Below are 72,089 nucleotides of genomic sequence, written 5' to 3'. Positions count from 1 at the left end.
CTTTTGAAAACAAATCTAAGACAACCCTTTCAACCAATCGACCTTTTAAAGATCCCTACTCTTTGGAAGCCGTCCATAAAACGACAAATGAATCTTTTTGAAAATTTCTATTTTCGAAAATTTCAGTCCACCTTTCCGATTCAGCCTCGAGTCGATTAGAGTCTAGTCGATTTTAAGTCCAGTCGTCTAGATAACGTTGAGTCTCTGCAGAAGTTAGTACCTACCTTCTGGTCTAGGTCGTGTCGCCTAATTGTCGAGACATCTTCAATAGCGTTAGGAGAGTCAAAACCTCTCGGGTATTAAACCCGTCTTTCCCCCACATTACGGGTCAAAGGTCAAGTTTGTGTACATGTCTTCTCGAACGGCGTCACGCCAGCAACAAACCTCCAAATCCCGTCAGAAGTCGTCTATCGAGGCATCACTATGCTAAAGTCGACACTCGAGTCTAAATTTAAAGTCATGCACTAAGAGTTAAAACACAAGAGGTCATTCACAATCTTTGATGAACTCATAACCTAGTCATACTGTCACGTCTGCACAACAAAACTGCCTTTTGTACATATGTGTCGTACTTGCCTTTGTTTGTGCAATCCCGTGCCAAGACAAGTTATAACGCCCTTCGTTATGTCAAATAGGAATCCCTTGGGTGCTATCAATCACCAACCAGAAACTCAAGAAGCCGATCAATCTGCATCTGCCGAAATCAGCAACATGGTCCTTCAACTCCTAGCTACCGTGGAAAACTTGAGCACTCGTCTCTCCCAAGTTGAGGACAAAATGATTACCGAGAATTTTCCTTCTTCTGAAATTGAGCAAAGGTTTAAGCTCCTTGAAAGCCGTCTACTTGGCAACGACAAAACCAACCCTGGTTGGAAGGCTACCAAAACAAGACGACCTCATAGGTCATTCCCTGATTTGCCAATGCCTTATGCCATAGCCTTGGAAAGGCTAATCTCCAAAGGAAAGCTCAAACCAATTGGTCCCACCTCAGACCCTCTACCAAACAAGCGAAGACGTAGTTGGGACGGAAAACTATTTTGTTAATATCACCAAGGTCGCGGACATGACACTGAGATGTGTCTCCCTCTAAAAGGCGTCATTCTTGACATGATCGAAAAGGGCGAGTTACATAATACCCCCCCCCCCCCCCCTCAACAAACGACAAGAACAATCATCTTGAAAACCCTATTGAACACAGTCAGGAGTCTTCCCTAAACTGCTCTCATCTCATCTCTCCTGACGATGAGAAAATTCATGCAATTGACGAAGATGGCATACAAAGCGCTATAATGATGCTCTCCATCTCCATCAACAACATATTTTTAAAGCTGCAAGTGGCTATCGATGACTTGAATACTCGAGTAGCTAATTTGGAGGAAAGGTTTGGTAGTACCGAAAATGAACCTGACCATCAAGGAAACCAACCCTTGGTTCATCAACCAACAACTGTTGAAAATGAGGAGTCATCCGATGGTTCCCACATCCACGAACCTACCAACAAAGAACATGAAATGGCTTCACCAAAATCCCTTTCAAAATACAAAGCAACATCCCAAAAACTTCCCATTGACAACAACCAAATCCTGTTTCCGCCCAGGATTGACAAAAACAAAAACAAAACTCACAAAAACATCCCAAAAAACACCAATGTGGGAACCATGGGAAAACATCAAAGGGTATTCACAGATCTGGGAATAACATATGACACCGTTCTGGAGATACGTGCTTCAGAAGGAATGCTCCAACCCATTGGTCCGATTCCAGTCAAATGAGAACACAAAAGAGCCAGATCCTGGGATGGTAATGCTTATTGCCAATACCATCAAGGCAAGGGCCATGACACCGAAGCCTGCTTTAAACTCAAGCATGCCATTCAAGATATGATTGGAGCTGGCAAAATCATAATTGCACCTCTCAGTCAAGACAATCCTCTCGGATGTCTCAAGTCAAACAGCAAGTTTGAACGTTCTAAGGACATTCATTAGACTCAATACAACTTATGCCACAGGTCGTCAAAAGCTCATGACTGAAGGGAAAATACAACCAATCGGGCCCACTCCGGACCCGTCTGAACAGAGGAAAATCCGTTTCTGGGATGGCAATGCCTATTGCCAATATCATCAAGGAAAAGGTCATGATACTGAAACATGATTCAAACTGAAACATGTTATTCAAAATATGATTGATAACCATGAACTGGTAGCTTCATCCCTAGGCCAACCAAGTCATGAAAACAACCCTAATAAACATCTCTTTCTGCAAGGAGATGAAAGCCTCATGGACTACTGTCCTCATATCATTCCCAACAACGAGAGTGAAGTACTCAAGTGGTTCAATGCTCAAGACCAGACATTCAAGCTACTGGATGCTGCGAAGGAGACCTTCAAGGAGGAAAGTGATGATTAGGAGTCCGTATCTACGTTTGAGTCCGAGTCCGAGTCCGAGTCCGAGTCTTAGGCTTTCTCACATCTGTCCTAGTGTCTGTCTTTTTATTCCTAAGTGACAAACTGGGGGCTGTCCCCATGAGTCACAAGTATTCATCGAGTCTGTGCTAACCCCTTATTTATCTAAATAAAAGCACAACTTCCATCTATCATATATTCTCCTCTTTACCATTTTCCGTTGACAACAAGAATTGATTTAAAACATACAATGTTCCAATTCAATGTGAGTACACTCGAGTGACACTCTGTACCGAGTAAGCAGAGGACTCGAAACTCCGTGTCCATTCTCTTTACCTATTCCATGTCTGGCAATAGAAACCTTTCAATAGCAGCCAATTTAGAACGAGCTTTTATCAAAGGGATTCTATGACAAACCCAGATAACAAACAAGAATATCTCCTTGTTCACGATCAATGATGGAAGGCAAGCCCATTCCCCACGAAAACATCCCATCATCAAGTATCAACCTCTCACCAATGGGTACATCCTCGTCTGCACCTTTACCTTCCTCGAACGAAGGACGGCAAAGAACCAATAAAGCCATTCGGCCAATCTCCAAACCCAAAGCCAAAGCCAGAGCCAAATCAAAGGCCCAAGCTAATATCCATTTACCCAAAGCCAAAGCGAAAGGCCAAAATCAAAGGCCCAAGCCAAAAGCCTTTCACCCAAGGCCAAAATCAAAGGCCCAAGCTAAAACTCATTCACCCAATGAAAGCAAAACCAAGCCAAAACAAAGGTAAAAACCAAAGCCAAGGCTAAAGCCAAAACAAAAACAAAATAGTGAAATTTAAATTCGCTATTTCCACAAATTCCAAACGACGAAATGCAAAACCGTCACTTTTCAAAAATGAAATAACGGAATTCAAAATTCGTTATTTTCCCACAATTTCAAATGACGAGATTCAAAACCGTCACTTTTCAAAAAATGAAATAACGAAATTCAAAATTCGTTATTTTCCCACAATTTCAAATGACGGATTTAAAAACCGTCCTTTTCAAACAAAAACGAAAAAGCGAAATTCAAATTCTTTATTTTCTCACAATTCCAAACAACGGAATTTAAAACCATCCTTTTTCAAATAAAAACGAAATAGCGGAATTCAAATTCGTTATTTTCCCACAATTTCAAATAACGGAATTAAAACCGTCACTTTTCAAACTTTGGACCAACAAGTCCAACACCAAAATACAAAGTCCAGGACCAACAAGTACAAAGCCCGGGACCCATGAGTCCAAAACATTAAGTCCAGGACCAAAACGTCCAAAGCCCAGGACCCATGAGTCTGAAACACCAAGTCCAGGACCAACAAGTCCAAAGCCCGGGACCCATGAGTCCAAAACACCAAGTCAAGGACCAACAAGTCCAAAGCCCGGGACCCAAGAGTCCAAAACACCAAGTCCAGGACCAACAAGTCCAAAGCCCAGGACCCATGAGTCCAAAACACCAAGCCCAGGACCAATAAGTCCAAAATACAAAGTCAAGGACCAACAAGTCCAAAGCCCAGGACCAACAAGTCCAACACACCCAATCCCGGACCGACAAGTCACAAACACCAAACACTAAAACCTCAACCAACACTGCTTCACCCCTAAGTCCTTCCAGAGACTACTACAGGGAGACCTATCTAGGCTTCTAAGGATTCCCCTCAAGCTCGTAATATCACACCTTAACCTTTATGGTCAAGACATGGGATTCTTATCCCAAATTATTTACCAACCATTTTGTTCTCTGGCCACATCAAGTCGGAGACCCCATTCCGCACCATATTACAAGCCGTAACCCATCGGCCTAAACTCCAAAAAATACAAACTCCAGATTTTTATCTGTCAAACAAACTTATTATCACAAGGCTCCGGATTCCATAATGTCGAAGCCATCTTCACCCTGACCCAAATACAAAGTCTTCAAAAAACATTGCTCCCTGGAACGGGACATGCACATTTCATTCTTAGAGACCACTTTTTAGTGTGCTCACATAACAATAAACTCTTTTAAAACTATGCCTCTTCGATTCATCATCAAGAGGGATTTCTCTCCAATCAACCTTCAAGTCACCAAACGGGATTCACTGTCGTGACCCTCAACTCCAGATTTTTATCTGTAAAACAAACCTCTTATTACCAAGCTCCACATTCCATAATGTCGAAGCCCTTTTTCGCCCTGACCCAGATACGGAGTCCTCGAATGCTTTGCTACCGAGAACGGGACATACTCAATCTACCTTTAGGGTCCACTTTTTAGTGTGCTTACATTATAAGAATATTTTTACAAATTACACCTCTTCGATTCATGATCGAGGGGAATCCTCTCAAATCAATTTTTGAGTCACCAAACGGCTTTTACCGTTGTGACCCTCACACTTTAAGGTCCTAACAACTCGCTTAGGCACACATTCAGAACTATGATCTGGTTTGATTTCACATCACGTGAATACGTAGGCAGTCCTTCAAGGACACAACCATACACCTCAAAATCAATTATCAAAACACATTCAGAACTACGATCTGGTTTGATTTCGCACACACGCGAATACGTAGGCAGTCCTAGTGCTAGGACACAACCACACCCGCACACACATTCAATTTTCAAACCTTCAATTTGAAACTCATTGCACACAAACGTAGAACAACGATCTGGTTTGATTTCGCACACACGCGGATACGTAGGCAGTCCTATTACAAGGACACAACCGCACACCCCTTTCAAAACAGTTTCAATCCTCAAAAACAGCTCAGAACTACGATCTGGTTTAATTTCGCAAACACGCGAATACGTAGGCAGTCCCCCAACAAGGACACAACCGCATACCCTTTTCAATCTCAACCATCAACATCAATCCACCGAAGCAGCCTACCCAGCTACAAAAAATTAATCTTATACCTCTTTACTGGGGGCTTCTTCCTTAAGACGTCGCCCATTCCTTGTTTTGTCAAATTCTCACCTTCCCACTCTAGGGGCTTCTCTTTCAAGACGCCACCCGTCCTTTAACCTCAAACATCTTTTGAGTCTCAACTGCAGTCCAAAATAAACCGCCCAGAGTGTAGAGCTCGGTTCGGAAGATGACAAGGTCTTGGTTCCGCACTCCGAATCATCATACCTCGAGAAGGGATCTCAAGTAAGCAAACAGGAGCAAGGACTTATGGAGAAGATAATCAATTCGTGTTCCCCAGTCGCGCGGACCTTCTACTCCACGGATCTGATGCACGTTTTCGCCCTTTCTTGGCTAATCGGTTGCACAAACATGTGCAAAGTCTGTTAGAGTCACCCCCGTGTCGTGTCGATACTGAATTTGTATCACGTTCACGAATGTCTATTGATCAGTCTGTCATTATGCATCCGTGTGAGTCAATGTCGCCACGGTCACGTATCTCCAACCGATCAAATCACAGATTTGCGAGCAGCAAGACTCAATTTTAAGCTTCACAGCTTTGGAAACTTCTATCTCTCCTCACGTGAGATATTACGTGCTATTTGCTTATATGCTAATTGATCACGTGCTTATGTGCTTTCGTGCTTGTATGCTTGCATTCAACGTGCTTGTCAATGAGATTGCCGATTTGTATGGTCAGTAACCATGCATGTAATCTTGAGAAAACAAACGCACTCCAGCTAAGTATTGAGTTCTTCCCAACAAACGACGACCCATCAAGCCAGAGGGCTTTAACCGTGTCGAGTACATGGCATACGCTACCTTCCAATGAGCAACAACTCATATCCCCGGCGAGTCCTGAGAAGTTTCTAACTCCCCAGCAAGTTCTGATTTTCAAATGGAAGTCACATAGGTCTTTCAAAGATCCTCACAACACCATTCGTGATCCCGATGTAGCGCCCTCCCTAAATGGTTCTCTAGAGAGCCTTTCTTAGATGATTTATCCCCACAGAGTTCACTTAGGACCTCCAGTAAGTTGGAGTTCATTGCTCCCTAACCGAACCTATCAACATTAACCTGGTTGGAAGTCATTGCCAGATAATATCTCGAAATAAGCCTGATGTTTCAGGCTATTTCCCACAGTCGATCATTCGACCATCGATGGCTGGCGAGCCTCAAAATTCATCACCTTCAACATGGCTGGCGAGCCTCGAAACGCACCTTCAACATAGCTAGCGAGCCTTTGCACGCACACAAGAAGAAATTCAAGGACATGTCTCGAAAATGCCTCAGGTATAACTCCTTTCTATGGCTGGCGAGCCTCAAAACGCACCACCTTCAACACCGGCTGGCGAGCCTTTGCGCGCAAATCATTCAAGGACGTATCCCGAAGATGCCTCAGGTATGACTCCTTCTTATGGCTGGCGAGCCTTTACATGTAGTCTAATGGACTTTAAATGACCCTAATCTGAAGTCGACAAACTTTAAAATATTCCCGACGGCAGGTCCTTGACTCGAATCCCCGAGTCGCCTCGACATCGCCCTTCCCGACGACAGGTCTTTGGCTCAAACCCTTTTGAGTCACCTCGACGTCGCAATGGTCTTCAGGTTGTAATCTTCGATTGACCTGGAGGCCATACTTTGACTTTCGCCTCGTCCAAGTCTCAGTCAAAGTGGGGGCTCTGTAGATACCCAGTATCAACACCTCTAAAAAACCACCCGATGATGATCGGACTATAACGTGTTTTTGATATGCGTGCATGTATTGGCTATAAATGAGACGGTTTAATGCACTACTCGGATATGAAAAATGATTTCAAAAGTTTTTTAACTTCACTTGCATTAAAATAACACTATTTAGAGTTAAAACCGTCTTCGGACCCAAAACCGACTCAGAAACCCGCAACTCGAGTCAACCTGAGTCAACCCGAGTCAACCCAAATCTTGAATGTCAAAAATAATGCCATGAATGTCTTTATCATGTCATTTCCTTTAAAACAACACTATTTAGAGTTGCAACCGCCTTCAGACCTTAAAACGACTCAGAAACCCCCAACTCGAGTCAACCTGAGTCAACCCAAACCTCGAATGTCAAAAATAATGCCATGAATGTCTTTATCATGTCATTTCCATTAAAATGGCCCTAATTAGAGTCAAAACCGACACCGGGCCAAAAACCGACTCGAAATTCAAATCCCGACTCACACGGGCCAAACCCGAGTCAAACACACAAAATAACTACCCCAAATATCACCCAAGAGGAAGCTTATACGGCTAAGAAACCATCAAAGACCACAAATCACAACCAACAAAACATTGGGTAGAACAAATGGAAAATCCAAATTTGCGAAAAGGACAATACACCCATTTGTATCACAAGATAGCTCGCGCCTCAATGGGGTGTCTGCTTAGCCTCCAAGAAAACTCAACCGACCTACCATCCCACATTTATCTATAAATACCCACCATCACACACCATAATCCTCACGCGAGTGTCCGCCCCCTAACCTCTCTCTTAAACTTCTAGACCCGACTTCCTAAGTCACAAAATCGGCACGTGTTTACGACCTACCGATCGTAAACACAAGCCTTACACATATTGTTTGGTGCCGTCGCCGTGCATTCGACCAACCCATTTGACCAACTCAATTCATCAATCAACATGTTTTAATTAACATATTGTCAACTCATTTTCAAAACAAAATCCTTTTTTAAGGCACTCTTTTAAACTTCATTGATCGTGAGTAGTCGCTACGAAAAAACCGTCTCTAAAATCATCTACGTCGCAAACATCAATGCACGTAAGTTTGAGGGTGTAAATATCTCATTTATTTCATGTATTTACTATCTTTATGAGTTTATGAGCATGAACAATGCATAACACGATTCAAATATAGGTTAGACGAGCCAAAACTGAGTTTTGGCCCGAGACAGAAGCCCTTTGCTATAGAAAGTGGCTCGCGCCTCTTGTGGGTTCTCGGGTCAGACTCAAACGTGTTTGTTCTCGTCTTTCCCCTTTATTTCATTTCTTATTTGTAATCGGTTTTTACCATTTTAAATGTTTTAAATCGTTTTTATGACAAGCTTTTTAACCATAAATCATAATCACCCTTGGTTCCATATACCATGACGGTGTAATCTGTAACTCGGTGATATTATTTGGTTAATTACATTTTAAAGGAATTCCTTTTCTTTTATTTACCATTTTAATTCATTTTTATGATAAACATATTTTGACCATTAAAAAAATCACCCTTGGTTCTTTATACCATGACGATTTATTCCGTGACTCGGTGATATTGTTGGTTAATTACATTTTAATGGGTATTTTAACACCCTTTTCTTTTATTTAAGCATTTTTCTCATTTATTTACATTTGTAAACATATTAGTCATAATTCATAATCATCCTTGGTTCTTTATACCATGTCAGTTTAATCCGAGTACGATGACAAACTTGATAAATTACAAATAATTGAACTTAACATAATTAGTTCAAATAAAACATTTTACATTTTTATTTGTAAACTATGTTTTTCAAACATGCAAATCCGACAACGAATGTTACTAACATAATAGTAATTATTCCGAGTCATGTAAACGACATTTGCAAATCTCTCATCATAAATACGGTTATAAATAACCTTTTCAACAACTAGGAGACGCCCCCTTCGGTCGGCTCATGGCTCACGCCCCAAGAGGCCGTCTGTTTTCATATTTCAAAACCTGGGCAGAGCCCTTCCCTCGCCAATAAGCTCGCCCCCCAATGGGGCTGCCTGTCACTGTTCTGTTTCGTTTTAGCACTTGTCTAAGACGATCCCGATTACGGTTAACCCGATTATGTGACGGATCAGATTGACAAGTTTATGTTTTTATACTTTGTCATTAAACAAACTTTTTCAAATAAATGGATCGTGTTAAGCATCATAACCCGAATTTGGTAAATGGATGTTTAATTTCCGTTTTCACATGCAAATCAATCTAAATCGAACTTTGACACCAATTTCTTGGTACATGGATAAACAAACCGACTTAGGAAATTCTCACATGTTAGGTTAAGCTTTTGGATGTGCATTCAAGCATTTAGACCGTCTTATCAACTTTTGCGCTTAAACAACCACGATCGATCAGTAGAGGCCGCTAACGCGAACGGGATTGGGTGTCCGATTAAAGGGCTTCCCAATACGTACCCTCACCCCTTACTTAGAAACCTTTGGATAGTGGACGGCCTTATCCAGGGTGTACGAGAGTCATTTTAGGCATAGAATGCTAAAAGGGGGATGAGTCCTTATCTTTAGTACCTATGTCAAGCACCGCTTTGTGCTTCGTTTGACCGAGGTATAAAGTGGATTTCGAACGGGTTCTATTCATCCCATAATTGCTTGGTGGCGACTCGAACATCTCTACATCTTTTCGAGACCTTTGCCGAGACGAAACCGATTGGTCTAAAGCGATCCGGTCGAAAGCATTTTTACGCCGCCGAGCGTGGCTTTCAAAAGACCGCTGCATGTCCACAATTTGGCTTGGCGTGCAGGTGGCCCGTGACTACGGACCGGTAGGTGGCCCAAATCCATAGACTGGCTTGTGGCCCATGTCCACACTTCTTTTATTCTTTCCTTTCCATTTGTTAATCTTAAGTTTTGTATAATTCCTTTACTCTTTACTCTTTATTGTTTATTTCTTCACTCTCTTATCATGTTTATACTTGTTGTGATGATTGACACCATTGATAACATGTTTTCCATGATAATAAGTGAGTAGTTATTTAGCTAGGATTAATGGGGAATTAGGAGAAACAAACATGGGGATTGATCTATGCTTAATCTAATATGTTTTCATAATTAAATTGCTTGCTTGTTGTGATTTCAACTTATGCACATGTTATGTTCGATGAAATGCGAGCCTATGAATCCTTGCATTTTTTGATCCATCACCTATCTATTCAATGAGGCTTGTAAGCTTATAAACCAACTCGAGCCTCATTAGACCATGCATAGAGTTGAATAGGAAGGATTAAGTCGACTTGTAGGTGTTGCGCAGTCTAGACGACTCGGCTCCGGGTCCCAAACTTTCTTAGGGATTGTAAGATATTCACTAACTCGATCCCATCACAACAATAAGTGCTTGCATCTAATTTAGAACATGTTTGTATGATTTACTCCCTTGAATACCCTATGAACCCATGATATCCTAGCACTTTTAGTCATTTGTTTACATCCTTCCTTTTATTGCTTGTTTTACTTTATTGCTTGCATTTGTCTAGAACACAACTACAAACCCAAATCAATTGTGACACTAGCATAAATTGACATAGATAGACTTAGAACCCAAAGCACACCGTCCCATGGAATGACCTCGACGTAAACACTAACTAGTTATTTGTTGAGAAATATAAATGTGTTTGATTGAGCATGTGACGACCGCGACACCATCTGAAACATGGTTATGTCCTCGTAACCACACATACCTATCAAAAAGAGACGGATACCACTCCCTCATAGCCTCCTCCGCCTTCCAAGTAGCTTCCTCAACCTTGTGATTAGACCATAGAACCTTAAGTAACATCGTTTCCCCGGACGTAGTTTTTCGAAACTTGCGATCAATAATTTTTTTGGCACCTCAAGATAAGACAAGGATTCATCCAACTCGATGTTCTCCACCTCTAACACATGGGAAGGATCACTCACATACTTCCGTAACTAAGACACATGGAACACATTATGCACCCGATCCAAAGGTGGTGGTAAAGCTAGCCCATAAGCAACCTCTCCACACGATCCAAAATCTCATATGGACCAATGAACTTCTGGCTCAGCTTCCCTTTCTTACCAAACCTCATAACTCCACGCATAGGTGACACCTTCAAAAGAACCATATCCCCAACCTGAAACTCGATGTCACGACGATGTAAGTCTGCATAGCTCTTTTGTCGATCCTGGGCCACTTTCATCTTTTGCCGAATTACTTTCACTTGGTCTATCATCTCCTGTACCATCTGTGGTTCTAAGACCACTGCCTAAGCTCGATCATCCCAGCAAATCGGACTCCTACACCTCATCCTATACAAAGTCTCAAACGGTGCCACCCCAATACTCGTGTGGTAGCTATTGTTGTAAGAAAACTCGATCAAATCCAACCTATCTTTCCAACTACCACCAAACTCCATCACACAAGCTCTCAACATATCCTCCAAGGTTTTGATAGTTTTCTCTGTCTATCCATCTGTTGCAGGATGAAAGGCAGTACTCATCTTCATGGTAGTTTCGATCATCTCCTGCAACTCTTGCCAAAATCGAGATATAAATATCGCATCTCGATCTGACACACTGTCCTTTGGGACTCCATGTAACCTCACCACATGCTTTTTGTACCCATTAGCCAACGGAACCTTACTCCATGTATCTTTCATTGGAATAAAGTGAGATGACTTAGTCAAACGGTGAACTATCACCCATATCATGTTATTACCCTGCAAGCTCCTCGGTAAACCCACTATAAAGTCCATGGAGATAGACTCCCACTTCCACTCATGGTTCGGTTCAAAATCGTCGTCAAAAGCTACCAACCAAAACAATATTTATAACTTTACAAACTACTCTTAGTAAAGAGGCAAGTAAAGGTCGGATCCCAAGGGATGGGTATTGATGTAGGATTCTCCATTGTAAATAGCTATGTCTTAGGGTTTCACAAATTTGGGTTGAGATGAAGTAGGTCTAAACTAAATAACAAGATAAAAGTAAAGTAACGAAAACAAAGCAAGGTAGTTAAAAGAAGATGTAAACAATTGATTAAAAGCAATAGGGTGTCATGGGGTCATAGGGGATTCATGGGAGTTGATCATACAAACATGTTCTCAACTAGATTCAAGCGCTTATTGTTGTGATGGGATCGAGTTAGTGTATATCTTACAATCCCTAAGAAGGTTTGGGTCCCGGAGCCGAGTCGTCTAGACTGTACAACACCTACAAGTCGACTTAATCCTTCCTATTCAACTTTATGCATGGCCTAATGAGGCTCGAGTTGGTTTATATGCTTACAAGCCTCATTGAAGAGATAGGTGATGGATCAAAAAATGCAAGGATTCATAGGCTCGCATTTCATCAAACATAACATGTGCATAAGTTGAAATCACAACAAGCAAGCAAATTAATTATGAAAACATATTAAATTAAGCATAGATCAATCCCCATGTTTGTTTCCTCTAATTCCCCATTAACCCTAGCTAAGGAAACTACTCACTCATGATCAAGTTTAGCATGCTAATAAGGTTGTCAATCATACTAACAAAGCAAAACATGATGAATAAATGAAAGTGATTAACAATAATTAAACTGTTGGAGTTAGTGTCCTCCACAATAGTGCGTTTACATAATACATCTCATTAAAGGAATATCATCAGATATTTTATTATTTGATCCTCGTCAGTTGATTAACGCAAATCGATAACGGTTGGCTGACTAGAGTTTGACGTTATTGTCGTGAGACGGCGGTGATCAACTGACCCCTTTCGGTCACACCTAAAGGAACGAACCCCAATTGACAACTAATTAATTGTATGAGATACAATTTATTTAGTCCCTTGATTTATAGACTAAAAGGTTAGTCGATTATTTTTAGAGAGATTTTGAGTTGCGAACTCGAGGAACGGCAGTTATTATTTAATTATGCGATAATTGAATAATAAATTTTGGGAGACGGGTTTTAGTTAATTAATTGTTAATTCACTAAAATTGTACTAATTGATTAATGTGATTAATATTAGTAGGTAAATAATATGTGTAGTGGTACACGTATATTTACGGAGTGATTTGGACGAATTAATTATGGAAGTATTTAAACATGAAACGATGTTTAAAATAAAATTACACGTATTTGTGCGACAAATATGAGAACCAACATGGACCCGAAATGGGCAAGTGGACTATGTAAAATAGAGTAGTGAATGATTACACACATAATCATTTCACCTTATCTTATATACTACCATAAGTTATCTTATATAGATTTTGCATGTGATGTAAGATTAAATAAGATAAGACAATTTGTCCACTACTACACTCAAAATCCACTCGCCACTTTTCCCTTCTTTTACTCCATCATTTTGTTCATTTTTGTACACTACACTTGAACACTTTGCATGTGAAATCTTTCTCTTCTCTCTAAAATTAATGTACATCATTTTACTAAGAAGTTAGTATCAAAATTTTATTACTAAGATGTTAGTAATATTTACATATTATCAAGGGTAGTCTTACTTATATCTAGTTAATATTAGTAAGGTTGTTGGGTATGTTCTTGGGTGGATTAAGGAAGGAGACCTTCTACTTTGGAGGTTGGTTTTTGGAGGATCTTCCATATTCATATAGCTCAAGAACAAACTAGTAAGGTGAACTAGTTTTTGCCCATTTTACCATAAAATCAATGTAAGGAAATTGTTTTTCCTTAATCTTTATGTTAATATGCTTTTATATTTGCATGCATGTTACATAGATCACCTAAATGATAAATTATGAGATAATTTAATTTTTATTAGAGAGTCTAATATGGATCTATGATCTTTCAAGTGGTATCAGAGCTTAGGCTTGTAATTTGCATGTTGATTTTAAGCATTTTAATGAATTATAAGATAGTTTATAAATACTCAAAAATTGTGTTAGAAGAGGTTTTAGCATGAAATTTTTGGGACATGCATACCTAATGATCTCAAAAGGTTTGTGGTATTTTTTGGTGATTTTTGAAGTTATTTTGCTATTTTTAATGATTTTTGGTAGAAAACCGAGTCAAAATGTCGCATTTTAGTTAAAAATTGACTAAAAATAGTTAAAAGTTGATTCGGTGCATGAATTTTTTATGGTAATTCATGCATGTTTTCTACTAATTGTATGCAAAAAGTGGAAGGTTGGTTCGAATTTTTTGCATGTTTATTGATTTTATGAGATAAAAGTCGATAAAAGTCAAATTAATTAATCATAATTTTGAAACTTTTGATTCTGCCCATGATAAATTTATGTAAATTTAATAATATTATTTAAATATCAAAAGTGATTTTGTATGTGTATTTTCACTTTGTTTTGATGTTTATTGGTTTTAGTGGTTAAAAACCGATAAATATCGATCTTTTTCTTCATAAACTTTATCCGGAATTTTTGGGCAATTTTTCTGACATTTTGGTGTTCTTGGGAGTGTTCCAGAATACTAAAAATTTTTGATTCAATTTTTTGGGTAGTTTTTCAATTATTTTGGATTTTTACTTAAATTTTATGCTTTTACCGATTAAATTAGCAAAATATCACCAAATCAAACTAATTATTTATCATAAAATTAGTGAGGACTAATTTTGAGGTTCAAAACAGTTTGGACAATTAGTTTGGACTTAAATGAGATTTAAGAGTTGATTATTGATTTTTACATGTTAAAAATCGATTAAATCCACAAAAACCGAGATGGATACCAACGAATGATAGATAAGGCGATTTTGGCATCATTTTACAGCATTTTAAGCATATTTATTTAAGTTGAATGAATTATTGTCATTTATTTAAAGTATTTATCTTGTTGTACCTGGTATGGCCTAGTTAATTTTAATCGTTATTACCCGAAATGAATGGGAATATCGACTTGTTTGTAATTAAATACGATCTCGTATCGTCGGTTTGTAATTGATTAATAGTTTTATTTATTTTATTAATTAATGTATAATAGGAATAGCTATGTAATTCAATTGTAATAGTTATTTTTACCGGTGTTTCCAAAAGACGGATTACATCAAGATGGAGTCTATTTTTGGAAGGTGTTCCAAATCCCACAAGGAAGAGCCACTTTTGGAATGAAGAGGCAAGGGACCAAGGAGTTGGTTTCCGAAATGTAATAGACTAGTTTTTATTAACTAGATGGCCATACTAGGATTTATTCATATGCTTACATGTTTGTTTGCTTTATTTTTGCGCATGCCAAAATCGCCATTCACATGCATTTTATTTTTGCGATTGTCAATTCACGTCATTTACATTCACCGAATTAATTCACTTATAAGTAATTTATGACTAAATTGACAAGATCTCTCACATAACTAAAATTGAGATTAGCCTTACCAATTAGTAACACCTATGAATCTCTTGTTCATTAGAGCCACGCTCGCCCAAGCGAGTTGTTCTCTTTTTACCTTGGGTAAGTAGGGTGGTAAGCGGTTATCACACGCCAAAATTGGTTGGACTCAACGGGATATAAGACGGTCTTGTGTTCCGGGGCTAGTAGATGGATTTAAGGAAATTAAATCGACCAAGAGTTCTAGAGGTAGAATTAGTCAACGTGACTTACCGAATTTACACAATTATGGGATGTTTCGCCCAAGCGATGCTCATTTTTGTTTAATATTTGGGTCTTGGAATCATTTATATAATTTAGTGGGAGATCATTATATAAATGTTAAAACTTGTTGAACATGTTTTCACAAGTATTTTTAAAACATTGAATGTTAATTTTTCCTATTTTTCGTTCTTTAAATGTATTTACTATGACATCGCGCACTTCATCCTCCTTTCATCCTCTATTTATTATTATACTCGTTTCGTTCTTTCATAGGAAGCGGTTTCTTTGAAGGAATTCGGTAACAATGATTGGTAACATGATTTACTAATTCACCTACATAAGCTTACAACAATTATTACGATTATTATACAACTTAACATCCATACATATTTAAAAGGGGGTTTTCATGTTGCAAACTCATATTACGAGTTTAAAAGGAAGTCACATTTTATCAAGAGAGTCTTGATTTCGGAAGTGACACCTCCGTCATGATGATGACATATTAGTTTTAATTACTCAAGAGTAATTCAAAAGTTTGCGAAAAGAGTTTTCAAAAACACTTATAATACTCCAATATGATACCGTCAAATGGCTCAATTCAATAAAGGCCAAATCAATTGTTTATGCGCTAAGGAAGTTTAGGCATATGATGACAATTGAACGGTTAGGTAGTCCAATTTCGCAAGAAGTTGAGATTTTGCGACATGTTGCACTCACTTTATAGTAATTCACTCTTACTAAGTGTATAAAATATCACGAATGACATGAAGAGAGGTCTTCATGAGATTCATTTTTGCTTGATTGAAGCAAAGAGGAATGTGAAAGTGAGTGGGAGTTAAGAAGTATCAACCCTAGATGTATGCGATAGAACAAAGTTGAAAGAGACATCTACTCAATGGATAGGCTAGTTCCACTATCTTGGTATGAGATATCAAGTATGGATCATTTCTTTGTAAAGAAGTTTACATGAATTGATAAAACGTAAGACATCTAGCATAGGACATTTTTGTATCGAAATGGTGCTCGAGTAGCAATGATTTCGATAGGGACAAATGTACCTAAATTTGTTTTTAAAAGAATGTAATTATCTATGTTTATACATAGAAGGCATCACTCATGTGATTTAAAACAAAATGCTTTACCTACTCCTATGATGACTTGGTGGTTGGTTTAGACCACTCAAGTTAGAGGAATTTTACATTCTTCACGAAAACTAAATATTATACTATCTTGTAGATTTTAATGTCTCTAATTCGATGAACCCAAATTGATCAAACCTCAAGTAAATTCGTTTACACGAATAAACGATAAGCACATCGAACAACCATTTGATTGTGAGTCTTATGGTATATGTGCATGTATTATGTTTTCTTTTGCAGAAAAGAAACACAATAATGAGGTGATCGACCATAAACATAAGGATGTGTAAGGACAATAGTTGGTTATATATATACTTCGTTACTTTTACCGTAATGTTAAGTAGATATGAAAACCTCGTATCTATTTAATAAGACATAAAAGTGATTTTTGAAACGTGTTATATTTTCAAAATGAAGTAGTAAACAAAAAACACGACAAGATCAAGATGTTGATCGGAAGTTTCAAAGTAATGACTTTGAAGGTCAAATGGGTAATATCAAGTAATGACCTTGATGATCACTAAGAAGATTGTTAACCAGTTCACATAAACCTTCTCCTTAGGACACCATAGCGTATGGTGTAGTCAAGTCTATAAACCGAACTTTATGAGATATAGTTTGAGGTTTTTCGCATTTTGTAAGCTATTTTCTAACTAAAAGTTTAAAACCTGACTATAATAGCCTTAATGACTCCATATGAGATATGGGTAGGGAGGGTCCCTAACTTGTCATTATTATACATTTGGGACCATAAATTTTTATGTTCAGAACCAATTTTAGTATTTGTGAGGGTTATCCAAAATTGAACCACTTGGTTTTTACTCCTCCAAAACGAGAACAAAGAGTTTGTGGCTCGTAATGCTGTCTTTCCAGAAAGATTATCATTTTCTAGAAGACAGGGTGGGAGAAATTTTGAACTTGCGGAAGTCCAAGACCCACAAACTGAGTACAATACAAGAAGACGTTCTTTATTATGGCTCAGTGGTTATAAGGAGATAATTTTGCGATAATATTGCGTTACTTTTCAAAAGTGACAAATCATAAACCCTCATCAAAGGCTTTTCTATAGTATGAACTCTATGTGATGGCGTGTCCCCATGCAATTCGAATTGATCTCCTTGCACATGATGCGATAAGGAAGGAAACACGAAATGTTTTCGAGACTTGATTTAAGGTGAATACTTTGGTTGGTTACCTTGATCTTGTCGTAAAGGTTACATAAGATGTTTAAAATCTGGGCTTGTTATAGAGAGTTTGTGACAACCCAAATGCCTTTATCAATTCGTATGGTCTTAGCGATATAGCCTCTCATGAGGATGAGTTTAGGCAAAAGGATAATGAAACTTTCTCCTTCGAAGAAGTTTTGTTGATCTTGTCAATGCTAAGAAGTCTGGCATGCTTGAAAGATCCCTTTTGTGATCTATATACGTCAAAGAGTTGGAACTTTGGGTTCAATCATGTGGTCTATCAAAACGGTATTACTCGAGTGTCGAGATAACATTATGATACATGGAGTTTAGTGGGAGCTAAGGTGATATTTCTTAGTCTAAAATATGTGTTTGACATATTAGTGACTAGAAATATTTTCGGGTAAATACTTGAGAGTATCATGGCGCATCTTAAATATCCGGATCTAATGAGATAGATCTCCATTGGTACTAGCATCTTAGTCAAGAGACTTATGTGATAAGATTCTTGACTCGTTCAAGTTGTTGAATAAATTAATATGATCTTTTTGCTTCCGCTGCAGGATCTATTAAATATGCTAAAAGCTGCTCTCGACGGGACTTATCATATTGAGAATATGAGAAGTCATTACCAATCATTTCCTAGTGAGTGTCACTAGATTATTATCAAGAGCATCATTGAGTACTTGAGAAGCACTGAGGATTTACTCTTGTTGAATGGAGGAATTAATGAATTTCGTGTAAAAGGTTATACGGTTACATTCCTATGCTTATAAGATGTTATGAGTCTCGTTAAGGAATGGTTAGCATGTAAGAGTGTTATGTGCATAAAGAATAATATGTATAAGAAGTTATACATATATGTATAAGAAGTTATACATGTATAAAGCAAATATATATGAGAAGCCATACATAAAAGATGTCATATGAAGGATGTGTATGTATAAGTGTTATACGTACAAATCATGAACGGAATGTTAAGTACATTACAGCACCCGATGTTGTAAAAGAGATAATTGATATCCGGATTTTAATGGAACTAGAGTAGTTCTGTTAGCCGAATATCGTTCCCGGAGAGACTGTGAAAACAGTGGGAGTATTTGACTGGCTTTAGAACCAGAGTCTAAAAACTTGTTTAGACGTGTACTTAGAAATGCTCTATGCGATGAAAAAGATTACATAGAACAAAGGAAAATAGCAATGGAAATTAGAGTGATGCAACTGTTGTTTATCCTCTAACCAAAGCCGTAGGCATAAGGTAGACATAATGGTTATGTCATCTCAATGTGAATTGAGGAGTATACCTTAATTGCTAAAGATCGTTATGTAAATATTGGATAGAGTATTGATATTTACATAAGTGATGATCGCATTCATTGTTAGAGTTTCTTTAAGAACTCAATTATTCAGTGTGACTGAAAATATTGAATACCTTGTTTATCTGAATAATTTGTGGAGACAATGTTTAACACTATTCAAGTGAATAAGATGAACATTATATTTTGTCCCTAGTCACTTAATGAGGTGACGTCTTGGAGTGACTAGATTGTAATTCGATTGATGGTTGTTCAACACCATAGGTCATATGTGATGACTGCTCGATTACATAGGCAGAATGTGTGACACTTTGCCGGAAAGTGACCATTTAGAGAGCCCCTAAGTTCTATTATAAACGCCTGGTCGTGGCGGGGATCTCTAAGATGTTCTAATGAGTCGATTCTTTAGACTGGAGATTATTATCTGAGCAAGTGCAGTTTCCGGGTGACTTTGGTTTTTGTCCTTGGTCGTGCCGTGAAAAGAGACCAAAAGGGCATTTACTAGGTCATGGTGAGCTGTATTGTGCAATAGGATAGATAGGGCATACAGAAATTGTCCACCCACGTTGGGTAACTATATCTCAAGGCCACTCGAGGAGTTAATGACTACAAATGCGTGGCCACGCTCGGAAGTAATCTGTGAGAGATTTTTCCGGTCAGGTAGTGACACTCCCGATCGAGAAAACCACTCGCGATATGTTCGTGTGCAAGTGCGACCTGAAAGGCACCTTGCATTGAGTGGGAGATTAAAACGGACAAGAGAATTGGTAGCGCACACCTTGTGTCCGACAAGTGGGAGATTGTTGGAGTTAATGTCCTCCACAATAGTGCGTTTACATAATAAATCTCATTAAAGGAATATCATCAGATATTTTATTATTTGATCCTCGTCAGTTGATTAACGCAAATCGATAACTGTTGGCTGACTAGAGTTTGACGTTATTGTCGTGAGACGGCGGTGATCAACTGAACCCTTTCGGTCACACCTAAAGGAACGAACCCCAATTGACAACTAATTAATTGTATGAGATACAATTTATTTAGTCCCTTGATTTATAGACTAAAAGGTTAGTCGATTATTTTTAGAGAGATTTTGAGTTGCGAACTCGAGGAATGGCAGTTATTATTTAATTATGCGATAATTGAATAATAAATTTTGGGAGACGGTTTTAGTTAATTAATTGTTAATTCACTAAAATTGTACTAATTGATTAATGTGATTAATATTAGTAGGTAAATAATATGTGTAGTGGTACACGTATATTTACGGAGTGATTTGGACGAATTAATTATGGAAGTATTTAAACATGAAACAATGTTTAAAATAAAATTACACGTATTTGTGCGACAAATATGAGAACCAAAATGGACCCATAAATGGGCAAGTGGACCGTGTAAAATAGAGTAGTGGATGATTACACACATAATCATTTCACCTTATCCTATAGACTACCATAAGTTATCTTCTATAGATTTTGCATGTGATGTAAGATTAAATAAGATAAGACAATTTGTCCACTACTACACTCAAAATCCACCCGCCATTTTTCCCTTCTTTTACTCCATCATTTTGTTCATTTTTGTACACTACACTTGAACACTTTGCATGTGAAATCTTTCTCTTCTCTCTAAAATTAATATACATCATTTTACTAAGAAGTTAGTATCAAAATTTTATTACTAAGATGTTAGTAATATTTACATATTATCAAGGGTAGTCTTACTTATATCTAGTTAATATTAGTAAGGTTGTTGGGTAAGTTCTTAGGTGGATTATGGAAGGAGACTTTCTACTTTGGAGGTTGGTTTTTGGAGGATCTTCCATATTCATATAGCACAAGAACAAACTAGTAAGGTGAACTAGTTTTTGCCCATTTTACCATAAAATCAATGTAATGAAATTGTTTTTCCTTAATCTTTATGTTAATATGCTTTTATATTTGCATGCATGTTACATAGATCACCTAAATGATAAATTATGAGATAATTTAATTTTTATTAGAGTCTAATATGGATCTATGATCTTTTATAAACAAGGGTAAATAAAAATTATACCTATGAAGATGATTCCAAATAATAAAGCAAAGAATAATAGAAGTACTTGATGATTGATGGAAGGTTGTCAATCCCCCAAATAAACCCAAATAATCTTCTAATTACCCAAAATAAAGGAAGAACAATAGAGAAATTAAGGAAAGATTAAGATGTGATTAATATTGAGAAATGTCTTACAACTAAATTAAGACTAATTTGAGAGTATTAAGATGAGATTAAGAGATGGTTAAGAAGTGATGCTAATCTAGGTAGTACAATGGGGTATTTATACTAAAGATTAGGTACAAGGATTAGGGTTACTAAGGGCTTAAATGACTATTAAGACCCTAAGAAAAGTTGAGGAAATGCTACTCTCGAGGGAAATGAGCGGATCCTCTTGCTAGTCCTGCCTCGATCCACCCGTCTCGTGCTGTGGCACAGGCTCTAATGACTTGTGATCCGCTCGGATCCTGGAGGAGACGCTCGGGTCCTAGCAGTTCAAGCCGCTCGTCTTGGGAATGATCCGCTCGGATCCTGGTGTTCTGGGACGCTCGGATCGTGCACAATCCGCTCGGTTTCCTGGACAGAGTGCTTCTCTTCTTTAGCTCCCTAACAATTCGCAAGGATCGTGTTGGGGATGCATGGATCTTTTCATCATTGCCCATTTCACTTTATTATCTACTTAGGCCTCTAGTGTTGGTCTTCTCTTTGATTCTTGGTCATTAGATGCGATCAATTTAGCTCAATTTCGCCTCATAAATGCAAGGTTAGCAATCCTTTCCTACCAAGGAGACAAAACCTCAAAGAATATGCAAAATGGGAAACTAAAGATAGTAAATGACCCAATTATTTGTTATAAAGCATGGGAACGAGGTTAATTCGGGGACTAAATGTGCTCAAATATGAGTCACATCAACTCAGGTACCTCATGAGACTGAATCTTACCTTGTGGTCGTCGCTACTCTCCTTTAACCCTCTGACATGTCAAACATCGAGCCACGAACTCAATTGTTTCCCCATTCATCCCAGGCCACCAAAAAGTCTTCTTCAATTCTCTATACAGCTTGTCACCACCCGGATGTACTGAATACGATGTGAAATGAGCCTCTGTCATGATTTTATTTTTCAACTCCTCATCTCTAGGCACACACCACCTCCCATCAAACCGAACACTCCCATCTGAATGAATAGAGAACCAAGACATTGTCTCTTTCTCTACTCCAGCTCTCCAATCCTGAATATTAGAATCAAGAGGCTGCTTCCTGCGAATATCATCATAAAGATCCGGCTCCAATGTAAAGTCCCCTCTAGCATCCCCTTTTTGTATCCCATGTATCCCCATCTTTCCAACCTCATCTCTCAACCTCATCAAAGACATAGCTATGCATAGAGAATGCACACTCTTCCTGCTCAACGCATCAGCCACAACGTTTGCTTTCCCTTTATGGTATATGATATCCATGTCATAGTCCCCTATAAGCTCCATCCACCCCCTCTGTCTCATGTTCAGCTCCTTTTGAGTAAAGATGTACATTAGACTCTTGTGATCTGAAAACACCTTAAAGGTCGCCCAATAAAGATAGTGCCTCCAAATCTTGATAACAAACACAACTGTACCCAACTCTAGATCATGTGTCGGATATTTCTCCTCATAAGGCTTCAATTGCCTAGAAGCATAGCCAATGACTTTCCCATTCTGCATCAACACACAGCCCAACCCATTCTTTGAAGCATATGTATACACCTCAAAGTTCTCACACCCTTCAGGTAAAGCTAAGACTGGAGCTATGGTCAAACGCTCCTTTAATGTTTGGAACACCGTCTCACAACTTTCATCCCATTGAAACCTGTTCTCTTTCCTCATCAACGCTGTCATAGGTCTGGCGATATTTGAAAGGTCTTTCATGAACCGATGATAGTACCCCGCCAAACCCACGAAACTCTTGATCTCTGCCACATTCTTTGGTGATTCTCACTTAGACACTGCCTCTATCTTTGTAGGATCCACATATACACCCTCTTTAGAAATAACATGCCCCAGAAAGGCAACTTCCTCGAGCCAGAACTCACACTTTGACAACTTTGCATACAGCTGATTGTCGCGCAAAGTTTGTAACACCAACCTCAAGTGCTCCTCATGCTCCTCCTTAGTCTTGGAATAGACTAAGATATCGTCTATGAACACCACCACAAACTTATCCACAAAGTGATTGAAGACCCGGTTCATCAAATCCATAAACACTGTCGGTATATTAGACAACCAAAACGGCATCACCACATACTCATAATGACCATACCTCAATCGAAAAGTTGTCTTCAGTATGTCCTCATCCCGAATCCTCACCTGATAATAACCTGATCGCAAATCAATCTTCGAAAAGACTCCTGTCCCACTAAACTGGTCAAACAGATTATTTATCCTTGGAAAAGGATACTTGTTCTTCACTGTAACATTGTTCAGCTCCCTGTAGTCGATGCACAACCTCAAGCTCCCATCTTTCTTTTTCACAAATAGAACTGGTGCTCCCCACGGCGATACACTAGGTCTAATGTATCCTTTATCTATCAAATAATCCAACCGCTTCTTCAGCTCTGCTAACTATTTAGGACCCATGCGGTACGGGGCCTTAGAGAATGGTCTCGTCCCTGGTTTCAACTCCACACTGAAATCTGTATCTCTCTTCGGTGGCAAACCTGGTATCTCCTCCGGAAAAACATCTGGGAACTCTCTCACCACTGGTATCTGATCAGCTGTCGGCCCCATCATACTATGGTCTTTCACATGGCAAAGAATTAAAGGACACCCCTTCCTCAGATAAGACTTCAATGTCACCGCTGCAATCACCTTCACTTTGGGTTTGACAACAAACCCACGATAAGATACACTAACTCCCATAGGACCTGACTCTCTTTTGGTGACAATCTATTCTAGCCTTGTACTTACCCAGCCAATCCAAACCAACTATCATCTCAAAACCATCTATAGGAAATTCTAACAAATCCACTGGAAGATCAACCTAGCCAACTATCATATATACACCCTTATACAACCTCCCAGAATACACAGACTCACCTGACGGTATAAAAACCTCATCTTTTACAGACTCAAAACTCTCTCAAACCCAAAATCTTAGCATGACTCGACGATACAAAAGAGTGTGACGCCCCGAAACAAACAAAACAAAGGTAGAAACATCATTAATAAGAAAGGTACCAGTGATCACGTGAGCATCATACTCATCAGCCTTCTTTTCCATCATGAATAACTTGCCACTGGTCTTTTGTCCACCTCCCTGAACTATACTAGCTGAAGTAGATGGCTTGGCAGCTGACCCCTGATTGTTGTTAGCTGCCGGTTTATGATAAGAGTTACCGCCATTACGGTTAGATCCATCGTTGTTGTTACTCTGACCTCCTTGGTTATTCCATGACCCCGCCGTTCGGTTGCTAGCATAACTCTGAGACGGAACATGGGAAAAACTCCCCTACGATGGCCTCTAAAAACTTCTCCCCACGGCACTAGTACACTCATGCCTCTTGTGGCCTATACCGCCATAGTTGAAACAAGATATACTCCAGCTGATACTACTACCACCACCACGACCACGCCCATAAGAAGCTCCACCACAAAAACCCGATCCCGATGAGTAAGCCCTTGCCTGGTTATGATTACCCCTCTTGTAGCTAGACTAACCACCTCCCTCACTCTCCGCCTTTCTCTTTTCAGGATCTCTCTCCTTATTCTCTTTGGCCATCTCGACCAATCTCTCAGCCCTCCCTGCTTGCTCATAAACTTCCTTAACATCTGTAAGGACCCCAACTGGTAACTTCTCCATTATCTGATAGGTTAACCCCTTCTTAAACCTCAGTGCCAAGTTCTCCTGACTCAGCCTCATATCCTCTCCATACCTCGATTTATCATTAAACTTATGATGGTACACAGCCAATGTCATATCCTAAGTCATCTTGAAAGAATCGAACTCCTCCCCCAACTTACTACGAACATGCTCAGGTACAAACTCCCGGCGCATAGCTCTCTTATACTCAACCCACAGTATAGCTCATTTTTCCTGCTTCAGATACAGATCTAGGGCACTCTCCCTTACCTTGTCCCATAATTCCCCTGCAGCATATCTCAAGTATAACGCAGCTTGTTCCACTTTGAAGTCCTCGGGACAATGAACCACATTCAAGATGTTCTCCATTTCTCTATGCCAATTGTCGACCAAAATTGGCGCACCGGTACCCATATACTCCTTTGGGTTGAAGCGGGTTATCCTAGTGCTCATCTTGGAAAAGTCTACCCCAACATCTTTGTCTTTCCCAAATCTTTTTAGGGCCTCAGTCAGTGCCTCTTGATGCTCAAGCATCTTGGTGATATCATCCATACTCATGTAACACCCCCATATGTCGAGGCCCTTCCTCTAGGCAATTCCCGTCACAAGAAGAAGTCACAAGCCTTGGTTTCCCAAGAGTGTATGCGGACAACAAGTAAAGAATTAATTTAGATAACATAAATAGTTAAGTTGTAAAGTTAAGTGATCACAAGTGAGGGATATCAAAATTATCCCATTAATACAACCAAATCGACTGAAGTATAAATATCAAAAACAAGATAAGAACAAATGACGACAACGAGGTAGACCGCGCCCAAGCCCGCTACTCAACACATGCACCTGTCGACACTGCTCCCCATATGGGCGGAAATGACCATATGGTTCATCACAAACATTCAAACCCAAGTGTTAGCCAATGATATGAATGTTCAATAATAAACAAGAGATGCACTAACTTACTAATTTAATGAGGTATGTAACATGACAAACGTCCACCGAACTCATCTCCTCCATCCGTGACCGGGACACGCCCACGTCGTCACTAAAACCACTAGGGTACTCGGAACACGTCCGTGGTATCGGGCCTGAGTGAGACTCGAGTCCCCTGCCAGACGACATGCTTCACCGCATGAGCCCCTCCATAACCCAAGTACTAATATGCACATTTCCCTTGGAGTGGGAAGCTCCAAGGGAGACTTGAGCGGAAGAGGGCTTCCCAACCGCCTTCCATCTCCAAACCCATCACCAACATCCTCCAACGATCTCCAATGTCAACAATTCACTAACAACAAGAACAATAAACCAAACAAGCATGTCATTAAATTCATACAACAATCAATTCATGCTCATAACTTCATTAATTTATTTTCTCTTCTTTTAATTGCTTATTAACATGTTATAGTGCAAGATAATTAATGCTAGAATTATTCACCATACTTATTCTTCCCAAAATCATTATCAGACCACAATATGTACCAAACCCTAATTATCCAACACATGTTATAATACAACTACCGTGAGATAAATGTAATTAATGATAATAAATGCACAATTAAACACTCATAACATCATAGCTAAGTAGGGAAACCCTACCTTGAGCTTATCTTCACAATTCCACAAGCTAATCCCTATAAATGCTCCTCAATGAAGCTTCCTACACATATTAATTACTATAATCAATATTATAATCTATTATAATAAACACACTAACTAAACCCCTTTAATTATTCCTCTTAAATACTTAAACCCTAATTAATTATGGTGAGACAACTAAACTAATTAAAGTTATTAAAACAAGATTAAGAGATTAAAGTCTAGGTTAACTTACTACCAAAGGTGGATGAACAAATGGCAAGAATTCTCCTCTTGAAAGACAAGAGTTTTGAGAGGATTGAAGGTGGGTAATTTTAGAGAGATAATTGGGGATATAGAGAGTGGTGAATAGTTGTTTAGGATGAGGTTTTGGTGGGGGAAATCTGAAAAGATAGGGTTATGAAAGAGACATCTTACCAAACAATTTTCGTACAAAACTCACTCGACCGGCACTCGATCGAGTGGAAGCCCACTCGATCGAGTGGAGGCGCCACTCGGTCGAGTGACCGACTTTCCAGGCCTTCCAGCCTACTGTATTTGAGTACTCAGTCCTCCATTCGGTCGAGTGGATCAGCACTCGGCTGAGTGGGTTCTTTATTCGGTCTAGCTACACATAAATAAATACGAGGTATTACAATCTACCCCCCTTAAAAGAAATTCGTCCCCGAAGTTCACTCCCAACACAAGGGATGGAACATACTCCCCCTCCCCCCAAAGGTGCACTATGGTGAGTCGGGGTGAGTATAAGGCTAGTGTTGATTCAAAGGTGACGTTAGGTGGTGGTCAACTACATATACGAAAAGAGGAAAAGGGAGAGAACTCTACTCTATTTAAGGTACTTTGCATAGTACGCCCTACCCCTCTAGAAACGTGGTTACGACCTCGTAACCAACTCATACCTGCTCGAAAAGTTGAGGGTATCGCTCTTTCATGTTCTCCCTCGGCCTCCCAAGTGGCCTCCTCCACAAGGTGATTTGACCACAATACTTTCACCAAGGTTGTCTCACCATGTCTTGTCTTCCTAACCTTTCGGTCTAGGATTTCTTTGGGTGTTTCCATATATGATTGGGCATCATCAAGTTCAATCATCTCCGCTTCGTGCACGTGAGAGGGATCACTTATGTACTTGCGCAATTTAGACACATGGAATACATTGTGAACTCGGTCCAAGGCCGGTGAAAGTGCATAGCGGTAAGCCATCTCCCCGACTCTATCAAAGATTTCATAGCGGCCAATGAACTTTTGGCCCCGCTTGCCCCTTTTTCCAAATCTCATGAATCCTCTCATGGGTGAAACCTTGAGTAGTACCTTGTCTCCTACCGCAAATTCTATGTCACTCCTCAAGTCGGCGTAGCTCTTTTGCCTATCTTGTGCGGCTTTCATCTTCTCACGGATTACACGGACTTGATCAACCATATCTTGGATCATTTCGGGCCCTAAATTCACGGCTTCGGTACTATCCGAAAGGATTCTAAAACCCTCTAATTAAACTCCTTTAATTTTAGATCGAAATTACTCTTTAAAATAGATGTTGATCTTATGCATGCAAAACAAATCAAAATAGAAAAATAAGAACAAGGTTCCTTACAATGATGAAAATGGTTTTAAGGGCACAAGTAAGAACACCTTTCTTAACTTTTTCTTGAGCTCGGAGTAAATGGATGATCCCCTGAGTCTCAATAGTGTGAGAACCTCCTTTCAATTGCATCAAGACTACCTCTTAAAACTACTAATTAATTAACTAGATTATCTTAGTAGTTAACCTTAAAATATAATCTAATATTCTTATTACTACTATAGTAATCTACATAAATTAGATTTTGAACAATTTATGTCTAAAACTTATTTTAGAGAGATTAGAGAAAGTAGTTGCAAAACCACAAAAACATAAGAATGAAATATAAAGAACAAGAACAATTCTTATTATGGTAGTGTGGTTGGGGGGGGGGGGGGGGGGGTTGCGGTGGCATGGAGAGGATGTGAGAGCCAATGCATGCCTCTTTGTTTTTTAGAGTTGTTCTTATCAAAGAGTATTAGGGTGTAGTATAGGTTCTAATAGCAATCATTATGTTTACCACTATTAAAACAATGTAACCATTCACCCTAATCTTCCTCTACAAACCGGTGCCCCTTATAAAATGGAATCCATTTTATTTTTGTCAATTTGTCATTTTGTCTTATAATGTGTGACATGTGACATGTAACATGTTATTAATAATATTAATGCATATTTAAGAATTAAATATCATTACATATATTAATTTAATTATATACAACAATTGACTAGTAATTCACAATCACAAGTAAATAAAATGGTTCATGTTAATATAATCTACAATATATTGTAATTATAATTAACCAATCATTCTTAATTTAATTGTTTCATAAACAAAATTTTTTAGTAATATAACATTTTAATAACTAAAACGAATCTTATTTAATCGAATTACAATAAGATATATAATCTCACTTACATATTTAAATTGTTCAATTTTAAGGAATTAATTAATCTGTATCAATATACAATTAATTAATTTATCTATTAAGAGAATCGTCCTTTAGGTGTGACCTTAAGGGATCAACTGATCACCACCATATAAATGACAGTAATGTCAAACTCTAGTCAGCCAATAATTACCGATTAATGTTGACCAGTTGACTTTTATAAATGAATCATCCCTTTACGTATTCTTACTATGAGTTTCATTAATGTGATCTCACTATTATTGAGGACACATACTCCAACACTATCGTCCTAACATATTGGACTCCGGCATTTCCTCCCATATAGGGCCTCAAATAGGTCCATACCAATACTAGTGTAACACCCGCGAATTTCCCATTTTTAGCATTTATAATTTATTTAACCGTTCTATTGTTTAATTTATATTTTAAATTATTTAATTTAATTAATTTCGTTTTAAACATAATTTTTGTAAAAGTTACATTTTTAAAAGCTTGTTTATATAAATATATATATATATATATATATATATATATATATATATATATATATATATATTCAATCGGACAGTAATTATAGTGATAATAATAATAATAATAATAATAATAATAATAATAATAATAATAATAATAATAATAATAATAATAATAATAATAATAATAATAACAAGTTGAATGTGTCATAGTGGTAATAGTGAGGGTACACAAGCCAAGAGGTCATGGGTTCGATCCTCACTAGATGAAAATTTAACACACTTTATGTATTAGCTTTACTATTGCTAAGGGTGTGGGAGCCCAGATTGTCTCTCGGCTCCCCACCAATTTCATATAAACCTTTTATTTTTATTTTAATGAAAGCTGCGCGCATTTTATAAAAAAAAAATAAAAAAAATAATAATAATAATAATAATATTTCCGTCTTAAGTTATAGACATATTTCCGTCTAGCAAGATCGTTGCATTTCTATTATAAAGTTGTTTCAATTCGGACCAACCCGATTCCGAAAACACATCACTCTCACCTACTCTCTTACACACTACTTTTAAATAATTATTTTATTATTATTATTATTATTATTATTATTATTATTATTATTATTATTATTATTATTATTATTATTATTATTATTATTATTATTATTATTATTATTATTATTATTATTATTATTATTATTATTATTATTATTATTATTATTATTATTATTATTATTATTATTATTATTATCATTATCATTATCATTATCATTATCATTATCATTATCATCATTATCATCATCATCATCATCATCATCATCATCATCATCATCATTATCATTATCATTATCATTATCATTATCATTATCATTATCATTATTATTATCATTATTATTATTATTATTATTATTATTATTATTATTATTATTATTATTATTATTATTATTATTATTATTATTATTATTATTAGAGTAAATTGATAAACAATACCAATATAAAGACCCTTTTTTATAAACAGTACCAACATAATCAATAATTCGTAAACAGTACCAAAATAATAACTTTTATTTACAAATAGTACCAAGTCGCCTTTTTACTCCATTTTTTTTCCTACTTTACATATGCTTTCATCTAAGAGAGGGAGTTTGGAAGTGGATGAGTCAAGATTTGTAATTAAATGATGGTTTCTTGGACTTTATATAGTAGGTTAAGATGAGATTTTTAGGCGACTTGGTACTATTCATAAATAAAAGTTAATATTTTGGTACTGATTACGAATTATTAATTATGTTGGTACTGTTTATAAAAATGGGCTCTTATATTGGTACTATTTATCAATTTACTCTTATTATTATTATTGTTGTTGTCGTTATGTTATCCCGTCCCCACCCCCTTCACTTCCCCTTCCTTTTTCGAAAACACTTTTAACAGCAACGACATACAGCAGACCTTCAATCGCCATTTCCTCCGAGCTTAAACCTCATATCCCGCCTCCTTTCTCAACCAAATTCGATAAATTTTGCACCAATAGCTTCCTCATCTCGTCCTCCTTCTTTGTATGTAAGAAAGGTGCCAATTTTCCCCTGTTTTTGTTCGGTCGTCTTACAATGGGGCTCGAATTCCTTGCTTACTCCTTTGTTCCCGCGCTTGGATGCAAGTTGGGACAACTCGGAGTAGCTTTGGGTCGGAAGCATGCTGTTTTGAAGAAGTTATAAGGTAACGGTGATAGGTTACTCGACAAATGTCGAAATTTCGTTTACTAGTCGTTTCATATGCTCTTGTTTGATAAAGTTTGACCCTTTATGCTTTTCCTCATTTGTATGCTCATTTCCATCGTATCAATTCTGTTTTTATGCTTGGATTGCTTGTTGTTATTCACGAAGTATTTGTATTAAATTTTCCTCTTAAAATGACGCTTGAAACGGGCCGTTTTATATAGATTTTCGAGTATGGTTAAGATTAGATTGGTGGGTATTATTCATGTTTTCATTGCGTTTTATATCCGTCTTAACTTTGCTTTCGATTCCGCCTTAAGGTAGAGTCGTTGGATCTGCCTTGTGCCCTGTTTTTCAGCCGTGGAAGGATGGTTGTGGTCTGTTTTTGTGATCTGTTATGGCCTGCTATAAGGCGTGTTTAGTGGCCTGTCAAGGCCGAAGTGGATTATGTTTTGGATCCCTTTTCATGTTGTCTCAATGGACGGTATAATATGGTTTTATGGGACCGTTTCTGTGGCTGTTTATGGATCGTGTTGGCAGCGGTTGTATGCGCGGTTGTTAGCGGGTATATGGTGGCTGTCCAGGTGTGCATAGGTGGCTGCTTTGAGTCGTAACGTCGTCGTAAGTTTCCGTCCCATATAAACTCATAACGTTCTTTCGTCATGTACTTGTATGGTGGCTTCGGGTAAGTGTTTGTGGTGATAGTGTTGGCCATAGCAGGTGTTTGACCGTGGGGATAGACAGTGGTCGTAGCTTGGCTGGGCTGGTGGTCGGGCATGGGCTGAAGACGTGACCACGGCCTGGTTGTCCTGAGTCAGTCGTGGGATTGGAGCATACGCCAATGCTCTTTGTCTTTCTCTTCCTTCGTTTATGATTCGGTAAAGGTTTTATAATTCGGCTGTTTGTTTTGATGCCATCGGGCCATAGAAAGTTATGGCATGTCAAATTGGGCTAAGTTTTGCTTTTGGATATTGGCCCAGTTTATAAGATGGTGTGGTCTTATGAATGTTTCGTTTGCGATTATTTAAATTTTATCTCATGCTTTATATGATGTAATTCGTTAAATATCATTCATTTTTATATTTGTCTCACATGATCTATAATTGTGGAGTACATTCAATAATTATCTCAATTGTATATGAAATGACATGTTTCCTTTTAATATGAGCCCCATTTAATTATTTATGCCTTGTAAGTGAGGAAAGATTTATCTCACATTTGAGTCATTTATAATTAAATTCTCGTTTTGCTTTTTATGAATGGTCCGTTTCATTTAGTTACATTTTTATTCAAGTGACAAATATTGAAGAAATGGGTTAATTATTCATGTTCACAAATATAATTTGGCATGAAATGTCTTACTTGGATTATCATCGGCACATTATTAGTCTTATTCCAAGTTGATTCGTATCGCTTGGTTGAGTCGTATTCTTATGATAATGCCTTTATGCTATACCTTTTTGCTTGACTTGTCTTTACGCCTCTTTCGGACTGTCCTGCCGATTATGGGTTTAGCTCATATCTTCCGCCTCTTTCGGACTGTCCTGCCGATTGTGGGTTTTCGATTTCCGATTTAGGATTTGGGTCTTGCATGCGAACTGTCCTGCCGCATGTCGAATCGGGAACTGTATTGTCCCGAGAGTCTGACCAGATTTAGATTAGGACTGAGTCTTGGGAGTACCATTGTCTTCCTACAGGGGAATTATATTTTGTTATATGAGTACTAAAGGTCTTGCTTGGTTATAGATATTGATATATGTCTTTCAAGGCAAGAGTTATGCCTTGCATTGTTTGTCTTGGTCCTATCGGATACTAGAGGTGAGCTATAAGCCCTCTAGTCGTGATATGATCGTCGGGATTGATGTTCCCATCCGTTCTTATGGTGAGATGGAAGTCATAAGTGTGAATGTGACATTAGTAGCCACGTCCCGTGCAACGTTTGCTAAGTGGTTTTCCAAATAATGGCTACGGTTTCTATTCTTGTAATTTGCATTGATTGATCCCTTACTAATTAACTGCTTCACATGATTCGAATTCTAATTTCATATCTATGTTGTAATTCATTGAAATGCGTGCTTTTGCATAAATGATCGTATTCTTGTCTTTCATATTATTTGATTGTCTCACATGAATAGTTGTATCTTTATTATGCTAAGGTTGGTCTATCTTGTTCTATCTCATTTAATTGCCATGTTTAAATATAAACTTGATATTCATGTCTTTCGTAAGTATCTTATATGACTTACCTGTTTTAGTTATTTGTTATGTTCGTTTTGACATTTTGTGGCTGGGAGAACTCTGAGTTACTCCCCACTGACTGTGGCGTTCATGTTTACATGAATGACAGGTACTAGTTGGTACATTCATGGGGTGAAGACATGTTTGAGCTACCGAGCACCTTGGACTAGTAGTCGGTTTAGTAGGATTGCTTAGACTCACCTTTTATCATGTTGTCATTCGAGGGATATATTTTCCCTCACCTTGACTATCACGTTTGTATAATTAAATCTTTATTTCCGCATTCTTTTTTGTGTTTCAGATTTTAATGAACCCGCCCTTTAATTTTTAAAAGTTTCAAAAATTTTCTAATCTCCGCTTGAATTTATAAGTTATATTTTCCGCTTTATAGCGGGGGTTCACAGTTGGTATCAGAACCTATGTTTCTCTTGACGCACACACGTGTACCCCAAATTTAAATTTGAATTTGACCTTAAATAATAAATGAGAGATGGGTAGAAATAAGGACCTAAGTTGGTAGTCTCTTTGTGTATGCTTTGTGGTAGGTTCTAGCATGTTTGTAGATTGTCAATTATTTTTATACTCTTGGATCAATAACCGTGAGCTTACCTATGTGGAGATCAAGACTTGGTGCCTATTGCCGAAAATTGAAGATGTGTTCAACTTTTGGAGGATACTTCTACTTCCTCGAAGATGTTCCTTATTCTTTGTGTACCTTGCCTTATTCTTTACCTCTTAGTGCCTATCCTTCTTCTAAACTCTCTTTTCTTCTTCCTTGGAAGTTACTCTTGTACCTCCCAACTTGTTCTTTGTTCCTTGCTTATCCTCCCTTGACGCCTTGTAGATAGTTCCCTTTCCTTTGTGGAATGTTAACCTTGGTTGAAAATTTTGACTTTTGAGGATATTGTTTGTGGTTGACCCATAACCTTGGTTTTGAGAGGTTGTGATGTTAGAAAGACTTAGATAGTGTGATGAGACATACTTAGTGATTCTTATACCTAGTTCCGTGATAAAGTGAGTATAATTGATTGGTGGATTCTATGTATGTTAAGTGTGAGTTGCCTATGATACTAAGGTTACAGTACCTGGCTTTGTTGTTTATGTTTGGGATTTGAAAGCTTAGTAAGTTGAGCGTTGTTACCTTAGGAGTAAACATGGGGTGAAGTTTATGATGTGAGTTTGGAGAGATATACCTTTAGGATGTTGATAGCCATACATAGATGGGTGTTGCCTTTTGACGTTTGTTAGGTATGAGTATAACCTTGTTAGTAGTTTTGATCTTGTTTTGTGGGAGTCGTTGTGGATGTTTAATGATTGGGAATTGTTGAATCACAAGCGTAGTGAAGTACTTTGTTTCATAGAGTAGCTTAGATGTAGAGTGGCGTAAGTTATCTTGAGGAATCCTTGGAAGTAATGTGGTTATGAGTTTTGTTGTTAGGAAGTTTTTGGAACCGTTTAGGATGATGTTGTGTTTGAGATATGAGTATCTAGCATTTCCTTGTTGTCTCATTTCCCTTCTACTTTGATCATAAGCGTTACCGTTCATACCTCGCTTCCTCACTCCGTCGTGCTCCTCCTTTAAGTTTGATGCCAGTAACTTATAAAAAAAATCCTATCTTTGACATCCTTGTTGACCTTACTTCGACTCTTACCTTTAGGAGGTTCATCATAGCTCTTTTGTTGGTTAAGATTGGACTCTCTTAACATACCTTGTATTTATGATATCTAAGTTACTTTTCATTTCGTACAATTTCTAAACATTTCAAGCTACCATTTTTGGTTCGTTGTTAAAAAAAATTATGTTACTTTTACAAAACTTTACCTATTTTAAAGGTTTGAAAATGAAAGTACGATTTAGTTCCCTATTTGTTCTTTGAGTATAAACTTCTTTATCATGATCTTTGACTGCTAAACCCGAGTTGCTTTTAAATTTGGTTCCATTTCTAAATAATGTTGATTTATTTATGATTCCTTGTCAAAATTTAATGTTAAATTTTCAAGAACTTGACTCCTTTTCGAGTTTAAAAGTGAAACTTTTATTTTTATCTTGGCTTTTACAGAAGGAAATTTGAGTGGATTCTCATTTTCATTTGGTTTTAACGTTGATAAGATGTTAGAACTCGTTATTGGAGACGTTTGATAACTTGTTCTACGCTTGTCGGCGAATTGATTTTGATTTAAAACTTGTCTTTGATTTGGAAAGTTAGCGCTCTTGTGTGAGCGACAAGAGCAATTTCGTTCCATGAAGAAGACTTATACTTTTGAATACTCTTTATTAATGTTTTGGAAGTATTTTTTTATTTTGGATTTCTGAAAATAATTTGGTTTTTGACCTTGTCTTTGATTTGGAATGTTGATGTTCTTGAATACACAACGAGAGCTCTTACGTTCCTCTGATGAGAATCTGGTTCTATAGGAAAATTCTACTTGAAACTTTTGAATAAATTTTAATTCTTACAACGAGTAACCTTTTTAACGTTTTAGTTACCGGTTTCAAAAGTCCAGTTTTATTTTTATAACCTTTCATTTCTACTTTCAAGTTTCGAGAACGAAACTTTTAAAAAGGTGGGGTGATTGTAACACCCGCGAATTTCCCATTTTTAGCATTTATAATTTATTTAACCGTTCTATTGTTTAATTTATATTTTAAATTATTTAATTTAATTAATTTCGTTTTAAACATATTTTTTGTAAAAGTTACTTTTTTATAAGCTTGTTTATATAAAAATATATATATTCAGTCGGACAGTAATAATAGTGAGAATAATAATAATATTACCGTCTTAAGTTATAGACATATTTCCGTCTAGCAAGAACGTTGCATTTCTATTATAAAGTTATTTCACTTCGGACCAACCCGATTCCAACAACACATCACTCTCACCTACCCTCTTACACTCTACTTTTAAATAATTCTTTTATTATTATTATTTTTTTTTTATTTTTTTTTTGCAAGAAGGGTATTTCTCATATATTCCAAAAACTTAGGAGTACATGAGTTTTCTTATAAGAATATCCCCTATACAATTCCAAGTATCTCTTCCACTATCTATACAAAAGAATGTATATATCTATATCCTAAGAATTGAAAACTACAGCTATGTCATTGTATATGTTTTCAGGCACTTTACTCATCAGCAGGGCAGCGACGGTAAATTTTAGCTCATTGAAGACAACCTGAACAGGCCTCTCATTCCTCCCAAAAGCTCGAGCATTTCTTTCTGCCCAAATAGTATAAGCAAGGCTGCCTATGCTACAGTTAATCAACTGGTTCTTCCATTGTTGCCTTCTCCTTTGTACATTAGCCAAAACAAGCAAGGAGCTAAGAGAAGTGTTAGTGGTTGTCAGCTGAACCCAAGTTTTAAGAAGCTGCAGCAAAGCAGCAGCATAAGGGCAAGTGAAAAAGAGATGGTCTGCACATTCAGCAGCTGATTTGCATAAGTAGCATCTATTCACAATGTGAAAACCTTGAGTAATCAAGAGATCCTAAGTAGCAAGCTTTCCCTGAACAGCAAGCATAAGAATGACTTTATGCCTTGGAAGAATTGTGCTCCGATGAATGGCTTTATAAACAGCAAGGACAGGATAGCAACACCTTATACTATCATAAGTTTTGCGCACAGAAAATAGATTCTTGATAGTACATGCATTTAATAAGGCTTTGACAGCATGGGCAGTGCCTAATTGCTCAAGACAGGCATCCCTAAGGAGGATAATTCCCCTGAGACTCTCAGAAAAGCAGTCCTTGATAGCAATGTCCCAGATAGAACACTGTGCCAGAAAATACGTGGAGACCCAGTGGGTCCAAATTGCCCCAGTTCCTCTATCCAACTGCCAAAGCCATTTTAATATTGCAGCTTTATTCCAGGTGCTAACATCTTTTATTTGGAAGCCACCCTCCTCCCATGGCACACAGATGCTTTGCCAGGCCTTGAATATTTGTTTCCTATTACTGTCAATCCTTCCCCATAAAATGTCTCTACTCAACGTAGAGATGAGGTTACAAATCTGCTTAGGAAGCAATAAACCAGTACACCAAAAATTATTAAGACCAAAGACCACTGAATTGAGGACCTGAATTCTTCCTGCATAAGAGAGATGCTGAACTGAATAGGTCCCAATCAGATCCTGAACTTTGAGCAGCAACCCATCTTACATATCAACAGTCAGTCTAGAGTCATTAATGGGGTATCCTAGATATCTGAAAGGAAAGGATCCCTCCTTAATCCCTACAGCATTCAAAATAAGATCCCTAACTGCAGGAAGAACTCCACCAAAATAAATTTCAGTTTTCTCCAGGCTAGCTGTCAAACCAGACCAGGTGGAAAAGGAGCTCAGGATAGCAGTTGCTCTCTGTACAGAGGGTAAATCCCCTCTGGTAAAGATCATTAGATCATCAGCAAAAATCAGATGAGTGAGATTAATCCTAGAAGATTTTGGATGGTAGGAAACATAAGGAGCCTGGCACATTGTTCTAAGATGTCTAGACAAAATTTTCATACTTAATACAAACAAATAAGGAGACAAGGGATCACCTTGTCTCACACCACTTTTCCCTTTAAAGAACCCATGATATGCCCCATTAACTTTTAAAGTAAACCAAGAGCCTGTAACACAAGCCATGATCCACTTAATGAAAGTAGGAGGAAAATTGAGGCTAGAGAGCATATTGTTAATGAAAGGCCATTGTACAGTGTCAAATGCTTTGCTGATATCAACCTTAAGCATGCATCTAGGGGTGATGTTTTTCCTTCCATATCCTTTGAGTAGTCCTTGAGTAAGCATCACATTCTCAAATAAGCTTCTTCCTTGCACAAAAGCAGCCTGTTTAGGGCCAACAATAGCAGGAAGAATTCTTTTAAGCCTAGCAGTTAAGATTTTGCTTATGGTTTTGTAAATAGTTGAGCAACAAGAAATAGGCCTAAAGTCCTTGACTGTTTGAGGGAAAGGCTTCTTAGGAATAAGAGAGACCAAAGTTGTATTAGCTTGCTTGGGTAAGAACCCAGTTTTAAAGAAATCTGCAATAGCAAGGCAAAAATCATCCCCAACAATATCCCAAGCTTTTTTGAAAAACCCAGCAGAGAATCCATCAATGCCTGGACTTTTGTTGGAGTCAATATCAAAAAGTGCTTGCTTAATTTCAACTCTAGTAACAGGGAGAGTGAGTGCAGCATGATCATCAGCATTAACACAGGCCCCAGCTGAAATCACATCAGGGTCAATAGAAGAAACCTGAGCAGAATTACCAAGGAGCTGTTTATAATACTCAACAAATTCTTCACCAACACCTTGCATGCCAGAGTGAGAGATTCCATTATGGTCCTTAATGTCACCAATCATTTGATGTTGCTGCCTCTCTTTAATTTTTCTAAAGAAGTATTTAGAACAGGTATCATTGTGTTTGATGTTGTGCAGTTTTGTGCTCTAAGAAAGCATCTGGAGCTCAATATCCTTAAGGTTCCATAACTCCTTAGATACCTCCTTCTCTTTATTGATAAACTGCATATTTTTAGGATCTTGCCGTAGATTGCTGAAACATTGTGATAATTCCTTCTTTTTGTCTTTAATTTTATCCCCAATGTTAGCATAATGTTCTGAATGCAGGCATCTGAGTGCTTTCTTAACCTCTCTGAGCTTACTCATTAGTCGAAACATAGAGTTTCCAACATGAGTACCATTCCAAGCCTCAGCCACAATCTGATGAAACTGAGGATGCTCATCCCAACAATTAAGAAATTTAAACTGTTTCCTAGGCATGTCATTGTCATGAAAAGTAAGCATTGCAGGACAATGATCAGACATACCAGGATCAAGGAAGTGAGCAGTAGTTTGTGAGTAAGCTTGCAGCCATCTATCATTGACAAGAATTCTATCCAGCTTTGAATAAACCCTAGCAGAGGCATCCTGCTTGTTAAACCATGTACAGTCATTCCCAGTGCCACTCATATCATCCAGACCACATCTAAGAAGACAGGAGTTGAAATCCATGAGCTCAGCAAGGACATGAGGAGTAGCACTAATTTTCTCATGAACATGTCTTACAACATTGAAATCCCCCATTGTTGTCCATTGCTCCACCTGACTAGAGAAAAGAAGCAAGAAATCCCATAATTCCTGTCTTTTCATAGCATTGTTACTGCTATAGAGTACAGATAGAAAGAACTCCTTGCCAGTAAGGAGATGTTTTACTTTGCAATGGACCACCTGAGCAGTCTCCTGCAGAATATCCACTTTAGTAGTAACTGGGTTCCAGAACACCCAGATCCTACCATTATAGTACTTATTGTAATTACAGAAAACATTATACCTTTTGAATCTAGTCCTAAGGATAGCTTTAGCTTTATTATTTTTCACTCTAGTTTCAAGAAGCCCTAAAACATCCACTTTATTTTCTTTGAGAAAGAGATTAACCTCACTATGCTTGATAGGCTTGTTAAAGCCTCTGATATTCCAAGTGGCAATTATCATTTCGAAGGCATATCAGGTGGATCCCCTACTAAGTTAGTGCCATGATGCTGAAGTTCAGAATCCAACACATCTGGAGCAGCCAAAGGAGTAAAAACATTATTGATAGGAACAATGATGTTATGCTCTAACTCAATAGAGCAACCTCTCTTCAAGGCTATTTGAGGCTGACTGAACTGGTCCTTCATGGTGTATTCTTGATGCATTTCAGCAGCCAGCAGAGGAGACCCCAACTCAGTAGCCATATTGGAGGAACCTAGTACTGAGTCCCCATCAATTGGCACAAGTTGAGTATCATCAACTACTGGTGATGAGGTACCACATAGCACACAAGGGAGAATTTCCTTAGGAACCTGCATGAGCTCATCAGAAACCAAATTTGGGATTATTTCCCCTTCCTCTAAAGCAGCCAAGGGACTGAAGGCATTCTGAGAAGAAACAGTGACAACACAATTTGACTCAGTTGAACAACCTTTCTTCAAGGCTATTTGAGGTTGAGATAACTGGTCCATCTTGGTGCATTCTTGATGCATTTCAGCATTCAGTGAGGAGGATCCTAAACCATCAACCATATTAGAAAAGCCTAGCAAGCATTCTGAGCTACTCTCAATAGGCACAGATTCATAAGCAACCACATCTGAAGCTAAGATACCACCTAGCACACAAGGAGTATTCTTCTGAATATATTTGACCCCTACCTTTTGTTGGCAGCAATGACAGCAGGTTTATTTTTCTTGCAAGATTGCTTGAGATGACCCATTTTCCCACAACTAGAGCAATAGCGAGGAATCCACTCATACTCCACTCTTTGAGTATAGGGACCAAAGGGAGTATTAAGAGAGATTTCAAGGGGAGGATTAGTAGAGATGTCCACCTCAATATGACCCTAGCAAAGGATAATTTGTCCTTATTAGTGGTTGGGATATCTGCAAACATAGGTCTACCAATCCTGCTTGACATCTTACTCAACACGGCACTAGACTAGAGATTATTATTATTATTATTATTATTATTATTATTATTATTATTATTATTATTATTATTATTATTATTATTATTATTATTATTATTATTATTATTATTATTATTATTATTATTATTATTATTATTATTATTATTATTATTATTATTTTGCAGGAAAGCAGGATCAATATATTAAGATAAAGAGTTTTTTCGTACAAGATCCTAATTACCTACAAAGGAGCCAGAATAGCCACCTTATAAAACATGAACAACCAAAAGGAAAACCAAAACGAAAATTTACAAAACCAATTCAAAGGGAAGATAGCCTAAGAAGAACTAACACTTTGATCTTGCGAATAATAGTGACAGGGGTAGCTTGTATGCCTTTGAAGATGCGCTTGTTCCTTTCATGCCATACAAGGTAAAGAGCACACATCAAAGCACATCTACGCTGCTTCTTAACCAAACCTTGTCCGCGGTTGTAAACCTTGTACCAGTGGAAAAGATGGGGAAGAGAAGTATCAGGGGAGATCTTAAGCCACACAGCTATGGCACGCCAAATTGCAGCAGAATAGGGACACTCAAAGAAGAGGTGAGAGTGGGTTTCAAGGCTAGATTCACATAGAACGCACCTATTTACCATGACCAAACCTCTACTACAAAGAGCATCAACAGTGGGCAGCCTATTCGAGCGACCAAAAAAAGAACAACCACCTTATGCTTAGGGTAGCAGAATGAATCCCAAACAGTTTTACTTGGAACAAATGGCACCCCCTTAGCACGAATCAGCTCATAAAATTTAGTCTTGTAATCATCCTGCAATAAGAACAACCGTGCTTGCTCTAGGTCCCCTCCTAGGTGTTGAACCAGCAAGTCACGACAAGAAATAATGCTACTCCAACCATGAGTAGGAAGCGGTAAGTTGGAAGTCCCAAAGGTCGACCCTTGAGAACATATGCCTCAACCCACTGAACCCATATGGTCTGTGAGTGATTAATGAGTTTCTTAAGCCAAGACAACATTTGGGACTTATTCCAGCTAAGAACTTCCTTAATATCAACTCCACCTTCCTCACGAGGGAGACAAAAACTGTCCCAACTCTTGAAAACATGTTTACTATGGCCAGGTTCAATGCCCCAAAGGAAATCCTTACATAATTTGTTGATTTTCTTTGCAATACCCTTAGGCAAAAGCACACTATAACCCCAAAAATTTCTCAGACCAAAAATAACAGAATTTATAAGTTGAATTTTACCTGCATAGCTCAGAAGATTAGAAGCCCAATGACTCACCAGTCTCCGTATTTTGTCAAGCAGAGAGTTGAACATAGGCTGAGTAAGCCTAGAGCTAAATAAGGGAATGCCCAAATACTTGACAGGGAAAGTCCCTTCCACATACCCAGTTGAAAGAAGAATATGAGCCTTCAAATGAGCAGAGACGCCCCCAAAATACAAGCTAGTTTTCATTGGATTGGCCTTAGTCCGAATAAGCGAAAAAACAAGAAAGACAAGAATTGACAGCCTGTATAGAAGGCAGGTCTCCTCTAGTAAAAACCAAAAGATCGTCGGCAAAAATCAAATGCGTAAGATTAATCTTCACACATTTGGGATGATAAGAAAAACCAGAAGCACTAGGTAGTTGTCTCAGCAGGCGAGAGAGAACTTCCATGCAAAGAGTAAACAAATAGGGAGAAAGAGGGTCGCCCTGTCTTAACCCCCTCCGACCAGGAAAGAACCCTTCAGTAATACCATTAATGTTAAGAGATAAATGAGAGGTCGTAACGCAGGCCAAAACCCACGTAACAAACAAAGGGGGAAAACCAAATAACCTCAAACAATCCGCTAGGAAGACCCAATTCACTGAGTCAAAGGCCTTCCTGATATCAATCTTCAAGATACACCTAGGAGAGATGAGGCTTCTGTTGTATTTGAAAGCCATTTCATGGGCCAGCATAGAATTATCAAACAAGTCTCTCCCCTCAATGAAAGCAGCCTGTTCTAAACCAACAATCTGTCCCAACATAGGCTTCATTCTGTTAGCCAATATCTTACTCACAGTTTTATAGAACATCGTGCAACAAGAAATAGGTCGAAATTCAGTAACAGATTTAGGAGAGTCCCCCTTAGGGATCAATGCAATAACAGTAGAATTGGCAGCACAAGGCATAGATCCCTTAGTAAAGAATTCCATAACAGCAGCGGTGAACTCATGACCAATGATGTCCCATGAATCCCTAAAGAACACAGAGGAATAACCATCTATACCAGGACTTTTATCCCTATGAATAGCAAAGAGAGCAGCTTCTATCTCAAGGTGAGTGACAGGAGCAACCAAGTGATCAGTAGCAGTAAGAGTTCTATTATCAAAGAGAGCCACAGGGAGGGGAGAAACAACTTCAGAAGTGCCCAAAAGGTCTTTATAATATCCCAAGAAAGCCTGAGCAACCTGAGCATGACCATGACAAAGAGTACCCTTCACATCCTCAATAACCCCAATAGTGTTTCCAATTTTCCTAGCTTTAATGTGAGCATAGAAATATTTAGTGTTGAGGTCACTGAGGTGTAAATGCTGGAGCTTAGCCTTCTGAGAAAGTACCCTCATCTCAGCATGCTTTAACTTGTGGTATTCAGAAAGACACTCTTTCTTCTGAGCTAGAAGAAGAGTGTTCAAAGGAGAAACCTGCATCTGCAATTGACAGTCTAAGAGTTTATTTTTTGCGGCCTCAACACGTTGTAGAAGACCTGAGAACTCAGAAGAGTGAAGAGATTTAAGTCCCTTCTTCAAGTGCCTAAGTTTACAGAACAGAGAATATATTTTCCCTCCATGTGTGGGAAGCTGCCAACCCCTTTGAACACAGGCAGGAAAATCAGGAGAGAGAGCCCAACAGTTAAGATAACGAAAAGGCCTGACATAATGGGCAGAAGAGGGATTGATACTCAAAAGAATAGAAGAGTGGTCAGAGACCCCAGCGGGAAGAAAAACCACATTAGAAGTAGAAATATAGGTGTACCAGGCAGCATTCACCAAAGCCCTATCAAGTTTAGACCACTTAGGAGAGCCACCTTGCTTATTGTGCCATGTAAATAAACCACCAGTGTAGGGATGATCTCCCAGATTACAATCAGCTACACATTCCCGAAACTCAAGCATCTCCCTCTGATGAAGAGTACACCCCAACCTCTCTTCAGCAGCCAAAGACACATTAAAATCACCTAGGCAAGCCCAAGGGATTTGGTGCCCCATGGAGAAATAACGTAACCTATCCCATAAAACTAGCCTGTCCACAGCCCTATTATGAGCATAAACAAACGTAACCAAAATACATTTTTGAGTAAGAAGATGAGTGACAAGACAATGCATATATTGTGCACCCTCCTCAAGAAGTTGAACCTTAACTGAACCAGGATTCCACAAAATCCAAATTCTCCCTCCAGTATGAGAGCCATAATTACTAAGTAAAGAAAACTTCCTAAACCTTTTACGATGAATATCCTGAGCATACCTAGATTTGATATGAGTTTCAATGATGGCACCACAATCCACTTTATGTTTTAACAAGAAGCCTAAAACCTCCTGCTGTTTTAGGGGATCATTCATCCCCCTCACATTCCAGGAGGAAATGATCATTGGGGCGAGAGAGGGGGCGAATACCCACCAGGCTCTAACTCCACCAGAACAGTCTCATGATCAACTCCCAAGTGTACAGTAACATACTCAACTTTTGAACTATCAAGCACAGAATAGCTATTCAGAGTAGGAGTGGGAACCGTTTCCTTAGACTGAACAGGCTTATTCCAGTGCAAGACAGTAGTAAAACCCTCCTTAGCAGGAGGTGCATCCTGTTTACCCTGAGAACCAGAACTCACAGCAGCAGTGGAGACCGGCTGAACAGGTTTGAAAACCTTAGTATTCCTATTACATTTCTCTTTAGTATGTCCGACCTTCTTGCAAGTGTGACAGTAGTAAGGTACCCATTCATAAGTGATTTTTTGCAAGATCTTACCACGAAAGGGAGTTTGCAGCGACATAGCCTTGGGCAATTCCTTAGAAATGTCAACCTCCACTAAAAGTCTAGCAAAAGCAATTTTACTCTTGTTAGTAGTGGTCTCATCAGCACAAATTGGCCGACCCACAAAACTAGCTATCTTACTAAGAGCCGTCTGCGACCAAAAACAAGGGCCCAGGTTGGGAAATAGAACCCAGACAGGCACCGTCGTAACAACATCTAATTCAGCAGCAACTGTAGGAGACCAAGTTTTAAAAACGAGAGGAAAGCTATTCAGGTTCCATGATTCAGATTGAATGCTTATCATGTCTTCTCTAGTCAGGAAGCGAAAATAGAACCACCCCTTAAAAAAATACAGTATTTCAGGAGTAGTAATATGCCCCCAATGTTTAGCAACCAACGTATTCAGTTCAATTATTATTATTATTATTATTATTATTATTATTATTATTATTATTATTATTATTATTATTATTATTATTATTATTATTATTATTATTATTATTATTATTATTATTATTATTATTATTATTATTATTATTATTATTACTACTATTATTACTACTATTATTATTTTTATTATTTTATTATTACTATTTTATTATTATTATTATTACTATTATTATTATTATTATTATTTTATTATTATTATTATTATTGTTATTTCTATTATTATTATTATTATTATTATTATTATTATTATTATTATTATTACAATTATTATTGTTATATTACTATTAGTACTATTATTACTATATTATTACTATTATTATTACTATTACTATTACTACTATTATTATTACTACTACTATTATTATTATTATTATTAGTATTATTATTATTACTATTATTATTATTACTATTATTATTATTACTATTATTATTATTATTATTATTATTATTATTATTATTATTATTATTATTATTATTATAACTATTGTTGTTCTGTTATCCCGTCCCCACCCCCTTCACTTCCCCTTTCTTTTTCGAAACCACTTCCAACAGCAATGACATACAACACACCTTTAATCGCCATTTCCTCCGAGCTTAAACCTCAGATCCCGCCTCCGTTTCTCAACCAAATTCGATAAATTTTGCACCAATAGCTTCTTCATCTCGTCCTCCTTTTTTGTATGTAACAAAGGTGCCAATTTTTCCCCCTGTTTTTGTTCGGCCGTCTTGCAATGGGGCTCGAATTCCTTGCTTACTCCTTCGTTCCTGCGCTTGGATAAGAGTTGGGACAACTCGGAGTAGCTTTGGGTCAGAAGCATGCTGTTTTGAAGAAGTTATAAGGTAACGGTGATAGGTTACTCGACAAATGTCGAAGTTCCGTTTACTAGTCGTTTCATATGCTCTTGTTTGATAAAGTTTGACCCTTTATGCTTTTCCTCATTTGTATGCTCATTTCCATCGTACCAATTCTGTTTTTATGCTTGGATTGCTTGTTGTTATTCACGAAGTTTTATAATAAATTTCATTCTTAAAATGACGTTTAAAATGGACCGTTTTATATAGATTTTCGATTATGGTTAAGATGAGCTTGGTGGGTATTATTCATGCTTTAGTTGCGTTTTATATCCGTCTTAACTTTGCTTTCGATTCCGCCTTAAAGTAGAGTCGTTGCGGTCTGTTTTTGTGATCTGTTACAGCCTGCTGTAAGGCCTATTTAGTGGCCTATCAAGGCCGGAGTGGGTTCTGTTTTGGACCCCTTTTCAGGTTGTCTCAATGGACGGCATAATACGGTTTCATGGGACCGCTTATGTGGCTGTTTATGGATCGTGTTGGCAGCGGTTGTATGCGCGGTTGTTAGCGGGTATATGGTGGCAGTCCAAGTGTGCGTAGGTGGCTTCCTTGAGTCGTAAGGTCGTCCTAAGTTTCTGTCCCATATAAACGCCTAACTTTGTTTCGTCATGTACTTGTATGGTGGCTTCGGGTAAGTGTTTGTGGTGATAGAGCTGGCCACGGCGGGTGTCTGACCGTGGGGATAGGCATTGGTCGTAGCTTGGTTGGGCTGGTGGCCGACCGTGGGCTGACGGCGTGACCACGGCCTGGTTGTCCTGGGTCAGTCGTGGGATTGGAGCATATGCTCTTTGTCTTTCTCTTCCTTAGTTTATGATTTGGTAAAGGTTTTATAATTAGCCTGTTTGTTTTGATGCCATCGGTCTATAAAAAGTTATGGCTTGTCAAATTGGGCTGAGTTTTGCTTTTGGATATTGGCCCAGTTTATAAGATGGTGTGGTCTTATGAATGTTTCGTTTGCGGTTATTTAAATTTTATTTCGTGTTTTATATGATATAATTCGTTAAATATCATTAATTTTTATATTCGTCTCACATGATCTATAATTGTGGAGTACATTCAATAATTATCTCAATTGTATATGAAATGACATGTTTCCTGTTAATATTAGCCCCATTTAATTATTTATGCCTTGTAAGTGAGGAATGATTTATCTTACATTTGATTTATTTATAATTAAATTCTCGTTTTGCTTTTTATGAATGGTCCGTTTCCATTTAGTTACATTTTTATTCAAGTGACAAATATTGAAGAAATGGGTTACTTATTCATATTCAGGAATATAATTTGGCATGAAATGTCTTACTTGGATTATCTTCGGCTCATTACATTATTAGTCTCATTCCAAATTGATTCGTATCGCTTGGTTGAGTCGTGTTCTTATGATAATGCCTTTATGCTATACCTTTTTGCTTGACTTGTCTTTACGCCTCTTTTGGACTGTCCTGCCGATTGTGGGTTTAGCTCTTATCTTCCGCCTCTTTCGGACTGTCCTGCCGATTGTGGGTTTTCGATTTTCGATTTAGGATTCGGGTCTTGGATGCAGACTGTCCTGCCGCATGTCGAATCGGGAAATGTACTGTCCCGAGAGTCTGGCCAGATTTAGACTAGGACTGAGTCTTGGGAGTAACATTGTCGTCCTACCAGGGGAATTATATTTTGTTATATGAGCAGTACAGGTCTTGCTTGGTTATAGATATTGGTATATGCCTTTCAAGGCAAGAGTTATGCCTTATGTTGTTTGTCTTGGTCCCTTCGGATACTAGAGGTGAGCTATAAGCCCTCTAGTAGTTATATGATCATCGGGATTGATGTTCCCATCAGTTCTTATGGTGAGATGCAAGCCATAAGTGTGAATGTGACATTAGTAGCCACGTCCCGTGCAACGTTTGCTAAGTGGTTTTCCAAATAATGGCTACAGTTTCTATTCTTGTAATTTGCATTGATTGATCCCTTACTAATTAACTGCTTCACATGATTCAGATTCTAATCCCATATCTATGTTGTAATTCTTTGAAATGCGTGCTTTTGCATAAATGATCGTATTCTTATCTTTCATATTATTTGATTGTCTCACATGAATAGTTGAATCTTTATTATGCTAAGGTTGGTCTATCTTGTTCTATCTCATTTAATTGTCATGTTTAAATATAAACTTGATATTCATGTCTTTCGTAAGTATCTTATATGACTTACATGTTTTAGTTCTTTGTTATGTTCGTTTTGACATTTTGTGGCTGGGAGAACTCTGAGTTACTCCCCACTGACTGTGGCGTTCATGTTTACATGAATGACAGGTATTAGTTGGTGCATTCATTGGGTGAAGACATGTGTGAGCTAGCGAGCACCTTGGACTAGTAGTCAGTTTAGTAGGATTGCTTAGACTCACCTTTTGTCATGTTGTCATTAGAAGGATATATTTTCCATCACCTTTACTATCACGTTTGTATAATTAAATCTTTATTTCCGCATTCTTTATTTGTGTTTCAGATTCTAGTGAACCCGTGCTTTAATTTTTAAAAGTTCAAAAATTTCCTAATCTCCGCTTGAATTTATAACTTAAATTTTCCACGTTATTGCGGGGGTTCACAACTAGCATGATAGTTATTGTTGTAGGAGAATTCGATCAAGTGTAACCTTTCTTCCCATAAACCTCCAAATTCGAGAACACAAGCCCTCAACATGTCTTCCAACATTTGAATTGTCATTTCCGTTTGTCCGTCAGTTGCGGGGTGGAAAGTCCTGCTCATCTTCAATTGAGTACCCAAGGAGCTTTGAAGCTCTTGCCAAAACCTTGTTATGAACCGCGAATCCCGGTCCGAAACAATGTCCTTTGGGAATCCGTGAAGCTTGACCACATACTTGCAATATATGTTAGCTAGTTATACCTTGTTTCAAGTGTCCTTCATTGGAATGAAGTAAGCCGACTTGGTTAGTCTATCCACAATAACCCAAGTCATATTGTTCCCTTTTTGAGTCCTCGGTAAGGCCACTATAAAGTCCATGTAGATCGACTTCCATTTCCACTTTAGCAAATCTAAAGGTTGCACCTTCCTTGTGGTCTCTTGTGCTCCCCTTTTACTCTTTGTCAAGTCAAACATCTTGCCACAAATTCCACCACTTCTCTTTTTATATTCGGCCACCAAAAGGTCTTCTTGAGGTCTTTGTATAGCTTGTCACCACCCGAGTGCACCAAGTATGGTGTATTATGAGCTTCGTTCATTACCTTCTTCTTAAGCTCTTCATCACATGGCACGCACCACATCCCTTTGAATCTAAGACTCCCATCCATATGTAACTCAAACCTTGAAGGCTCCCATTTTTCTAATACTCCTTTACATTCTTGAATTTTCACATCACTTGCTTGTCTTTCCCTAATTTCCTCATACAACTCGGGTTCTAGTATTAAGTCTCCAATTGATTCTCCCTTCCTTATCATATGAATGCCCATTTCCTTCACTTCTTCCTTCAATATTACCATGGACAAGGCGGTACACAAATAGTGCACCGACTTCCTACTCAAGGCATCTGCCACCACGTTAGCTTTCCCTTTATGGTAGAGTATCTCCATGTCATAATCCCCAATTAGCTCAATCCATCTCATTTGCCTCATATTCAAATCCTTTTGGGTGTAGATGTACTTCAAACTTTTGTGGTCGAAAAATACCTTAAAGGTTGTTCCATACAAGTAATGGCTCCAAATCTTCAATGCAAAAACAACGGTTCCTAGTTCTAAGTCATGAGCCGGGTAGTTCTCCTCATGAGTCTTCAATTGTCTTGATGCATAAGCTATGACCCTACCATTTTGCATAAGTACACACCCCAAGCCATCCTTTGATGCATCGGTGTAAACCTCGAAATTCTCACTTCCTTCCATCAAGGCTAAAACCGGGGCCGTGGTTAGACGCTCCTTCAGAGTTAAGAAGGCCATCTCACAACTCCCGTCCCACTTGAAACAGCTCTCCTTCTTCATTAGTGATATCAAAGGTCTTGCAATCCTAGAGAAGTCTTTCACAAACCGACGATAGTACCCGGCTAGACCTAAGAAACTTCTAACCTCCGATACGTTTTTGGGTGCTACCCACCTAGACACGGCCTCAATCTTGGTGGGATCCGTGGCAACTCCTTCCTTTGACACGATATGGCCCAAGAAAGACACTTTCTCTAGCTAAAACTCACACTTACTAAGCTTTGCATAAAGTTGGTGCTCTCTCAAGGTTTGCCATACTATTCTTACACTACTACAATATTGATCAAAGAGAACGGGCAAACACCGTTCTTAAAGTCATTTTGGACCGTCCTGTGGCCAAGCGTTCTCTTTTATTTAAGAGAACGGTTGAAATAAAGTCAACCCGGTCTCTTTGTAATAACAACCAGAATGATTGAGCCAAATGACCGTGCTCTTTGATATATCATAGAGAACGGTTGCATATAGTAACCGGTCTCTTTGATAAGGTAGTTTTCTTTGAGAGGGATATACAATTTTTGGCGCCATTGCTCACCTTTTCAAGGAGAACATTTATGATGTACAACCGTTCTCTTTGAACGTCACATTTTTTTTAAAAAAATATTTCTATTTTTATCGTAACCCACTACACGATTGAATCGTATAGCTCATATATAAGAATAAAACCTGATACAATTCAAAAAGTCCACCAAGGTTTACGCAACAAATAACCTTCACATTTAATTTGAATCGATAAGGACAAATCCTTGAAAAATATACAAAGTCTTTTAATGTTTTTAAGAGCCTACAATATCAAAAATACGCTGCCTTGTGTAAAACATAATGCAAGTGCAAATATCACTTAGTTGCATCCAAGTACAAATAAATCGAACATAATGCAAGTGCAAATATCACTTAGTCGCATCCAAGTACAAATAAATCGAACTTCAAAAAACTGTAATCGCCATCTTCGTTCACCATTATTGGCTTAAATTGGAGTGTGAATTCAGCACAAATATATGATGTGTGAAGTAAAATAATCACCTACGAGGGAAATGAGAAAACAAAGAGATGCAAATGATCGAAGTAAAGAAAAAAACATACATTTGGGAGAATATTAATATATCTTCTTTGATAATCTCCAACATATATCGACAAACATAATTTTCGCATAATACGCTACCAAAAGGATGCGACAAAGACAATTATTGAAATATACTACTCCATATAAAAGTAAGTATTGACAATAAAGAAGATATACCTTAATTAATTTCCAAATAACAGCTTGTGAGCTAGTTAGTACGGTGAGTGCAAAAGTCACCAACGACCTGTTTCCATGATTAAAACGGTGAATATCACAACATCAGTCAATACGGCAATGACGATTCCCACATCTCTAACAAACACCATACATGAAAAAAGCTCATATGAGACTGTCATAATCCAAGATCAGCGGTCTCTACCCAATAAGCTTATGTATAAAACGTTGTGTTTCATGTTATATTATTCACTTCATTAATGTCTTATTGTCATGTTGTAATCTATGCAACCGGTCCTACAAAAGATTAATTTCCAATATATAAAATACATAGTTGTAAATAAGATCAGCAAAACCAACATACTTGCGTTTCCATTGCGTTCTTCCGCCTACTTCACAAAAATCAACCTTGGAACACTATAAATTAGGTATTAAGCGCCGGTTGAATGTGTTGAATGTTGCGCCAGTCTTTCCCCAGTAGGATTTTGTCATCTTTCATACATGCTCTCTGAAGTCTGAGCATGTTGGAACAGTAAGTTATCGGAGAGAAGTGAGCTTCCGCATCCATTTTGGAAATATTTGGAATTCTTTGCAGGTTAAAATTTGAAGACGCTAGAGGGCTTGACAGAGGGATCCCCACAGCACCCACTCATCCTCATCTTCTCCATCAGTCTCTTCATCTACTAGATTCAACATAGGAAGGCCGTGAAAGCTCTCTAAAGCAGTGAGATAGCCCAGACGCCTAAAAACCGACATGACCGTATCTCAAGAAATTGCACTGAAGACGAGCAAGCACAAAAGACTTTCCTAAAGTCAGTCGAACTCTCTTTATCATTATTGCAGTATAGTTTCAAGGAAGCGAGAGACTTAAATGACTCTATCAGCAGCAAACAAGATTACCTACTACAATAATCTAAAAACTACATTACCTTTTCCACATGAGCTTTTTAAGTCGCCTTCAGATTCTTCATCTCTATCCTAAGAAGACAAAATAATCATATTTTCCTCAAATACATATAAGTCAGTAATTAGTAATTACACAAAATTTAACACAAAAAAAGTTCTCAGATTACGCCTCTCAAGGCATGTAAGAAGGCGAATTTCTACCCAATATTTGTTATTTAGTGTAACCCACGATAAATAAAAATGTGCGAGGTAGTGAATTTGTCATTTCTAGAATTTTTATATATCTCTACTTTGAATGAATTCATTGTATCTTTTTATAATCTTTTCATGTTATTTAACTCTTTAGATAAAAAAGCTTTCTTTAAAAGCATTTATCAGAAGTGCACCTGCTGCCCAAATTGAATATTACATAACTCAGACACAAAAAGCCAATTGCACTACTAAGGAGCAGATACCTTCCCACCACATTAATTCACCCTCTCCATGGTCAACCCAATGGAGCAACAATGAACCAAATACATTGATTTCAGGCATCAACAAGCAAGCATTCACAGTGCTTTGTATTGTACGTGCTCTAGCAAATGAAAACTACTTAAGCTGTTAAGCATACATTCATTGATGATAACATTACACAGCATGTCAAACTAACTTTAAGTTGCAGGTCATAGTTTGATTTGTGCTAAATATCAATGGCTATCACGCTAAGAAACAAGACGGGAGATGGGCATAGGTTGCTGCAAACAGTCTAAAAGGATTTCCATACTGAAATAACCCACGGAAGAGGATAAAAAACATTAACAAATCATATTTCAAAACTCCACATCTACTTTATATTAATAAAAAGCAAACTCCATTATGAAGAAAATTTGCAATCACAAATAATAAATGATGGAAATCACCTTTTATTGCAGGAAATCCGTCAAGTTCTTTCGTGTCAGTTACAAACTTTTCCGCAATTTTTTTTAATACCTGCATAATATAACATGGATATATCACTAGAAAGAGAGCATAGGCAATAATAATTAGAAAAGGAATGGTTAGTAGCTTATATAGGCCCAAATTAACAACAAATAAATCAAATGGAAGCAAGAGAAAGGGCAACAATAGAAGTTTTATTATACTGTATTGCAAAGTAATTTTCAATTTCTCCATAAAAAGGATAAGCACAAGACTTCTATAAATCATTCAATTCTTTAATTTTGTTCAATAGTACCATAATGTCATCAGCTCAACCCATCTCTGTTAGTTCATCGAATTACTAGTCCGTCTATAAGGCAGTTTAGGCAAAATCTTGGGGAATAGAGGCAGAGTCCGGCAGTGCATTCAGATAATCACCTCATAACATAAGGAAGTTTAAGGCGGTGTTCAGTGTATACGAGGTAGTGTACAATGGATACAAGGCATAGAAAATAGGGGGTGGGAGGGTGGAAAAGGGAAAGAAATGAAGTTTTCCATCCAAATCTTTCCCTCTGTTGGAGAGGAAATGAATTGCCTAGGAGGGGAAAAATGGAGGAATCAACCATTATTTGGATTTTCACAAAAAAACATGCTTATTACAACTCAAATTCAAAATACTACAAAAGATTCACTTAATAACCAAACCAATAAAAATACTAAGCTAATCCTAAACCCAAGGAAAAAAAATTACGAATTCATCTTACTGAAAGGGTATTACAGCTTAAAACGACCTTTGGCCATATAGATTGAATTCCCATGTCAGTTAACTTACAATTGTTCAAACAAAATACCACAATTAGGGTTTCATAATAGCTTAAAATCAATTGAAATAAAAAATAAGGGGAAATGGACTACCAAATCACATGCTCACTATCCATAGATGAGTTCATAATATTGAAGGAGTAAAATAACAAGAAGGTCTTTAATGTACACTATAGAAATTAAAAGGCGACAGTCGACACAAATACAAACACAAACATATTCAACATAAGAAGATAATTATTGATCAATTACAAAACATTAGTCCAAATTTTGATTTTCATCGTATAACCCCTACCCCCCTTCTTTCCATTCAATTATATGCAATTTCCTTTTTAGGTTGATCCAATTAGTTGTATACTGTAACAATATTCAGTCCACTGATTAATAATTGCATTAAAGAGTTAAGAAATATGGTCTTACCAGTTGAACCAGCAGGAAGAACGATCGGCGACGACGAAGGCGTACACAACCAGAAGTACGAGCGACCAGTGACAACCAAGGGATGACACGAATATAGGGAAAGCATACCGTGTAAAGCAGCAACAAAGGAGAAGACTCAGCGACGGTGGGTTATTAGGGTGCCCTGGTGATTCGTCTTAGGGCGTAGTGGTGGAAGCGATGATTGTTGTGTATGAAGGAAATAGAAGGGTTAACGCCTAAACGACAAGTTATGAATAGGTCTTTAGGAATTTAAAGGAGAACGGGTGGTGATAGAAACCGTGCTCTTTGTTTTTTCAAAGAGAACGGTTGTCGATATTAACCGCTCTATTTGGTTTTTTTAGGACGGTTGGTCAAACCTATCCGTGCTCTTTGTTAATGTACGAGAACGGTTCAAACAAACGACCGTTCTCTATTGGAATTATATATGCGCGCCCAAACTAAAAATTAAAAAGAGACCGGTTCCACTAGCAACCGTTCTTTAAGTGGCATTCTCGAAGCCTTAAATTGTAGTAGTGTTAGGTGCTCCTCATGCTCTTCTTTGGTCTTGGAGTAGAACAAGATGTCGTCTATGAATACCACCACGAACTTATCCAAGTACGGACTAAACACCATATTCATAAGATCCACGAAAGCAGCCGGTGCATTGGTTAGTCCAAACGGCATTACTACAAACTCATAATGTCCATATCTTGATCTAAAAGCGGTCTTTGGGATATCCTTATCTTTGATCTTCAATTGGTGATAGCCCGAACGTAGGTCAATCTTGGAAAACACTTTGGCTCCACTAAGTTGGTCAAACAAGTCAACAATCCTTGGTAAAGGGTATTTGTTTTTTATGGTAACATTGTTCAACTCCCTATAATCAATGCATAATCTTAACATTCCATCCTTCTTCTTTACAAATAGAACCGGTGCTCTACATGGTGAAACACTCGGCCTAATGTAACCTTTGTCCGCCAATTCCCAGAGTTGTTTCTTCAATTCTTCTAGCTCCTTTGGACCCATCCGATACGGGGCCTTAGAAATCGGTTCCGCGCCCAGTCTCAAGTCCACTCCGAACTCCACTTCTCTTGGTGGAGGTAATCCGGGCAATTCCTCCGGAAATACATCCTCAAACTCTCCCACCACCGGTATATCCCTAGCTTGAGGCCCCTTCACACTAGTGTCCCACACGTGGCATAAAATCATGGGGCACTTCTTCTTTAGGCAAGTCTTTAGGGTCATTACCGAAACTAGCTTCACCTTAGGCTTGACTAGGTAACCTTTGTATGACACCCTAGTACCCTTAGGTCCTTTTAAAGCGATCCTCTTTTGGTGACAATCTATGTTGGCTTTGTGTTTGCTTAACCAATCCATCTCTAGTATCACTTCAAACCCCACTAGAGTGAATTCAAAAACATTTGCCAGGAAGTTTCTCTCATGCACTATAACCGGTACTTCCTTATGGGATTTTGTACACAAGATTCACTCTCCCGAAGGTAAATGAAGTGAAATCCTCAAGACTCGAATTTGGACTGAAAATGACTCGATTTGGACAGTGTTTTGGACTGTTTAATCGTGATAAAAGCGACTAAAAACTCAACAGGAACTCCGAGGACTGCAATAGAATAGTCGACAGAACTGTTTATAACCACGGTTCCAGAACTCTACAATCGAATAGAGTAAAGGATGTGATTGGGATGTGACTTAATCCAAGCACTAAGCCACTAGACTAAGCCTAAGGATAATTTCAAGCACTAAGCAAAGAAAATACCCGACTCTAAGCACTAAGCAAAAGAGGATTTCCCAGCACTAAGCAAAGGAGGTTATTAGAAATCAATGTTTCTAACTTGTGTTTGTTCATTCATCAAATTCTGATTTTTACACTAAGGAATGCCTTGCTTTTATAGGCCAAGCAAAACAATCCTATCCATCCATCCAACCTAGCATCTAACGGTCCAAAAGACCCTAGAAAACTGGTTACAAAAGGTGGCCCTAAGCCTTACACAAGTTCTTACACAAGTTAAAAATCTTAAAAGAAAAACAAGAAAAATAAACTAATGAGGACAATGATAATTAGGACTCCTTGGAAGCTTCAAAAGGTCCGGCCATTAAAGGATATAAGAGCTAGAGCATGTAAGAGAGGCTTAATAGGTTGTCTTGGACGAATTGGGAAACTTGAAAGCGACCTTTGTCCTTGTTGTTGCAAACCGTGCAAAAGGGGCCACCCGGTTTGTTCCTTAGCTTTGCTCTATGACAATCACCTTCCCAGGACACCAACCCTTAGACAAAAATGCTCTTGACTCTTCATAGAAGACTTCTAAGCCAAAAAAGCTCCATTATTCTTAGACGGATTTCTTATTTGGACCCTATTTCTGTCAAGGGACCAAAACCGGGTACAAACATGTCTAATGTGAATTGGTTTGCTTCAGTAAAGATACGTTATCATTGGCTAGTTCTTCCGCCCCCAACCCTATGGACAACGCATGCCTCTTAGACACGAAAGAATGGATAGCCCCCGAGTCGAACAGAAAAAAAGGGTGAGATTTAATAAGAAATGTACCGGAAACGACGTGGGTATCCTCCTCGGCACTCTTCCTACTCATGGCAAAGAGCTTTCCACTCGCCTTGGGTTCTCCTCGAACTGTACTCGCAGATTGAGTAGGACTACTTCCCGAGGCATTATAATACTCGTCCTTTTAGGGACCCGTTGACTGACCTTAGACACCTACCTTGACTTTCGGAAACCTAAGAGTGCTGACTTGTGACGATGTGAGTGTTTGAGTGCATGGTACTTGATCTAGCTGAGGCTAATCAATCGAGTAGCTTGGGAGCTCGATCGAGTAGATGCCACTCGATCGAGTAAGTGCGTTACTTGATCGAGTAACGGGTTTTCAGCGGGGAATTATAAATCGTATAATCGTGAAACGCAAATCATTTTCTCCTTTCTTCATAAACCTAAATGCCGTCATTCCACTTCTCCACCACCATAGTTCCTCTCCTTGAGGCCTTTGAGAGTGGTTACACTATAGGGATGGGATGCTTGAGTCGGGTAGCGGTCTTGACGCCAGATTGCTTTGTATAGGTATGTTGTCATCATCATCATCATCGTCTCCTTTGATTTCATTTATGGTTATGGTAGTAGTAATAGGTGGTTATAATGGTTGTTATAGGTGGTTTTGATGGTTTATTGTTATCCTGTGATCGGACGCGGAATCGCTGCGGTTTGCTAAAGGTAGGTTCGCCTACTCAGTACTGTTGATTGTCTAGAGGGTCTGTTATTGATGTATAATTGGATTAGTGTCATTATTGATGATCGGTTGTGGCAGTTGATTAACATTGTGTTGAAATAGGAATTGGTGATTGTTGTTTGTACAGCTGGTTGTGATTGTTTCCTGTGGTTCTCGAGGTGCGTCCTCGGCTGAGTGGAGTCGCTTGCGGGAGTGGCTTCACGCCCTTGATTTGATTTCTGTGGAACCCGCCACAAAAGGGAAGTGCACATTAAGGAACATGGGTTATCGCTCGGAAAGATGAGCGGGGCTTAGGTGGGAACGGCTGCGGTCCCCCACTGGTAGGACTGGACCTTCGGGCAGTCAGAGGTGTGTGGTTGGTTGGAGGAGGTGGTGTGTGTGTATTGCTGTAATTGTGTTGTGCCTGCTTTTGTACTTGTTACCTCCGTTACTGACCTTGTGTGATTTTGTTATGTTGTCTTTTTGTTTTGTGTCTGCCATGATCCAATATGGTGAGCAGTCAGTCTTAGCAGGTTGATGTATGGATCTTAGTTGGGTGATTGGAGGGACGAGTCTACCACGAGTCATGGCAGAGATAGCTTCACATGGTTGATAGTAGTCTTAAGTTGTATCGGTTATATCGTCTGTTGGTTTTAAATCACTTGTAATTAATATAATTGTCCTTTTATCGACATTTGATTATTACTGTCCTCGGGCAACCGAGATGGTAACGCCTTTATCTCCTAGGGAAGGTCTTGTTAAGACTCCTTGGTAGATGGGGGTGTTACAAAGTGGTATCAGAGCGACGATTTTGGAACCTGTAACTAATGAGCCCAATGAACGTAGTGAGTCTAATAAAATGAACCTGGTGTATGTATGTTGGAAGCCCCGGCAGATGCTTGCTTTTGGGTGAGAAGGCGCCCTCATTTCAAAATCACGTCCCTATTATGCTTAAGCCAGTCACCGGGTATGGGAATATCGAGTCAGAAATTATGTGCTTAGTATGTATGATAGATAAGTTAGAAATAACTGTGATGGAGTCTCTGAAAATGTTTAGTGCGTGTAATTCGTAATGATGACCTTTGAAGGTTCGTGGTTGAGTGGAATTGTGTATGGATGTAGTAGAGATGGTGAAAGTACTGATAGTTGTATGATAGTATTGGATAATGTGATGATAATAATGATGCTCTAAGTCTTTGTATGCGTACTAGTTTATAAAGGAATTATAAGTCTTTGTATTTGGTGATAATAGTGAGTTGTAAGTCTTGTGCTAGTTGTAGTGTTGGTTAAGTAGTAATTGGAATTGTGATGGATGAATTTGTTGAGTACGTTTGTGATATGGCATAATTAAGTCGGATATATGGTTGATGAATTGTTGTGACGTGATTGGAATTTTAGAAAACTTTAATAATATAGGATGGTTTATTGATAGGTGAATGCTTAGTGTAGTGTATACATAGGTTGGATAGTTGAAATTACAAATGCATAAGTAAATGTGAAGTAATATGTTGATTGTATATGTGAGTAAGTCGATAGTATATCGAATTGTCTTGCGTAATGTTTGTTGTAGGATGGAATGATTATGTGGCATTCAAGTAAAATGGTTGAGTTACATTTGAGTAGTAATAATGTGTCGTGATTGGATGAAATAATCTGTGACGATTCCCAAATGTACTTTGGAATCGACACGAGTTGTTGTTTTGCAAGAATCGTTAACTAAGGTTGTAAATTTTGACCGAGTACCTAGCCTTACTTGACCGAGTACGAGTGCCTGCTCGAGCGAGTAGACCTTACACGATCTAGTTGAGGAGCTATAAGATCGAAAAAGTTGGAACTGCTAGCGAAAACTCGATCGAGTAGAGGCCACTCGATCGAGTAACCTACTTACTCGATCAAGTAAGTGTACAGTACACGGGTTTATACGGGAATCATATACTTTTCCCAATTTCTTTTCTTCTTTGTTCTTTCATTCACTAAACCCTAATTCTTCTATATCTCTCTTTGCTCTCAAAACTTAGTGATTTTGTGCTTGATTCCTTGGTGTTTTTCTTGTTTAATTCGTCCTTTTCACTTGCTAATCATTCAAGGTAAGAATGTTCATCCTTTTCTATATTTTTAATCAATTAGAACCATATAAAGTGTTGGTGTTTTCTGAAAATTTGATTTATATACAATTATACATGTATTCTTGCTTATAATTGTTGTAACATGGTATAATTGCTTTAAATTGTTGATTTTTGATGCTAGAAGTAGAAAAATTGAATCAATATGAGGGTATGTAGGAACCGAAATTTCAAGGGTTTGGAATTCAAATTGGAATTTTGTTTATCTTTTGCAGATGAAAGGGGGAAAATTGAGTAATGTATGTTATGGGTATCATGTTTAGTGTTGATTTTGATGGGTTTTGCCCAAAATTTTGTCTTAAAACTCCGTCTTAAAAGTACCCCAAACTGAAATTTCCCCCAATTCTTTGTGATGCTTGTCTATTTGTAAAGTTATTTTGAAAGATTAATACTTTAATTTGTTAGTGGGTTTGTTAATTGATGTTATACTTTTCATAATTTTGATAGCTATAAAGACCGTCTGATGAGAATTTGAAAGTTGTATGCTTGAATCTTTTGGATTGTTTGGTGAAAGTGTGTATATAGTCGTTCTTTCTTTTATAGCTATGCATGAAAGTTTATGTATATTCAAGTGTTCATTTGAGTGCCTATGATGTGTGTTGAAACAGATGCTGAGACCTGCAGCTGGTACCCGTCAAAGTAAGTGGGGGAGGGCTAATGAGCCTGAGGTGGGTAACGGGAGTCAGGGACCCACTGTCCCACTTGTGCCTGAGTACCCTACCATCGTCTTTGCTGATTTCAAGCAAAGAGAAGCTTTCGTTGAGTTACATAGATGTCGTTTGAAACCCACCCGATGTGTTAATACTACCATCTTAGGGGACCTAGGGGTGGAGACGGATGTGAGGCAAATCTTTGAGACTTTGGGTTTGACCGGTTTGTACCATCTTCGGAAAAATTACTACTTCTTCTTGACCCTAGAGTTCATGAGCTCTTTCCTTTATGATGCGGCGGCTAAGACCGTCCAATTCGTGAACACTAGTTTCCTCTTGACCATGGACATGTTTGCTACCTATCTTGGCCTTGCCCAACTGGAGAAGGGAGCCCGAAGGAACATCCTTACTGAGTGTGGAGCCAGTAGTTTCATGTCTTGCTTTACCGGCAAGAATGCCCCCACCTCTAGCAACATGTTGATAAATAATGTTCAACATGTCACCTTGAAGATCTTTCTTCGTGCCTTGACTTGTGTACTCTATGATCAGAAGGATGTGAGTAATCTTAACTCACACGAGGTAATGTTGCTTGTTGCGTACCTTAACCCCACCCGAGCCCTGGAAGTTTCTTACAGTGCTCCGGCCATAGTTTGTGCTAGTCTAGCTTTGATGGCCACTTCTGAGACCCGTTTGTTGAGCTGCGGTACCATTGCCACGCGGTTTTCGGAGAGATTGACCACCTTTTAGGCGTCCTCGGCCCTTACACCCATGGCCTCGTCTGTGCCTACCTTGGACCGTGAGTACTTTCTCGACCAGAAATGGTTGAGAACTTTGGAGGGTGGTGGTTTGGCCTGGAAGTATGGGGTATGAGCTGGATGAGGATACCTGACCCCGAGCACCTCCCTGCGACTGAGCCTTTGGCATCGGCAGTAGTGGCAGCCAATTCTGACGATGAGGAGGAGTTTCCTACTCGGCAGTTTTACCTCATCGATGCTGATATTTTGGAGGTGATGCCTGAGCCGACAAAGAGGGATCAGGATGGACTAGAGGATAGGCAGCCTAGAGTGGGGAGGGGACCGAGACGGCTGAGGTAGAGAATCGCGGAGACTCAGCCACAGCAGCCAGTACCTCAACAGCATCAGTTTCCCAGCTATCATGCGTTCTTCAGTCCTGAGACGAGGGTGAGTGAGCTCACGGAGAGAGTGTCTGCCACCTTGACACTCCAGAACCTCCATGAGATGGCTTATGTTCAGGGCACGGGACCGAGGCGGCCCAGCCGTTGTGGTGGAGGGGTGTTAGAGATGACAGCGGGGTCTTTCACTCCTTTGGCGTGGACCGGACTACTTGGGGAGAGCCTCTGAGTTACCCCTGCGGTTGCTTGGCACCATGGCGAGTGGGAGCATAGTCCGGCATTGGTGGCATCATGGGTGAGGGTACAGCTGGAGCGGGCACGTCCGGAGGCGGGGGTGGCGATGGGGAGATAGAGGAGCAGGCCGTGGAGTGATGCTTACTTCTTTGGTCTTATTTTATATATATATATATATATATATATATATATATATATATATATATATATATATATATATATATATATAGGATCTGTGCGAACCTAAAGTTCGGTGCGAACTGTGCGAACTAATTTAAAAGACCCCAAATGAAACACACGCGCTATAATCTCTCAGATGTAACCACTTAGTACACACCCATTATCTATTCTCTGACACTCAAATGCTCAACCCATTTATCTCGCTCTCATCCTTATCCATAGAGACCGACACCGACCATCCCATTCCGGCAACTTTCACCCGTGATGTCGTTCTTCCTCACTTTTTCTCTTCACCGTCCTATCTCCGATAACCATGAAATCTGAGCTCTCTCTGAACTCGTGCACCGTCTTAATGCATCAAACCCACCTGTGACATCTCCACAACCTTCTTACACACATATTTGCGTCGGCGATGCTGCACCCCTTCAATGGCGATGGTAACCAAGCCGCGCGCCGGTGTCGATGGCACAATTACTGTTTAGAAATTAATTTTATTTTTCTTAGATCTAAAATTTAATTTCAAAATGGGATGTTTAGAACTAGAAGTATGCAGGTGAATGAATGTGTGGATGTCGGTGGTCAGAACGTCAATGTGAGGGTGACCAGCGAGGTCGCCGGCGATGTGTGTTGGGTTGCGGTGGTGCGACGCGTCGAAGTGGTGGTGGTTTAGGGAGTGTTAATTGAGCGAAAAGGAAGAGAGCGAAATGTGTCGTCGTCGGCGATGGATTAGTGACGGTCGGAGTATTAATCTGGTGAAGCGGCTCGCCGACGTCAGGGAGGGTTCTGGTGGTAAATACGGTGAAAAGTATTGAAGTGGTGGGTGTGATGTTCGTTTCGGGTGCGTGATGGTGGTGGTGGATGGTGTCCGACGATGTCTTTGGTGCCGTCAGTGGTGGCGGATGTATCGCTGGTGGATGTCAGAGAAGTACAAGTTGGTCGGCGTCGGAGTTCTAACGAGATAGGGAGATTTAGATAGTAGGGGGTGGTAGGCGGTGGTGATAGGCTGGCCGTGTGATGGTGACGACGGCAATGGTGGTGGCAGGTGGTGGTGGTGGGCTTTGTGGATCCTAGTGGAGCGGTAGATACACAAAATACAAGCCCGGATACACATCGTATTACTACGGGATACATGTGTATCTAGTAGTTATATCATGTGTATCAAGTATCCGACTTTTAATGACATGTGTATCTGGGTTTGAAAAGATGTGTATCTAGCTTTACTGTCATGTGTATCCGCCAAAAATATAAAATGTATCCGCAAAAAATATAAAACGTATCCAAGAGTTAGAAATTACCATAAAGTGTATCTGCTAATAATATAAAGTGTATCCGCAAATACTATAAAATGTATCTCGGAGTTGTCTTAAAACTTCCAAAAAAATTAGTGTAAAAAAAATTGTAAAAGTGCATTTAGAATTTTAGGGTGGAAAAAGTGTATCTACATATATTATAAAATGTATGTGAAGAAGAGGTGTATCTAGTAAAGAAATAAAGTGTATCTACAAAAAAAAAAAAAAAAAAAAACCAAAACCAAAAAAAAAAAAAAAAAAAAAAAAAAAAATCTGGGTTGAAGCTAGTTCGTACGGTTCGCACCGAACTTTAGTTCGCACCTGACCCCGACCCTATATATATATATATATATATATATATATATATATATATATATATATATATATATATATATAGAGTGAGCATCCCATGAATCTAGCATCTTAGATGAGTCTAGCATATCAATAAGAACCGTTGGATCTTATTGATCCAACCGTCCTGATTATGACACGTGTCTTAATTTATAAAAAAAAAATAAAAAAAGTAGGCGCGCTGATATAATAAGAACGACACATTCATTATTCCTCATAAATTTTCACTTCCTTTTATCTCTCTAAAACGCCTGTATCTCCCTCTAAAAACCGCTTCACGTTCTTTTTCTTTGGCAGTTAATTCACTAAACCATAAATTTTTTCCGTAAATTTTATTACATCAAGCAAAATCGCACTAATCAAGTGAAGATCATTATTATATTTACTCAGAACAATCGTTTCGAAGATGACGAAGATGTATAAAATCGCACTATTTCATTATATTGTTTTTAAACTTATTTCGCCACTGCATGTTGTTGTTGTTGCTATTATTGTTATTATTTTTGTTGTTTTTAGTGTTGATTATACTCTTTTTTCTTCAAATAATCATCGACTTAGGGTTTCTATTTTGCTCAAAGCAGGAAATTGATTTTTCCGCGAAAAATTAGGTTATTATTGTTGTTGTTGTTATTGTTGTTGTTGTTAGTCTTGATTATAGTGATTTGAAGCGTTTATTAATTGATCGAAGAAAGAAATTGAGTTTTCAGTAAAAAAATTAGGTTATTACTGTTGTTGTTGTTGTTGTTGTTGTTATTGTTGTTGTTGTTAGTCTCGATTATAGTGATTTGAAGCGTTTATTAATTGATCGAAGAAATAAATTAAGTTTTCAGTAAAAAAATTAGGTTATTACAGTTCTTGTTGTTAATGTTGCTATTGTAATTGATTTAGGCTAACTGTTTTGCTCGAAGAGAGTAACTGATTTTCTGCGTTCTAGTTTTTCGCTTCAAAATTAGGGTTAATGATTTGTAATAAATGAGCAATTAATGTGTATTACCGTTCTGCTTTCGATTGATTTATTTGTTCGTCGTGTTGAGTTATTTGTGATTTGCAGGGAATGTTCATTTTCCTGAAGTTAATAATATTTACGAACAAATCTACAAGAACAATATTCTTGAAAACCGTCATAGTAAAAGTGTATCCCCTATCGTTTTAAAAAGCAAAGAATTGCTTCATAATGTGTTCTTTGTAGTTTTATATTAAAACAATTGTTTGACAATACTGTAACACTGTCTCATTCTGTGAAGATACTATCATTCTTATTCCATTCCACATTCTTTCTCAGACTCGTCCACCATCATTCCTCTTCAGTTTAATAGCTGTAATTGTTTTAGTTTTAATGTTATTCTGTTTTGGTTTTTTGATAAACAATCTCGGAAAGCAGAGGTAGTACCTGAAAAATCGACGTCGAAAGAAGGCCAAAGAGGAAGCATCGAAAAGACAACGAGCAAAAAGCGCCGACACGAAGCCTTCCAAACCGTCGGCACGAAAAACGTCGAAGCATCTCATGCTGATCAGTATGTCCCTATAACTCTTTGTCGTGTTGAGCTGATTTGCATGAAATGTCCCTTTTGCTGAAATTAATAATATTTCTCAACAGATCTACATTAACAATGTTACTGTAACACTATCAGAGTAAAAGTGTATCCCATATCCTTTTCAAGAGCAGCAATTGCTTCTGTAACAGTGTTACCGTAGTTTTATATCAAAACAATTGTTTGACAATACTGTCACACTGTCTCATTCTCTGAGGATACTATCATTCTTGTTCCATTCCACATTCTTTGTCAGACTCGTCCACCATCATTTTGCTTCAGTTTAATAGCTGTAATTGTTTTAGTTTTAATGTTATTCTGTTTTGGTTTTTTGATAAACAATGTCAGGAAAGCAGACGTAGTAACTGAGAAATCTGCCGTAAGTAAGAAGGCTAAAGTGGAAGCTTTGGAAAAGACAAATGAGCAAAAAAAGCGGCGACACGAAGCCTTCCAAAATGCCAAAGAACGAAAAACGTTGAAACATCTCATGCGGATCAATATGTCCCTATGACTCTTCGTTGTGTTGAGTTGTTAGTGATTTGCATGAAATGTCCCTTTTCCTGAAGTTTATAATATTTCTCAACATATATACATTAACAATGTTACTGTAACACTGATACAGTAACAGGGTATACTATCCCCTATCCTTTTAAAGAGCATCATCATTACCTATCAGTGTAGTAGCTGTAATTGATTTACTTTTAATCTTATTCTGATTTTGATTTTTGGAAAAACAATGTCAGGAAAGCGGAGGTGCCCGAGAAATCAGCTGCGACGAAGAAGGCAAAAGTAGAAGCATCAGAGAAGACACCTAGCAAAAAGGTGCCGACACAGAAGCCATCAAAACCAACAGCACAGAAGGAAGTCGAAGCATCTCATGCATCTGAGTATGTGTCTAAAAATCTTTGCTCGACCGCAAGTCACTACTATTAGGGTTTATGATATATTGTCTCATTGTTACAGTAAAACAGAATCAATTGATCTTTAAAAAATTATTCGACCGCCATTATTCATATTCCATTTGTCATTTATTCAACGACTTGACTACCATCATTCCTTTTCAATTTAATAGTTGTCTGTTATATTGTTATTGTAAACTTCTGATTTTAATTTTTGAAAATAACAATGTCAGGAAAGAAGAGGTACCTGAGAAATCAGCTCCCACTAAGAAGGCTAAAGTGGCCGCATCAGAGAAGCCACAGAGCAAAAAGGTGCCGACAGAGAACGTGCCAAAGCCGACTAAGAAGATGCAGACCGAAAAGCTGTCAAATCCTACAAAATGAAAAGGCGACGAAGGTGCCTACAGAGAGTCTACGCCAGGCAACACCTGCTCCTTCAAAAAAGGTGCCAGTGAAGGAAAGTAAGGTGCCTACTGAAAAGGTGCTTAAGCCACCAGCAGCAGTACCAAAGGAGCAGGCTGCGAATGTTCCGATCCAGCAAAGTAAAAAAGAAACCAATGTGCCGAGGAAGAAGGCAGCAGAAAAGCCGTCGTATGATGTGCCAGTGTTGTCGAAGGAGCAATCGGTGCCCATTGAGAAGCAAGCAAGTGCACCTCCTCAAAAGGCAGCAACTGTGCCAACGTCAAAGGCAGCGACTAAGCAATCAAAATCGGTTGCAAAGGAGACAAAAGAAGAGGTGCCCAAAAAAGTTACTGTAACAAAGGGTCAGACCCCGAAGGCAGCAATGGCCAAATCTGCAGAGTTGGTGACAGAAGAGGTGGCAAAGAAGGGGCCCAAACAAAAGACGGCGGAGAAGGTTGTAGCAAAAAAGAAAGTTTCAGCGGCAAAAGAGCCAACACCAGAAAAGGTAGTAAGCAAGAAAGAGAGCGTGAAGGTGTCTGTAAAAAAGAAACCAACAAACGCAGTGCCAAAAAAGGTGGCAGAAACAAAGAAACCAGTACGAGTAACAAAAAAGAGACCTAGAGATAAGCCCATGTCATCTGAATAAGAAAGTGATAGAGATTATGAGGTTTCGGATGACTCGAGCGTCAACTCCAAAATGTCGAAGAGGGCTAAAACAGAGAAGAGACCAGCCAAGATGGTGGTGAAGGCTGAAAAAGAAGAGGTCTTAAAAAAGTATGTGTCTTTCTAGTGGCCAAAACTTGTATGTTTAAACTTTCAGTTTCATTTCAGATGTTACAAGAATAACACCTATCTTTGTAACATTTTTATGTCAAGTGCTCATTATAACATTTCTTTAAACATTGTCGATTATACTTGTTTGTTAATTGATCTTAGAAGGAAATTAATTTTCCATTAAAAAATTAGGTTGTTCTTTTTCTTGTTGCTATTGTTGTTGTTTGTGTCGATTATACTTGATTAAGTAATAAATTTAGCCAAACTGTTTTGCTCGAAGTGAGTAATTGATTTTCTGCGTTCTAGTTTTTCGCTTCAAAATTAAGGTTAATAATTTGTAATAAATGAGCAATTAATGTGTGTTACCGTTCTCCTTTCTACTGATTTATTTGTTCGTCGTGTTGAGTTGTTTAAAGTTTCGATGTTACAAGAACACCTTTCTTCGTATTCTTGTTTAGTTGTTTTCTTCTTTTGGTTTGTTGGCATAAAATAGTGTCACACTTTGTTTAAGCGGTGGTGCTAATTTACACTTCCTTATTACAGGCGGATAAATACCCAACTAAGTGCAGGGCCCAGTCGTTGGTCGATGTTATGAGCAAGTTTTCCGTAAAGCAAAAGAAAGCCATTAAAGAAATTGGTTTTGGAGGACTATTGAAGATGAATATATCAGTAGTCCCTTTTGGGCTAACAGACTTGCTTATTGAGGCTTTTGATTACGACAGTTTCAAGGTTCATATTAGTGAAACAGAGGAGTTTGTACTGTCACAGTATGATGTTCATGACCTATTTTTACTGCCGGTGAAGGGTAATAATGTGGTGCTTGACCGCGACCGGTCGCGATCCCAGCCGAGGACACCGAGTTAAAAAACAAATGGAGAAGGAAGTTCAACATCTCTACAGCACAGAACATCAAGCTAGATTTGGTGACTAGTTGGTTTAAGAATAACAAGGGTGCCTGCGGTGATGAGTTCAAGCAGATGTTCGTTCTTTATGCGCTTTCCACTTTTTTAGCGCTGACTCCAAATTATTCTGTTGATTTCAGATCATTGAAGGTCAGACGATGTTGAAAAAATTAAAGGTTTTAATTGGTCAAAGTATTTCTTTGAGAAGGTAGCTGAGGGTGTCAAGGGGTTGAAGACAGGAACGGTTAAGTGTCTTTGTGGGTGTATTGTGGTGCTACTGTTGGCCTACATTCACCGGTTTGAGTTCCATGGCGAGGTACAACCAACTGAGTTACCTCTGATACAGCATTGGACAGATGAAAGTCTTTCAAAAAGAGTCAAAGACGAAGCAAAGATTGGCTGTCTAGGAACTGATGAGATGTCAGAAACTGTCTATCCTATTTGTCTTGGCAAGGGATCCCAAATTAACGTAATGTGGCAATCGTGTAATATCGTCATCGTAATATGGTCACCGTAATATCGTTCTCGTAATGGCTTTACTGTAATAACATTATCATTACCTTACTATATTGTTAATTATTAATATTAATTACTAATTACTAATATGTTTCAAAATAGGATGGGCGAGAATCGATGAAGGTGAGGATGACGAGGCAGTTTTTCTTAAGAGTAGTGAGGGAAGGGAGTACATCTTGATGGAGAAGCTTCCTGGCATTGAAACAGATGCCGAGTTGAAGGAAAAAGCTGTTGATGTGAGTTGTTTTTATAAATTTAATTGTCTGCAATTGTTACAACTCCCAAATCTGGTATCTAATTCATTTCTTTCTGTCTGGTTTATTGACTTAGGAGACTGACCTGATGTTGCTGAGGTATAGAAGGGAGTCCAACCTTGTTCACGAGAGATTTGCTCAGCGACTGAAGGTTTTCGAATCAAAGCAGAAACAGAAATCACCACTAAAGCCTGAATACCTTAAATATGCCGAAGATGTTGTGCGAAAGGCTGAATCGTTGAAGAGGAGGGCGAATGACTTCCCGGTATATACAAGGTCCAAAGTCAGTAGGAAGTTGGAACAATTTCCAACAGAGAAAAGTCCTAGGACAGTTAAGTCAGAATCCCTGGTAAAGGAGGTATTGAGCAGTTTAAGTGAGCAACATCATGAAGAAGATGATGAAGAGGATGAGGAGGTTCATGACAAGGACAGGCAAGATGAGATGGAGGGTGCAGTGGAAAGTGATGATGAGGACGGGACTGATGATGGCAATGATGATGACGGGACTGATGATGGAGAGGATGATGATGAGGACGGGGATGACGATGGCGGCGATGTTGAGAGTCGTCTTAAAAACAAGAGGCTTCAAGAGGGTGGCACGGACATAGATAACGATGAAAAAAGTGCCGATGAGGAGGAAGACGATGAACAGGATGAAAAGGAAAAGGAGGATGAAGAGGAAGAAGACCAAGAGGACAAAGAGGAGGATGTAAAGGATGTTGAAAGCCAATCTGGTGAAGGTAATAGATCGAGTAACAGTGTTACTGTTATTACTTTTAGTTATAGTTTTACAATAACATCATTCTCGTAATATTTTATATATATTAATAGTTAGTAATATAATATTCAATTACTTACTTCTGATGCAGATGAAGAGGATGATGCAGAGGAACAGGATGATGCAGATGAAGACGATGATGCAGATGAAGAGGATGAATCTGGCAAAGGTCAAGAGGATGACGGAGATGAAGAGGAGGAGGATGATAAAGACGAAGAAAATGAAGACGACAAAGAGGGGAGTGGCGAAGATGTTAAAGATGCATCTGATGAAGGTAATATAGTAACACTACTACAATAATCTAATCACTTGCACTAACACTGTTACATCATCGCTGTTATAGAGTTTTCATTTTACAAATAATTACTAATAATCAATTACTTTCCTTTTAGATGAAAACGATGACGCTGATGAATATGATCCATCAGGGCAGGGTAACAAAACAACTAGCGAGCCAGAAGATGGATCTGGTGAAGGTAATAGTGTAATGCTGTTATAGGCTTTCTGTTACTGGGTGCTTTTTTAAGAAACAATTTAGTAATGTATTTTCATTCATTATCTGCTACACAGATGAAAAGGAAGAGGCCGAAGGTGATGCATCAGGCCAGCCTGAAGATAACCCAACTAGTGAGGCAGGTGAAGAGGCATCTCCTGAAGGTAATTGAGGAATCTATTTAAACTCGTTGTGTTAGAGGATGTAACTGTAACAATGTTACTGTGACGTAATTTTAACAAATTTAAATTTACAAAGTGTATCTATTGTGCCTTTTTTGGTTCAAAGAAAAATTGTTAATATATATTGAATCCAATTACCTGTGACACAGATGACGAGGAAGAGGCGGAAGTTGATGAATCAGGCAAGCCTAAAGACAACCCAGCCAATGAGGCAGCTGAAGAAGGATCTCCCGAAGGTAATAGAGAAATCTATTTGCACTCGTTGTATTAGCTGATGTAACACTGTTAGCACTGTTACTGTAACACTGTTATAGTAACGTTGTTACTGTGTCGTAGTTTTATCAGAAGTTTACAGTAATATATATATTCAATTATCTGCTACACAGATGACAAGGAAGAGGCCAAAGATGATGCATCGGGCCAAGCTGAAGAGAACCCAACGACTGAGGCAGCTGAAGAAGGATCTTCTGAAGGTAATTGAAGTAGCAAATTTACAGTAACACGGTTAGTATAACTATGAGGCATTATTGGTCCGAAAAACATTAGTAATTTATATTCAATTCAATTACTTGTGCCACAGATAACAAGGAAGAGGCCGATGATGATGAATCAGGCCAGGTTGATGACCAACCAACCAGTGAGGGAAATGAAATGGAAGATGACGATAAAGATGAAGAAGAGGATGAAGGGAATGAAAAACCAGATGAAGAGAACGATGATGATAAAGATGAAGACATTGCTGGCGATAAAAACGAAGATAACAGTAAGGAGGATGAAGCAACTGGTAATGAAGACGCCGATGGGAATGATGAAAAAGGCGAGGAAGGAGAAAAACCCAGTGAGGCTGATGATGAGACAGTTGGCGACGAAGAACCAATAACTACTCAGTGCAGTCAGGTAGCAGAAGATGACGACGATGATGAAGTTGATATTGTCGATGATTGCAGTGATGAGATCCTTTATGACGATTACGACGAAGATACTGGCGACCACTATTTGTTACATGTCGAAACAACTGAAGACTGGATGCGCGTGATGGATCCTCGCTACGGCTGCACAATCGAATGTGGCCTACCAGCTCCGGATCTAACACTTGTGTCCAAGACTATGATAAAACACAAGGAGATAATGGCGCCTATTCTTGAAGTTAGGAAAGAAACAATTGACTATTGTTTTATCGACGATGACGAGAACCTCTCAGATACGTGAGTACTTTATTTACTCTTGCACTGTGATAAACAAAACGTTTTACTTTGCAAGTGAATACTGTTTCAACTGAATAGTTATTCTTTAAACTCATTACTCTATTAAAAGGTGTTCTGACTATTACATATCATTGTCCAACAGGGAAAGGCTTGTCTCGTATGGGAAGTATCACTTCATTCCAAGGAAAGATTTAATTTCATTGGCTCCTGGTGAGCTTATTTATATAATGGTGACTGAATGTTGGTCAATGTTGCTCAATGACCTCATCTCCAGAAAGGTAGCAAGTGATACACCATTGAGGATCTTCATGGGCTTGGGTCAATCTGTATGTTACTGTAATAAATAAATTTTTAATTCTTATTGAT

The 72,089-nt window shown here is 38.3% G+C and overlaps 3 protein-coding genes across 3 annotated transcripts; all 3 read right to left on the bottom strand.

Moving 5' to 3' along the window:
- Positions 1-25,861: 25,861 nt before the first annotated feature.
- On the bottom strand, positions 25,862-28,154 carry LOC141649500 (uncharacterized). The gene is made up of 2 exons (XM_074458189.1): positions 27,626-28,154; positions 25,862-25,887 (listed from the first exon to the last, which is right to left on the bottom strand). Exons 1-2 carry the CDS (start codon positions 28,152-28,154, stop codon positions 25,862-25,864), a joined length of 555 nt encoding a protein of 184 aa, XP_074314290.1.
- A 10,885-nt stretch (positions 28,155-39,039) lies between these two features.
- LOC141649498 (uncharacterized) lies at positions 39,040-40,083 on the bottom strand. Its single transcript, XM_074458187.1, has one exon. The coding sequence runs from the start codon at positions 40,081-40,083 to the stop codon at positions 39,040-39,042; it is 1,044 nt and encodes a 347-aa protein (XP_074314288.1).
- A 1,270-nt stretch (positions 40,084-41,353) lies between these two features.
- Positions 41,354-42,509, bottom strand: LOC141649497 (uncharacterized). Its single transcript, XM_074458186.1, has 2 exons — positions 41,911-42,509; positions 41,354-41,726 (listed from the first exon to the last, which is right to left on the bottom strand). Exons 1-2 carry the CDS (start codon positions 42,507-42,509, stop codon positions 41,354-41,356), a joined length of 972 nt encoding a protein of 323 aa, XP_074314287.1.
- Between the last annotated feature and the right edge of the window lie 29,580 nt (positions 42,510-72,089).

Source organism: Silene latifolia, chromosome 3, assembly GCF_048544455.1.
Source record: "Silene latifolia isolate original U9 population chromosome 3, ASM4854445v1, whole genome shotgun sequence".
NCBI classification, from domain to species: domain Eukaryota; kingdom Viridiplantae; phylum Streptophyta; class Magnoliopsida; order Caryophyllales; family Caryophyllaceae; genus Silene; species Silene latifolia.
The sequence above is the reverse complement of the archived record's forward strand: the minus strand, read 5'-3'. Positions and strand labels throughout refer to the sequence as shown.

Excerpts from the sequence above, each read along its gene's own strand:
- LOC141649497 (XM_074458186.1), bottom strand. The coding sequence starts at position 42,509 with ATGAAAACTAGCTTGTATTTTGGGGGCGTCTCTGCTCATTTGAAGGCT. Across the intron at positions 41,727-41,910 it reads TTTCTTGTCGTGACTTGCTG|GCTGCCCACTGTTGATGCTC; the intron begins GTTCAACACCTA and ends TCGCTCGAATAG.
- LOC141649498 (XM_074458187.1), bottom strand. The coding sequence starts at position 40,083 with ATGATAATTGCCACTTGGAATATCAGAGGCTTTAACAAGCCTATCAAG.
- LOC141649500 (XM_074458189.1), bottom strand. The coding sequence starts at position 28,154 with ATGATCCAAGATATGGTTGATCAAGTCCGTGTAATCCGTGAGAAGATG. Across the intron at positions 25,888-27,625 it reads ACCCTCAACTTTTCGAGCAG|TCGATTTGGTTGTATTAATG; the intron begins GTATGAGTTGGT and ends TTTATACTTCAG.